The sequence below is a fragment of the Physella acuta genome, unplaced genomic scaffold (genome assembly GCF_028476545.2).
Source record: "Physella acuta isolate Inbredline_101_S28 unplaced genomic scaffold, ASM2847654v3 ptg000094l, whole genome shotgun sequence".
Lineage (NCBI taxonomy): Eukaryota > Metazoa > Mollusca > Gastropoda > Physidae > Physella > Physella acuta.
Genome location: NW_026731614.1, coordinates 238292 through 310380, shown reverse-complemented (window position 1 = coordinate 310380; position 72089 = coordinate 238292). Strand labels below are relative to the sequence as shown.

Below are 72089 nucleotides of genomic sequence, written 5' to 3'. Positions count from 1 at the left end.
CATTCTTCAAGCAGCTCAATGGACCTCCTGAGTCTCCATTAAAGGGGCCGGCGTACTCTCCAGTAGGGAACTCCACGGACTGTACACAGTAATAAAACCCTCTCCAACTTAAGTATCCCTTAAATGTTTGGGCAGCCTGGCACACGGTTTGGTTGATTATCCTGATCCGAATTTGCCTCAGCGTGGCGGGAATCATATCCTTCTCTCTAAATAACCCCCCCCAGCCTGTGGCAAAACAAGGCGTGGTATCCCAAACATTGTCTTCAGGCAAACAAATCGGCTGCACGGAGTCTGAAAAATTTAACGGTGAAGAGAGTTTGTAAACGGCGATGTCGCTAGACGGGTAGGTGAAATATTTGACAGTCCGGATCCTTTTACTCTTTTTAAAATTGACGTTTCCATAGCGGATTGAAACAACATTTTGTTTAGCACAGTGTTTCGCCGTCACGACCCATTCACGATGTATGATAGATCCTCCACAAAAGTAATGATTACCCTCCAACTTGATCTGCCAGGGCCAAGAATTGGCTGGAGCAAAGTGACCCTTGACGATCTGCTTTGATTGGTCGTTTTTAGACACGCCACAGTCGCCTTGATTTATATTCGGCGGCGAGTGTATGTTTTTGTTTAGAGGTGTCGATATGAATTTGGCGTGAAAGTCTTTCTCGTATTTCTTTAACGGCAATTGAGGAATTTCACAATATTGCGATTGTGTGGGCTCAACACAAAGTAGTAATAGTACCTGTCGACAAGAAAATTTGAATTCAAATTTAATCAAATCTCACACATCTAAATCTACTTGCTTAGATCCATATAAACTCTCTAGACACCATCAGAGAGTCCAGGGCGCACTGGGTCATTCGACCCCCGGGGCACCCAACGACGCGCCTGATTATATTACGTAATCGATTATATTCTTGTGCAGGCCATCCGCTGGAGAACTTTGGGAGATGACTCGCACCGTGCTGGACCAAGCCATATATATACATATATATATATATATATATATATATATATATATATATATATATATATATATATATATATATATATATATATATATATATATACAAAAGAAAGTATGATGCAAGTTAAAGTTACCACAAATGCTTTCATTTTTTTTTATGAATACAAACTAGACGTTTATCTCCGTAGTATCTGTACATAAGAACCTTGAAGTTTGTTGAGGAAGGCTTTTTGTTTTACTGACATGTTGACTGTTAATGACGAACACCTGAGAAAAAACAAGGATCTATATAATAGTAAGTTTTTAAAATAAACGTTACTCGAGGTAAAGCAAGTTGATGTTAGAATGTGATACACAATTTTATATTAGGTAAGGTAAGTTTGTGTTGTAATATATTAAAATGTGCTAGAAATTTTTTTTATAATTGACTGGATTGGAATATTACGCTACCACGGGGTAAAATGAGCTAGCATAGGCTGGATCGTTGTAGGCTGAGCGAGATTGGGATCAGAGTTTCTTCCAGGCATCTCTTCGGGGGGCTTCGCCCCCCCGAAAATTTTTTACCGCCCCCCGAACGAAATGAAATTTATATAATTTATATAGAAAATATATACTTTTAACAGTGTCCGCCCCCCCCCCCCCCCGAAGAAAGTCTACCGCCCCCCCCCCCGAAGATTTCAAGTGCCCCCCCGGAGAATAAAAGTCTGGAAGAAACACTGATTGGGATAGGATGAGATAGGGTTTGAAATGGTGAGATGGTTTGTGGTGGTTATGCTGGATTAAGTAGACCACGATACGATACATTAGGTTATGAAATGCTTTGTTTGGCATGGTTGCCTTTGTTTAGCTAATTTGGATTACGTTGTGTTAAGTAGGGTAGAAACGTTTCTGATTACTGAAATTGGAACATTACCCAGAAACAAATGAAATACAACCTAAATCCTAAATAATCCCAATTTAAATTTTCAATCTACAAATGCTATTCACAAGAGTTTGACTATAATCGGGTAGATCTACAAGCTATTTTTGTTTTTCTACTAAGCTAAGCTTAGCGTTACAAAAAAAGTTTTAAAAAATTATAGATAAACAATTTCTTTTTGCATTCGATGCTAAGTTCACGACAACTGTTTATCTGATTATAACTGCATTAATATGTTTGTTTTTTTCAAACACGCACGAAGAATTTGTTATCCAACCTGCAAAATCAAATATCATTCTCTTTTTGTAGACGTGATCTTGTCTAGGCTTTAACAAAAAAAAACAACAACAACATCCGGTTGCCAAAGTAATGGAAGTTAATAACTTAGTGCCAAATGGTGCACTTTCGCATTAAGGAAAATTTGAATCTACTCAAAAGCTTAAAAAGCCTTTTTTACTTTCTCGTATATACGAAGTATAGAGAAAGTCTTGTAATCGTGCAAAAAAAAAAAAATCGAGATTTTTACAAATCTCTACGTTTTACACCTCACTGATACGGAAAAAACATAATTTTGCAATCTTGTCCGTATGTCTGTGTGTCTGTCTGTGTGTCTGTCTGTGTGTCTGTCTGTCCGTGTGTAAACACGATAACTTGAGTACCGTTACAGCTACGTTGATGAAATTTCATACACAAGTATTTTATCAAAATCGTAGATCCGTATCAACTTTTGAGCGATTTCCGATAACCGGAAGTGGTACTTTTCCTACTTTGAATTTTCAAAAGCCTATAACTTGAGTACTATTTCAGATAGATAAATGAAATTTCACATGTAAGTAAAAGATCTAATTCTCTACCTTCTGTTAAATTTTGAGTAATTTCCGTTGACTGGAAGTAGTAATTTACGCTACTTTCGATTTCTCAAAAAACTAATATAAATTTTAAAAGTACTAATAATATTGCGCACCATTATGCGCTTTTTTATTTGGCGTTCACTTGGTGTGCAATTAATTTGTCTACGAAATTTTATTCTATTTTTAAAACTTAAAGTATTTAAAATGGATTAAAAATCATGTCTATAGCCCGAGTTCCCACCCCCTGTTATTTTATATAAGAATATTCGAGAAAGTTTAGGGGAGATCACTCCCGGTTTATTAGAAAGATGTAAGCCTAATAAAATAAACCGGTAGTGATCACCCCTAAACTTTCTCGAATATTTTTACTTTCTCGTATATACGAAGTATAGAGAAAGTCTTGTAATCGTGCGAAAAAAAAAAAACAAATCGAGATTTGTAAGATTTTTACAAATCTCGACGTTTTACACCTCCGTGATACGGAAAAAAACATAATTTTGCAATCTTGCCCGTATGTCTGTGTGTCTGTCTGTGTGTTTGTGTCAAATTTTGAGTAATTTCCGTTGATCGGAAGTACTAGTTTACGCTATTTCCTTTTTCTCAATAAACGCATGTAAATTTAAAAAGAACTTATAATATTGCGCACTATTATGCACATTTTCTTTTGGCGTTCGCTTGATGCGCAATTCTTTTTTCTACGAAATTCTATTCTATTTTAAAAAGTTTAAGTAATTAAAAATCATGTCTATATTCCGAGTTATATAAGAATATTCGAGAAAGTTTAGAGGAGATTACTCCCGGTTTTTCATATAATACTACGGGGGATGGCAACTCGCGATATAGACATGATTTTAAATAAATTTTTAATTACTTAAACTTTATACCAACTCTGATTTTAAAAACTTACATTATGCTGTAAGATTTTAACATTTATGATGACAGTATATTTAATTCAGATTGTAGAGAATTTTTTTTTTGTAAAAATGAATTAAATTAAGTTTTATTTTATTACATACTAAAGTAATTAGTAATATGTTTTGACATTTACTATTAAATTTGGAGAAATATACATATTTATATTAAGAGAGTGATTATTTCCCATAGTTCGTTTGTCTTAATATTTTAGGAATCATTATTTCAAATTGTGTTTTAACAAGGATTAAAAAACAGATTATGTTGCGTTCATTGTGTGCATCTTTTTACTTTCTCCTATATACGAAGTATAGAGAAAGTCTTGTAAGCGTGCAAAAAAAAAACAACAAAACAAATCGAGATTTTTATAAATCTCGACGTTTTACACCTCACTGATACGGAAAAACATAATTTTGCAATCTTGTCCGTATGTCTGTGTGTCTGTCAGTGCGTGTGTCTGTCTGTCTGTGTGTAAACACGATAACTTGAGTACCGTTACAGCTAGGTTGATGAAATTTCATATATAAGTATTTTATCAAAATCGAAGATCCGTATCAACTTTTGAGCGATTTCCAATAAACGGAAGTGGTACTTTTTCTACTTTGAATTTTTCAAAAGCCTATAACTTGGGTACTATTTAGGATAGATAAATGAAATTTGATATGTAAGCACATTTTGTTTTGGCGTTCGCTTGGTGCGCAATTCTTTTTTCTATGAGATTCTATTCTATTTTTAAAAGTTTAAGTAATTAAAAATCATGTCTATATTCCAAGTTATATAAGAACGAGAAAAATTGCCCGTTGAGGAAGGATACAACGGGCGCTAGGTTGATAGTGCTGTCTATTTTCTCTAAACTAAAACCACCCCCACACCCCCCAAAACATGTCTACGTCCCAATCAACGAAATATAATTATATACTTTTTCCAGTTACCGCCCCCTCCCAGAAAATTCTACCCCCCCCCCCCCCCGAAAATTTCAAGTAGCCCCACCCCTCTCCGGGGAGGAAAAAGTCTGAAAGAAACACTGGTCGCATTTGTAAATGATACAAACTAAAGGAAGAACATGGGCGGGGCTTCGCCCCTACCGGAAGAGATGCATAAAAAAAACCTGTGCACGCTTAACACTTTTTAGATTAGAAAATGTTCCTCCCTCCGGGGAGGAAAAAGTCTGAAAGAAAGACTGGTGTCGCGCTTAGCCACTACCCGAAGAATTGAATGAAAGAAACTCTGCACGCAAACCACTTTTTAGATTAGACACATGAATTAGGCGGTAATTTTGTTATAGAGTATCGATGAAGACATTTCTTTTGAGTTGGGGAGGGGGGGGGGGGAGCAGACGCTCTTACGAGGGGGTGGGGCTTCGCCCCTACCCGAAGAATTGTTTGAAAGAAACTCTTCACGCAAACCATTTAGATTAGACAAAATTGCCTTTTTATTCAATGTTTACTCGAGAATCAATGACGTAACATTACTGTGTGCACTCTCCGGCTTGAGATTATTTTTTACTACATGCTAAATGTGACGTCATATTTCGTTTTCGTCTTACTGTGAAAGTTTTTAAGTTGCTTGTGTTTTCTCTAGAGCGTTCTTGTCAGATAGATACATAGATACACAGATAGATACACAGACAACGAAACTATTATAAAGTATATTCGAAAAAAGTTTTGGGGAGATCACTCCCAGTTTATTTTATTTTATTTAGAGTGATAAATTGTTTTATTTTGTCGGCAAACATTGCGTGTTTTTACAAGCTTTTATTTAAATCACTTCCTCTAGACTGACGACAGTTATTTAAATAGTAGTCTATAATTTATTTTCTACTTTTTAGTGCATTTTTTATGAATTTGTTTTACAAGCTTTTATTTAACTTGCTTCCTCTGTCGTCAGTCTGTCTAGATCGAAACGCCCGTGCGAAATTGCCGACCCCTCTAACTGACAGATACGGTTCGTAATTGGTACGTGAGTCACAGTAGCGTACGCAGGGGGGGGGGGGGAGCAGGGGGAGCGGCCGCTCCCCCTCTGGCCATTTTCAGCATAGTGGCGCCTTTTTGGAAATTTTTAAACAAGTTATAAACTATGATATTTGTTAGAAAAATTATTTTCGGTTATCACGTCTATGTAAATCACAAGATTTGTTTTCATGCAGCAATTAAGCATAATAGTAATAGACTAGTAGAGTCTAATTTTACAACACGTGTTAGCAGCTGTATCAGTTTGTCATTCTAAAAATAACCATTACGATGCATTGAACTGTTTAAAAAACCTCTACGGGTAGTACCACTTGGCAAGAGGGGTGTAAGTTTAAGGCAACTGTATAATGTATTTGTTTACAAATAATTGAATTAGAAAATGTTATAAATAAAACTTCACACATAATTAATTAATATACACAGTTTGAATCGTGTAATTCATTTTTGAAATTACAATAGAGACACAAATTCAACTGATGTGGCACCTCTATTTAAATTTACTTATGGCTGAACTTCGTAGCGATGGGGAAATTTTGACAAGATCAACAACGTCATCACGATGAAGTAGTAGTATTAATACAGCTTGGGCGATAGTGATTACGATTACAAATTAAATGAAACAGTATCGACTTTATATTAATTATTATTTTAGTTTACTAGATCTAGATCTATATTAAATTTGAATAATGCTATATTTTGTATTAAAACACAACAACTCAACTTAAGCTAACACTGATCGCACAGTTAATTATCCGCTCAGCTCAATGGAGGTAGCGGGTTAGGGGGTTACACCCCCCCCCCCACCCATGGACCCCTCTATAAAAAATATCTATTTCTGAATCACTATACATGTGTAATTGAATATGTATGTTTTAAACAGTCATCTAAAACTCTGGGTTGGATAATTGATCTAAAGTGACCGGACAATGGTTAATGAAGTTGAACCCCCCCCCCCCCACTCACCCCGAACTGATCTGTTAAGTACATTTGGGAAAACGCGTAATGATGTACCAAAGAACATGCCGCCAGAATCATAGCTTTTGAAACGTAAATCTCTGTGAATATTTTTTTGTGTGCAATTACCAGTAAAAAGTGTGTGAGCAATACAGTTATCTAACCCACACCTTATCATTATGTTAAAAAAATGATCTTTAAAGAACACAAAAAGTCAATAGCTAATCAAAAAATGTGTGATCAGAAATGCAAAGATCAATATTTTAGTTGTATGTAGGCTTTTATTCGAATGTTTTACATTAATATTGAAAAGCTTGATTTTATACCAACTCTGATTTCAACAACTTTCATTATGCTGTAATACTTTAGCATTTATGATGTCAAAATATTTAATTCTGATTGTAGACAAGATAGGCCTACTTTTGTAAAAACCGAATAGTGTTAGGCTACTTTATTAAATTAGTAACTATTTATTTATTTTGATATTTATAATTAAATGTGTAGACATATACATATTTATATTAAGAGAGGGATTATTTCCAATATTTCACTTGTCTTAATTATTGTCCAAGGAATTATTATGTAATTATTTTTTTTACAAGGATTACAAGACGTATAATGTTGCATTCATTGTTTTTTGTTGTAGTGTGTGTATATTTGATTTTATGTTTTTTGTTTAAAGTGATATTTTTTTTTGTTTTGTCGGCCAACATTTTTTGTATTGTCGGCCTACATCGTGTTTTTTTTTCAGAGTGCTACTTTCAATTTATTTTACAACGTAGCAAAGCAATAACATACAGCTAGTGTATATATATATATATATATATATATATATATATATATATATATATATATATATATATATATATATATATATATATATATATATATATATATATATATATATATATATATATATATAAATATATATATATATAATTTCGGCGCCTTTTTCTGCTATTTTCGCTCCCCCTACAACGAAAACCTGGATACGCCTCTGGTGAGTCAAGACATGAAGACAATGCATTGTGGCATTCAATTTGACTTAATTGGTCGCCTAATTCCTTTTTTATTCATTAGTTAAAATTAGGACCGAATTAGTAGGCAGTTCTATCCACACGTGTTATCACGGCCATCTTGGGCGCGGACCGAGACGGGGGGCTCTACGACAAAAGCGCGTCATCACGTTCAATAGGCGTGCAATGGTTTTTAGTCGGGTCAGCAGTCTAGTTCTTTACCACTAGACTACGCCATCCCATAATACTTTACTGAAACTTTAGCTATAAACTTGACCACAGACCAGTAGCGTACGCAGGGGGGGAGCAGGGGGAGCGGCCGCTCCCCCTCTGGCCATTTTCAGCAAAGTGGCGCCTTTTTGGAAACTTTATAAACTCAAAGTTTTAAACAATAATATTTGTAAAAAAATATTTTTGGTCGGCAGAACTATGTAAACCACAAGACTTCTTTTCATGCAGCAATTAAGCATTATTTAACTAGTCTAGTAGTGTCTATGTTTACAACACGTAGTAACAGCTGCATCAGTTTGCCATTCTAAAAAAAAAACCATTACGATGCATTGCAATGTTTAAAAAACTCTACGGGTAGTACCACATGGCAAGAGGGGTGCTAAGTTTAAGGCAACTGTATAATGTATTTGCTTACGAATAATTGAATTAGAAAATGTTATACATAAAAGTTTCCCTTTCAAACCCGACGGTCTAAGGGGCAAGTGATGTAGAATTCACTTGTTTCTGTGACCTCGGAGTATGAAGAGATAGTGTGGTCAGCACTATGCCCAGCCGTCTTTACTTTCCCTAACGTGAGTTAGGTACCCATCAGTTGGGTGGACTCAGGGACGGTCTGCTGACTTGAACCCGGATTCGAACTCGAGACTTACGGATTAGCAGTCCAGCTCTCTACCGTTAGACCACTCCGTCCCCTATATACATGAAACTTCACACATAATTACTTTATATATACAGTTTGAATCGTGTGATTATTTTTTTAAAAATTACAATATAGAAATAAATACAACTGATGTGGCACCTCTATTTAAATTTACTTATGAGCAAACTGAGTAGTGGTGGGGAAATTTTGACAAGGCCAACAACGTCATCACGATGAAGTATTAGTATTCTTACAGTTTGGGCGATATTGATTACGATTACAAATTATATGAAACAGTTACAACCCCCCCCCCTCCCCCATGGACCCCTCTGTAAAAACAAATTGTCATAATACCACTGCTACTTATTTAAATCAATTTCTATAATATATATTTGTGTAATATATATTTGTGTAATATATGTATTTTTGAACAGTCATCTAAAAACTTAAGCTATGTTCACTCTGAGTTGGTTATCTCCCCCCCCCCCCCACACCTCACCACCACAATTGTGTAGAGCGACATTAATGTCACATCTAGGTATACACTGGGTTGGATAATTGACCTAAAGTGACCGGACAGTGGTGAATGAAGTTGAAACCCCCCCCCCCCCCCGAACTTATCTGTTAAGTACATGTAGAAAAACGCGTAATGATGCACCAAAGTACCATGCCGCCAGAAAATTAGCTTTTTAAACGTAAAACTCTTGTGAATATTGTTTTTGCAATTACCAGTGAAAAGGTGTGTGATCAATACAGTGATCTAACCCATACCTATCACTATGTTAAAAAATGATCTTTATAGAACATAAAGAAGCAGTAGTTAGTTAAAAATATATGATCTGAACTAAAAGAGCGATATTTAGTTTAATGTAGGCTGTTATTCCGAATGTTTTTCCATTGTATCGAAAAGCGTGGTTTTATACCAACTCTGATTTTAAAAACTTTCATTATGCTGTAATACTTTAGCATTTATGATGACGATATATTGAAGTCTGATTATAGACAAAAACATTTTGTAAGCACGAATGGTGTTAAACAATTTGATTATATTCTAAAGTAATTATTTATTTGTTATGACATTTATAATTAAATGTGTAGATATATACATATTTATATTAAGAGAGTAACTATTTGCCGTATTTCACTTGTCTTAAATAATTTCCCAGGAATTATTATGTAATAATTTTTTAAACAAGAATCACAAAACAGATTGTGTTACGTTCATTGTTTTTGGTTGTAGTGTGTGTATATTTTTGTTTTGTTTAGATTTATACAATTTTTGTTTTGTCGGCCTACATTGTGTGTTTTTTTCTTATTTCTTCAGAGTGCTACTTTCAATTTATTTTACATCATAGCGAAGTAAAGACATACAGCTAATAATTATATATATATATATATATATATATATATATATATATATATATATATATATATATATATATATATATAATACACGTATATAGAACGTGTTAAAAATTCAGCGCCTTTTTTTGCTCTTTTCGCTCCCCCTACAACGAAAACCTGGATACGCCTCTGCCACAGACTAAATAGTATTAATGTCTTCGGTTAAAGAAGTGTTAAAGATTTGTGCTCTATGATATGTGTTCAGCTAATTGTGGCAATTTTTGGATTGTAACTAAAACATCAGTAAATGTGACACGTATAGTAAAACTAATCATATTATTAAAGAAAAACTGTTTTTCAAATTGTGTATCATAAATATATATGTTGCTACGCTATATTGTCTTAACATGCGTATAACTCGTTAACACTAAAAAGTATAAAATAATAAATACATAAAATAATAAATACATAAAAACATTTATAATTACAAACTTTTATAAATGCACTGAAAAGAAGATATAATAATAAGTATTTAAACAAGCGGTCCACGTTTTTATTTATAGTTATACTAGCCGTCCCGGCCAGGCCCTGCTCTGGCCTCTGTGAAAAACCTATCAGTAAAGGACCTTGACATGTGTGTTGTTGTAATCAGCATATACCCGGCATTACCCACCCTAACCACAACCAACCAAAACCAAAACATAAAAAAAAACCGCGAACATAACACAAAAAATCACAACACAAACAAAAACAAAAACACAACACAACACAAACACAACACAACACAACACAAACTGGGACGGCTATATTAAAATTGTATATCTTCGTTTAGTTTGGTGCAGGTGTCTATAAAAGAGCTTTCTGAAACCTATCCGTAAAGAAACACGACATGTGTGTTTAATAATCGGAATATACCCGGCATTGCCAACCCTAACCACAACCAACCAAAACCAAAACAAAACTAAAGAAAGGAAACATAACATAAACGCAAACACCAATACAAACGATAAAACAAACCCAAACCCAACCACAAACACAAATAAAAAAAACACAAACGAAAACGAAAAAGAAAGAACGAAAACGAACCAAATCATAACGCAAACCCAACCACTAACGCAAACACAAATCGTACCATGCTGGGGCGCCGGTGGAATCGCCTGTTTCAGCTTAATAAACGACTATAATACCCCAAATTATTTATAGTCTTTTGCACTAACTTAAACAGACATAGGCGCCAAACAGAACACGGGAATGCCCGGAGCCCAAAATAACACACGGTCTGGGCGCCTGAGGACTCCCGTATTCGATTCACTTAAAGACTATAGTAACCTTTCTTATCCATACTCTATCGCACTGTTTAAAGCAAAATTATGCACCATAGCGCTCACATGATAGCCCAGGGCGCCAAATTGAACCCTGGTGTGGCGCCGGCGGACGCGCCTGCTTCAATTTAATGAACAACTATAATACTCAAAGCTTATCCGTAAACGGATAGAAATAAACATATAGGACATGTAGGACCTGGCTTATTAACTGTTATTGATTTAAAAAAATAATTAGTAAACAGTAAGTTCAGTGTATTGAATAAATAAAAGGCAGTATTAAAAATACCTACAACATTGCACTTAATCAATCCCCGCTAATTATGTAATTTTTTTTTCCTAACACCAAAACAAAGTAATAAAAAGTAAATTCTTTCTTCGCCCGATTTAATGGTTTTTTAAAGGGAAGTAACTGTGTTTTCCAATTTAAGGGACGTTATGAGAAGTAAAGGACAAAATGCAAATACATTTCAGACACAATTTTAGAAATTTTATTAACGTTGATACACTTTTTTAAAAATTTGATGTAATGTTCATAATTGAAAATTATTATTCTAAGTATATAAAATGAAAATTGTTTTTAAAGACTTTCAATAGTAATTTTTTAACTCATAAATTTAGACCATGAGCGCTTTAATAATCTAACAACTTGAATCCACAGGAATATCGTTTTTTTTTTTCGTTTTTTTTAAAAATATTCCTTTGTAATTCACTACAAACATTATACAAACATTTTACAGGAAAATTAAATTGATTAAAGGAAAAAAATAACGTCTACTCGATGAGTTTATCTTAGAGGATCTGTTTACTTGTGAATTTAACATAAACCGTTCACAAATTATTAATGTCTACAACTTAGGGAAACAAAGCGAATGGTATATCTCACTAAAATCTGATGAAATCTACAACTCTCTACATCTGGCAGTGATATGTGAACATTCAGATTATTGTAGTAGCATGTTGCTGTTGCATGTGGATAAAAATGGCCAGAGGGGTCACCTAAAACGGGTACCCCCTACCATTACCCAGAATATGATCACCAAAATTATGATTGAAATATCAGAACCAGACACAATTGTGTCAACTCTCAAAATTGGCAAAAGCGACAAGTGGGCAGTCGATTTCTGTCCTAACGCTCCCCTAAAGGACCTACCCCATTACATTGACCTAGAAATCGGTGGGGAAACCTACACCCTGTTACTACAACTCAACGGCAGGAGGTCGATATGCCCCCTTTGTGGCACGACCAAACATGGACCGGCCGCCTGCCGAAGCCCCTATGTAAGGGAGAGAGACAATATAATTCAATATATATATATATATAGACAACGACGGAAACTATTACGACATAGATCTTCTTATTGACGACAGCGAAGATGTGTCTGACGCCGCCGCTGGAATTGAACCAGCCCAAGAACCAGCCCAAAAATCAGCTACAGCTACAGCCCCCACAACAGAAGGTGAATGGACAAAAGTTCAGGGAAAAAGAAATAAGCTTTCACGGAAAAATAAAAAAAGATAGTTTACGAAGCAAAGAAAACGAACACATCACTGAAACCGACACAATCCAGAGCCCTACATGACCAACCCCAACACGCCCAACCACAAAGGACAATACAACAACAAAATGGAAAACCTTTACACCCCCTCCACTAATTCCAAAACAGACTAAGGCGGACCAGGTGTTAAAGGCAGACAGTGTTTCTTCCAGACTTTTTTCTCCGGGGGGGGGGGGGGCACTTGAAATTTTCGGGGGGCGGTAGACTTTCTTCGGGGGGGCGGACACTGTTAAAAGTATATATTTTCTATATAAATTATATAAATTTCATTTCGTTCGGGGGGGGGGGGGGGGGGGCGGTAAAATTTTTTCGGGGGGGGGGGGGGCTTCACCCCCCCGAAGAGATGCCTGGAAGAAACTCTGAAGGCAGAGTAAGTAACCTTACAATCATAACCCTCAACATACAAAGCACAAAATACAAAGACAAGTACGTAAGACAATTAATCGACAAACATAAACCTGACTTCATTTTACTACAAGAAACTAACTTCAAAAATAAATACACAGCAGACAAATTCACTCACAACTTAGGGTTAACTCAAGCACACCACAGCTACAGTTCACTAATCACGGGTAGCGGGTCAACAATTTTTAAAACATCAAACAAGTTCAACATAACAGACACGCACGCCGACTCTGAAGGAAAATTAGCAGTAGTTACAATCGAGGGACAAGGGGGAAAACTAAGCATAGTCAATGTACACGGACCACATAGACCCAAAGACAGTAAATTTTATGAAAACCTGGAACAATTATTTACTAACAGATACAACCAACATGACATCGTTTTGGCCGGGGACTTTAATTTCGTATAAGACAGATTAGACATTTTAGGACCAAAAGACATAATTCGAAACCGCTTAACCACAGACAAACCACACGCCGACTCAATCAACAACATTAAAACATATTTCAATTTAGTCGACACATACAGAGCACAATATCCACACACCATACAAACCACCAACGGAAGCAACACATCTGGGAATAGATTCCGTCTAGACAGAATTTACGCCCCATCAAACATGAAAATCAACAAAGTAGAACACCTATTCTCAACACTACAGTTTAGCGACCATACAGCAGTTCTGACAACTTTTAAAAATGAACAAACACAAAACAAACCAAAACACAAAACATATTGGAAATTCAATAATACACTTTTACTAGACGAGCGCTACATCAACACTATAAAAGACTTAATACAATTTTACACGCAGTCATCACCACAATTTAACAAAATCCAACATTGGGAAGATTTAAAACAAGACATTAAGCGGGTGTCTATTCAATATGCATGTAGCATTAATAGCGTAAGGGCCCACATAGAAACTAAACTAGAAAAACAACTAAGTATACTTAAAGGAATCAACAACAACAAAGAACAAATAGACTCAACAGAAACAGAACTTTCTCATCATGTTTTGAAAATCTTGGTTGGCACGTTCTTCTGAACCTTGACTTTGGCTATGCCTTGGTTTTCCTTGAACTAGTTGAAGTTCAGAATATTTTGGCAGCCACCTGGTATGTTTGTCTCTTGTTCTGACGGCACTTTTGGTCCATGTCGCATTGCATACAAATAAGAGCCAAACAATACGTTACTCAAAATGAAATCGCACCCAGAATAATGAAAATGCGATCACAACTTTGGTTAGATAGGACATTGGCCAGTACGCCCCGGCCAGTGCGCGAATTGGCCGGCCATTGTACGAAATGTGCTCTCAATTCTAAGCTCTTCGAGCTTTGGCGAAGAGAGCCGGCCAATGCACACATTGGCCGGCCAATATATATATATATATATATATATATATATATATATATATATATATATATATATATATATATATATATATATATATATATATATATATACAAAAGAAAGTATGATGAAAGTTAAAAGTTACCACAAATGCTTTCTTTTTTTATGAATACAAACTAGACGTTTTCACGTAGTATCTGTACATAAGAAACTTAAGGTTTGTTGAGAAAGTCTTTTTGTTTTACAAACAAGTTGACTGATACTGACGAAGACCTGAGAAAAAACAAGGATCTATATAATAGTAAGATTTCAAATTAAACGTTACTCGAGGTAAAGCAAGTTGATGTTAGAATGTGATAAACAATTTTATATTAGGTAAGGTAAGTTTGTGTTGTAATATATTAAAATGTGCTAGAACTCCTTAAAATGGACTGGATTTGTCTAGAATGGGGACTATTACGCTACCACGGGGTAGAATGAGCTAGAATAGGCTAGATCGTTGTAAGCTGAGCGAGATTGGGATAGGGTGAGCTAGGGTTTGAAATGCTGGTTTGTTTTGTGTACGGTTATACTGTATTAAGTTTTGATAAGTTGTGCAAGGTTGTGTTACGTTAGTTAAAGCAAGTTTATATTAGCATATAATTGACACATTAAGGTAAGTTTGTGTTAAAATGAATTAAGATGTGTTATAATATCTTATAGTGTTTTTATAACGGACTGGAGTAGGATGAGAAAGATTGAAGAAGGGATTTAGCGAAATGATGGGCTGGGTTGTGTTTTACAATACATAACACACGGGGGTTACTACACAGTAGGGTAAACTCAACTCACACACGCACTTTCCCCTAACTTCGAGACTATTCTACCCTATTCTACCCTGACCGCAAATGACCCGTAACACTACACCCCACCTAAGTATTTGTAGTAATAACTACCATAACTGACTAACAAATCCTAGCTAATTAAAAAAATACACAAAGCCTTTCATTCGCATACACTAGTACACAAGTTAAAAATATACATTCCAAAGAATGTATATGACAGATTGTATATACAATGGAATACATAATGAAAATATACAGAACTGCTAACAACATGGATTATACATTAAACTACTAATCAGCCTCTTTAAAAAAATACATCATTTGAATTTAACTAAACACACAGACTGCTTCAATTTCGAGCTAGCACATTACATTCGCGTAAGTAACAAAAAAAAATCATACGCACTCAGTTGCATCGTACCAAATCTAAGAACTTTCCACACCAAAATTGTAGAGTCTACCCTGAGCGCTCTCTGGCTACACTGGTTTATGCTCCTACCCATATCTCAACCATTCTACATCACAAAAATTTGAGTCTACCATTTGCGCTCTCTGGCTACAATGGTTAATGACTCACTCGCTTCAATAAAACCTTTAACATCACACAACCAATTTATAACTCACAGTCGATGTTTTTACATACTATGCCAAACAGCTACAGCTTCGGGAAACCGTCAGGACAGCATCTGGCGACCGTCAGGACAGCATCTGGCGACCGTCAGGACAGAATCAGACGACCATCAGGACAGCATCATGCGACCGTCAGGATAGCATCAGGCGACCGTTAGGACAGCATCTGGCGACCGTCAGGACAGCATCAGGCGACCATCAGGACAGCATCATGCGACCGTCAGGACAGCATCTGGCGACCGTCAGGACAGCATCAGGCGACCATCAGGACAGCATCAGGCGACCGTCAGGACAGCATCAGACGACCGTCAGGACAGCATCAGACGACCGTCAGGATAGCATCAGGCGACCGTTAGGACAGCATCTGGCGACCGTCAGGACAGCATCTGGCGACCGTCAGGACAGCATCAGACGACCGTCAGGATAGCATCATGCGACCGTCAGGACAGCATCATGCGACCGTCAGGACAGCATCTGGCGACCGTCAGGACAGCATCAGACGACCGTCAGGATAGCATCATGCGACCGTCAGGACAGCATCAGGCGACCGTCAGGACAGCATCAGGCGACCGTCAGGACAGCATCAGGCGACCATCAGGACAGCATCAGGCGACCATCAGGACAGCATCAGGCGACCGTCAGGACAGCATCAGGCGACCGTCAGTACAGCATCAGGCGACTGTTAGGACAGCATCTGGCGACCGTCAGCACAGCATCTGGCGACCGTCAGGGCAGCCTCCAGTCTTTGCTTCTACTTGTTTCTTACTGGCCACCAGTTGTTACGTCCCGGTTAGTTTCGAATTCAAGAACGACTCGGGTTAACGTTCAATACGTTTACTCGGTCTCACATATTCACATTACAGAATAGCCCTAGAATAAACAACCACCAACTAACCGCTGCTCTTCACAACCGTTCACTCGCGCTTTTATACCCGCATTCGACCTTGGAAATCAACTCACACACGCACTTTCCACTAGTTCTAGACTATTCTATCCCATTCTAATCTGACCTCACAATGATCCGTAACAGTAAACCTAAGCTGGGATATGATGCACTAGGTTAGGTTTGGTAGTCCTACGTTTAATCACGATACGCTACATTAGGTTAAGTAATGCTTTGTTTGGCATGGCTGCCTTTGGTTTGATAATTTTTATTAAGTTGTGAAATTTAACGTTGTGTTAAATAAAAAACTACAAATGTTGTCTACAAGAGTGACTACAATCTGCTTTTTATGTTTTTCTACTAAGCTAAACTTAGGGTTACAAAGAAAAAGTTCTAAAAAAATATATAGATCTAGATATCTTTTTGCATTCGATGCTAAGTTCACAACAACTGATTATCTCATTATAACTGCACTAATATGGGTTTTTTTCAACACCGCACAAAGAATTTGTTATCCAACCTGCAAAATCAAATTTCATTCTCTTTTTGTAGACTTGATCTTGTCTAGGCTTTAACAAAAAACAACAACATCCGGTTGCCAAAATACTGGATGTTAACAACTTAGTGCCAAATGGTGCACTTTCGCATTAAGCAAAATTTGAATCTACTTAAGCTTTTAAACCCATTGAAAGATGTAAGCCTAATAAAAAAAATTCATAAAAAACGTTTTAATAACAAGCTTTTATGTAATGATGCACTAAAAAGTAGAAAATAAATTATAGACTACTATTTAAATAACTATAAAGAAAAGCGTAGGTCACTTTAGTATCTATTAATTTTAATTAATTCTACCTTTACTAATGTTAAGGAAGACACCCACGCTTTTCTTTATAGTTATTTAAATAGTAGTCTATAATTTATTTTCTACTTTTTAGTGCATCATTACATAAAAGCTTGTTATTAAAACGTTTTTTATGAATTTTTTTTTCAGTACTTTACATGTTTTATTTACAATAGAGTTAAATGACTAAAAACCATTGCGCGCCTACATCACGTTCAGTAGGCGCGCAATGGTTTTTGAACGCAGCCATTACGTGATGGCGCAGCTATTGAAGGTGATGACGCGTGTGGTGTGGTTGGCTAGACATGCCTACTAAATCGGTCCAAATTTTTATTAATTCATAAAAAATTAATTAGGCATCCAATTAAGTCAAATTTAGTTTCAGATTGCATTGTCTTCATGTCTTGACCCACGTGCCAAGTGTGAATCGTATCGGTCAAGTAGAACTGTCCGAATTTTCACTCCTGCGTTTCCGTCTAGACAGACAGACAGACTGTCGAGGAAGTGAGTTAAATAAAAGCTTGTAATAAACCGGGAGTGATCTCACCTAAACTTTCTCGAATATTTATATATAATACTACGGGGGATGGCAACTCGGGATATAGACATGATTTTAAATCAATTTTTAATGACTTAAACTTTAAAAAATAGAATAGAATCTCGTAGAAAGAAGAATGGTGGTTGTTGTGAATGGACTTTAGTATATGGAATGAGTTTGAGAGTATGTGTGTGGTTGAATGGGGTAAATAAATTTGTCGATGGTTTGAGAGTATGCGTGTAGTGGTATTAATAAAAGATTATGAATGCGTAAAAAAAGAATTAAGAATTTGACGTAAGAGAGTATGTGTTGGTTGTTAGGTGTATAGTAGAGAGTCAGTCTTAGTCTTGTTGTCGTCATGTGAGGATGTCTAGAAGTTGTCTCCCGTCTGCGTCTGTCGTCAATGTAGCTGTATATATTTTATATTAAAAAAAGATAGAACTATCGTATCGTCGTTCAGTATTCGCTATTCGATCGTCATCCTATATTGTTCAACGTTCAGCATCGATCCTGTACAGAAACTCGCTTTACAACAGTGGTGAACGCCAAACAATATGTGTATAATAGTGCGGAATACAGTGGCGTAGGCAAGGGGGTGTTTACAAATCTAGACGTTTTACGCCTCCATGAGTCGGAAAAACATATTTTTGCAATTTTGTCCGTGTGTCTGTGTGTATTTTATCAAAATCGTAGTTATCAAAATCGTAGATCCGTATCAACTTTTGAGCAATTTCCGATAACCGGAAATGGTACTTTTTCTAATTTGAAATTTTCAAAAGCCTATAACTTGAGTACTATTTCAGATAGATAAATGAAATGTCACTTGTAAGTAAAAGCTCTAATCCTCTACCTTCTATCGAATTTTGGGTAATTTCCGTTGACCGGAAGTAGTAATTTACGCTATTTCCAATTTCTCAAAAATCGCATGTAAATTTATAAAGTGCTAATAATATTCCGCACTATTATGCATATTTTGTTTAGGCGTTCGTTTGGTGCACAATTCTTTTTTCTACGAGATTCTACTCTATTTTAAAAAGTTTAAGTAATTTAAAATCATGTCTATATTCCGAGTAGTGTTATATAAGAATATTCGATAAAGTTTAGGGGAGATCACTCTCGGTTTATTTATTTCAAATTTGCGAAAATTTCCAAATTTCAATAACATTGACAAATAGGCTTACCAAGAGAGCCGAATTAAAGAAAAGCTAATCGTGTAATAACTCTCCTCCTAAATCACAATCAGTTGAAATTTTATTTCCCCATCTTGGAATGGATGGATGGATGGATGGATGGATGGATGGATGGATGGATGGATGGATGGATGGATGGATGGATGGATGGATGGATGGATGGATGGATGGATGGATGGATGGATGGATGGATGGATGGATGGATGGATGGATGGATGGATGGATGGATGGATGGATGGATGGATGGATGGATGGATGGATGGATGGATGGATGGATGGATGGATGGATGGATGGATGGATGGATGGATGGATGGATGGATGGATGGATGGATGGATGGATGGATGGATGGATGGATGGATGGATGGATGGATGGATGGATGGATGGATGGATGGATGGATGGATGGATGGATGGATGGATGGATGGATGGATGGATGGATGGATGGATGGATGGATGGATGGATGGATGGATGGATGGATGGATGGATGGATGGATGGATGGATGGATGGATGGATGGATGGATGGATGGATGGATGGATGGATGGATGGATGGATGGATGGATGGATGGATGGATGGATGGATGGATGGATGGATGGATGGATGGATGGATGGATGGATGGATGGATGGATGGATGGATGGATGGATGGATGGATGGATGGATGGATGGATGGATGGATGGATGGATGGATGGATGGATGGATGGATGGATGGATGGATGGATGGATGGATGGATGGATGGATGGATGGATGGATGGATGGATGGATGGATGGATGGATGGATGGATGGATGGATGGATGGATGGATGGATGGATGGATGGATGGATGGATGGATGGATGGATGGATGGATGGATGGATGGATGGATGGATGGATGGATGGATGGATGGATGGATGGATGGATGGATGGATGGATGGATGGATGGATGGATGGATGGATGGATGGATGGATGGATGGATGGATGGATGGATGGATGGATGGATGGATGGATGGATGGATGGATGGATGGATGGATGGATGGATGGATGGATGGATGGATGGATGGATGGATGGATGGATGGATGGATGGATGGATGGATGGATGGATGGATGGATGGATGGATGGATGGATGGATGGATGGATGGATGGATGGATGGATGGATGGATGGATGGATGGATGGATGGATGGATGGATGGATGGATGGATGGATGGATGGATGGATGGATGGATGGATGGATGGATGGATGGATGGATGGATGGATGGATGGATGGATGGATGGATGGATGGATGGATGGATGGATGGATGGATGGATGGATGGATGGATGGATGGATGGATGGATGGATGGATGGATGGATGGATGGATGGATGGATGGATGGATGGATGGATGGATGGATGGATGGATGGATGGATGGATGGATGGATGGATGGATGGATGGATGGATGGATGGATGGATGGATGGATGGATGGATGGATGGATGGATGGATGGATGGATGGATGGATGGATGGATGGATGGATGGATGGATGGATGGATGGATGGATGGATGGATGGATGGATGGATGGATGGATGGATTATAGTTATTTTTATAGTAGTGTATAATTGATTTTCTACTTTTCAGTGCATTACCACATAAAAGCTTGTTATGAAAACGTTTTTTATGAAAAAAAAATTCAGTACTTTACATGTTTTATTCACAATAGTGTTACTTGACTAAAAACCATTGCGCGTCTATTGAACGTGATGGCGCAGCTATTGAACCTGATGGCGCAGGTATTGAACGTGATGACGCGTGTGGCTTGGTTGGATAGACATGCCTGCTAATTCGGTCCAAATTTTAATTAACTCATAAAAAAAATAATTAGGCATCCAATTAAGTCAAATTTAGTTTCAGATTGCATTGTCTTCATGCCTTGACCCACGTGTCAACTGTGAATCGTATCGGTCAAGTAGAAGTGTCCGAATTTTCGCTCCGGCGTTTCGATCTAGACAGACTGACGACAGACTGACGACAGACTGTCGACAGACAGAGGAAGTGAGTTAAATAAATTCTTGTAAAAATTCATAAAAAACGTTTTAATAACAAGCTTTTATGTAATAATACACTAAAAAGTAGAAAATAAACTATAGACTACTATTTAAATAACTATAAAGAAAAGCGTGGTTATCTTCCTTAACATTAGTAAAGGTATCCAATAGATACTAAAGTGACCCACGCTTTTCTTTATAGCTATTTAAATAGTAGTCTATAATTTATTTTCTACTTTTTAGTGCATTAATACATAAAAGCTTGTTATTAAACCTTTTTTATGAATTTTTTTTTCAGTACTTTACATGTTTTATTTACAATAGAGTTACATGACTAAAAACCATTGCGCGTCTATTGAACGTGATGGCGCAGCTCAGGTATTGAACGTGATGACGCGTGTGGCTTGGTTGGATAGACATGCCTGCTAATTCGGTCCAAATTTTAATTAACTCATAAAAAAATAATTAGGCATCCAATTAAGTCAAATTTAGTTTCAGATTGCATTGTCTTCATGCCTTGACCCACGTGTCAACTGTGAATCGTATCGGTCAAGTAGAAGTGTCCGAATTTTCACTCCAGCATTTCGATCTAGACAGACAGACTGACAACTGACGACAGAGGAAGTGAGTTAAATAAACTCTTGTAAAAATAATGTCTATATCCCGAGTTGCCGTCCCCCGTTGTATTATAGAAGGATATATTCGAGAAAGTTTAGGGAGGTCACTCAGGTTTATTTCGTTTTGATAAACGTAATGCGAAATTAAGTGATCAAGCGAGAATCGAAATTAATGATCTGATGTAGGACAAAGACAATTTCACAATATTTATTTATCTTTTTTATTTATGAATAGTAAGTAACGAATAAAATAATATTTTTTGCCTAAAAAAAAGCCTAAAATAAAAATAATCCGAGAGAAAAATTAAAACACAACTCCATGTAAAACAGTAATAGCAACAATGATTGAATTATACTTTGTTCAGCGCCCGCAGAATTGTGTGCATCTTTAGTTTGAAGTGTATCCAAAAAAAAATATTGAGTAGAGTTTTAAAATATTTTATACTAGGAAAAACGTGTATCTATGATTTAAAAAATAAACGTGTCAAACTTTTTATATAACGAGTTTGGGACATCAGCTATGTTCGGCTTCAATTTAGTTACTTGTTGTAGTCGCTGTGTGTGGGGGGGGGGGGGGGCATTAGATGGATCGTCCGACATAACAAATATAAACGTAAAAGAATAAAATAATTTTTAAAAATATAATAAATCTGCGGTTACTTTACATATAAAAAATTTAATTTAAGAATAAAACAGATCGTCCTGCTTGAGCTGAATCTCCGTGACCACTGCCCGATTCAGACAGGCAGGATTTTAAAATCTAATCTACGCGAGTGGGTCTAAGACATTAACCCCCTCCCCCACGTCGATTACCACCTGAAATTATTCCTCCCCCACCCCCGACATTACCCTTAACTTTCGGAACTATTACCCCCTCGTCAATTATCCCCTGTGTAACTACCTCCCCCCTCTCCTATAGTTCAAGAATCATGACCCTAAACCTAACCCCAAACTCCAAGCCGATAATTAAAGCTAACACTAAACCAAAACCCAAACACGACCCCCCCCCCCCAATTCAAGCCCTACACCTTATTCTAATGACAACCTTAAGAAAAAGCCTAAACTAAGTATTCACCTCAGTCTGAAAATAAATCCAACCCTAGACATTAGTTTAAACCTAACCATAACCCTAGCGCTAGCTCTAACATAAGCTAGCTCTAACATAAGCCATAACCTTTTCTGATTTCTCAACACTCCCTAACTGTACCTTAAGCTATGAACTGGGGGGATGTCCAATAGAACAAGAGGGTATTGTCAGGGGGATATCTGGAGGTAACTGACAGGAGGTAATGCCCTGTTCCCATATTGAGGTCCATACAAATGAGCTAGGCATTTTCTTTCATGCCGGCAATTATAGTCGGGACAGCCCTAGGCACAGCTGCATAAAAACTTATCAGACTTCCGTCCGATTCTTTAACACTGCTAACGACTCCAACGAGGTAGTAGCGTCCATTCTTCAAGCAGCTCAATGGACCTCCTGAGTCTCCCAAATAGATGCCGGCGTACTCTCCAGTAGGGAACTCCACAGACTGTACACAGTAATAAAACCCTCTATAACTTAAGTATCCCTTAAATGTTTGGGCAGCCTGGCATACGGTTTGGTTGATTATCCTGCTCCGAATTTGCTGCAGCGTGTCGGGAATTATATACTTCTCTATAGATGTCAACCCCCAGCCTGTGGCAAAACAAGGCGTGGTATCCCAAACATTGTCTTCAGGCAAACAAATCGGCTGCACGGAGTCTGAAAAATTTAACGGTGAAGAGAGTTTGTAAACGGCGATGTCGCTAGACGGGTAGGTGAAATATTTGACAGCCCGGATCATTTTACTCTTTTTAAAACTGATGTTTCCATAGTAGATTGAAACAACATTTTGTTTAGCACAGTGTTTTGCCGTCACGACCCATTCACGATGTATGATAGATCCTCCACACATGTGTGAGCTACCGATCAACTTGATCTGCCAGGGCCAAGCGTTGGCTGGAGCATCTTGACCCTTGACGATCTGCTTTGATTGGTCGTTTTTAGACACGCCACAGTCGCCTTGATTTAATTCCGGCGTCAAGGGTATGTTTCTGTCTAGAGGTGTCGATATGAATCTGGCGTCAAAGTCTTGCTCGTATTTCTCTAACGGCAATTGAGGAATTTCACAATATTGCGCTTGTGTGGACTCAACACAAAGTAGTAATAGTACCTGTCGACAAGAAAATTTGAATTCAAATGAAGACATTAAATATGGCCAAATATTACACATCTAAATCCACTTGCTTAGAATCTGGACAATAATAAGACGTGAACCTGTTGATTTTTTTAAAAATCGAAATTAGTAAACTGTCAACTTGCATAACATGCTTAGGTTTTGATGTCAATATAAACTACCAAGGCGCCATCAGAGAGTCCAGGGCGCACTGGGTCATTCGACCCCCGGGTCACATGACGACGCGCCTGGTTATATTAGGTAATCGATTATATTCACGTGCAGAACGTCCAATCAAAATACCCCAGGTGCTAAGACAACCGCTGGGGAACTTTGGGAGATAACTCGCACCGTGCTGGGCCAAGCCATTCCTAAATTGAAAAAACTTTTTTTTTCGCTCAATTAAAAATCCCCAAAGTATTCCCATCAACTTCCCAATGTTTCATGGCGGGGAAAATGTAGTAATGCATTCAATACAAACTCACAGACAGACATACAGACAACCGCACCCACATGCAGACATATATATATATATATATATATATATATATATATATATATATATATATATATATATATATATATATATATACAAAAGAAAGTATAATGCAAGTTAAAGTTACCATAAATGCTTTCATTTTTCTATTGATCACAAACTAGACGTTTTTCTCCGCAGTATCTGTACATAAGAGACTTGAGGTTTGTTGAGAAAGACTTTTTGTTTTACAAACAAGTTGACTGATAATGACGAAGACCTGAGAAAAAACAAGGATCTATATAATAGTAAGATTTCAAATTAAACGTTACTCGAGGTAAAGCAAGTTGATGTTAGAATGTGATAAACAATTTTATATTAGGTAAGGTAAGTTTGTGTTGTAATATATTAAAATGGATTTGTCTAGAATGGGGAATATTACGCTACCATGGGGTAGAATGAGCTAGAATAGGCTAGATTAGGGGTTCCCAACCCTGTGCCCGCGAGCGCCATGGCGCCCGCTGAACGATTCGTATGTGCCCACTTCTCACTATTCGACAGAGACAGAATTTTTTTCATAAACATTATTTTAAAATATGATTTATTTTTATTCATTTGTTAGTTTTAATTTTTTTTACTGCCTGGGTTTATTAAATATGTTTGATACTTGTCCCGACTTGTCTAGCGGCGAGCCAGACTGCACTATTTACGCTAGCCTGGAACGGCTAGTGCCATTTGCACATCACACCTTGTACACGTAGAAAACCCGAAGTGAACGAATTGAACGAACACCACGAACTGATACGATAAACGCCGAAGGCGCCAAATCACAACGCACATAACTCTGATTGCTTCGGCGATCAACGGCTAACTTCGAGTTTTCCGCTTGTACAAGGAGTGATGGGCAAAAAGAATTCTCCGCCTGGAACCGCGTTGTTGTCATTGTGATTGCTGCCCTGTTCGGGTCGCGACAGTTAGATAAGAAACATGTTCGTCAGACGAAACACAAATTAGGAGTTTTCTAAAAATAAAATTAACAGGCTAAAAGCTTATAATTTTAACACTGACTGGGAGGAATCATATTGTTTCGTTAATTTGAAAAATAAATGCGTTTGTTTGTTGTGTGGTAGTAGCATTGCAGTGCCGAAAAAACATAACGTTGAACGACACTTTCAGACAAATCATGGCACTTTTAATGTGAATTATCCTCTTAAATCTGAAGTAAGAAAAAAAAAAACGATTTATAATCTAAAATCAAGTCTAACAGCACAACAGACTGTTTTCACTAGACATGAGTAAAATTCTAAAAAGGCCATTACTGCTTCTTTCAAAATATCTCACATGCTCGCAAAAAATAAGAAAACTTTCATTGATGGTGAGTTGTTTAAATTAAAGAACTATTTTTGCCGATTAATTAAATGTTTCCTTTGTATTTATGTGTTTTCTTTACTATCTTTACGTTTTGTAAATACATTTCTCTGTGTGTATGCAATTTAAAAAAAAATGCCAAATAATTTTATTATTTTGAAACATTTTTGTTTATTATTTATTAATACATTATGACTATAAGAAAATAAGAAAATAAATTATGGGAAAATGACAAGTTATGGAAGGAGTTTATCGATTTAAAATAGGTGGTGCCCGCCACCCTACAGATATTTTAGAATGTGCTCTAGCGTAAAAAAAGGTTGGGAACCTCTGGGCTAGATCGTTGTAAGCTGAGCGAGATTAGGATAGGATGAGCTAGGGTTTTAAATGCTGGTTTGGTTTGTGTACGGTTATGCTGGATTAAGTTTTGTGCAAGGTTGTGTTACGTTAGTTAAAGCAAGTTTATATTAGCATATGATTGACACATTTATATTAAGGTAAGTTTGTATTAAAATGAATTAAGGTGTGTTATAATATATTATAGTTTTTTATACGGACTGGAGTAGGATGAGAAAGATTGAACAAGGGATTTAACGAAATGATGGGCTGGGTTGTGTAAAGTTAGGGTAGGTAGGTTTAAGTTAGAATAAGTTGTTTGACGTTGCGCTAGTTTTGGCTAGGTAAATGTTACGTTCCGATTCGTTTCAACTCAAGAACGACTCGTGTTTAAGTTCAATACGTTTATTCGGTCTCAAATACTCACATTACCAACTAACCGCTGACCCCCTACAATCGTTCACTCCCCCTTGTATACCCGCATTCGACCTTGGGATAACTATACATAAACACATCGGGGTTACTACACAGTAGGGTGAACTCAACTCACACACGCACTTCCCCCTAAATTCGAGACTATTCTACCCTATTCTAACCTGACCTCAAATGACCCGTAACACTACCCCCACCTAAGTATTTGTAGTAATAACTACAAATACTGACTAACACATCCTAGCTAATTAAAGAAAACACAAAGCCTTTCATTCGCATACACTAGTACACAAGTTAAAAATATACATTCCAAAGAATGTATATGACAGGTTGTATATACAATGGAATACATAATGAAAATATACAGAACTGCTAACGACATGGATTATACATTAGACTACTAATCAGCCTCTTTAAAAAAATACATCATTTGAATTTAACTAAACACACAGACTGCTTCAATTTCGAGCTAGCACATTACATTCGCGTAAGTAACAAAAAAATCATACGCACTCAGTTGCATCGTACCAAATCTAAGAACTTTCCACACCAAAATTGTAGAGTCTACCCTGTGCGCTCTCTGGCTACACTGGTTTATGACTCCTAGACCTATCTCAACCATTCTACATCACCGTCAAGACAGCATCAGGCGCCCGTCAGGACAGCATCAGGCGACCGTCAGGACAGTATCAGACAAACGTTAGGACAGCATCAGGCGACCGTCAGGGCAGCCTCCGGTCTTTGCTTCTACTTGTTTCATACTGGCCACCAGTTGTTACGTCCCGGTTAGTTTCGAATTCAAGAACGACTCGGGTTAACGTTCAATACGTTTATTCGGTCTCACATATTCACATTACAGAATAGCCCTAGAATAAACAACCACCAACTAACCGCTGCTCTTCACAATCGTTCACTCGCGCTTTTATACCCGCATTCGACCTTGGGATTACAATACATAACACACTGTAGGGTGAAATCAACTCACGCAGTTGCACTTTCCCCAAGTTCTAGACTATTCTATCCTATTCTAATCTGACCTTACAATGACCCGTTACAGTAAACCTAAGCTGGGATAGGATGCACTAGGTTAGGTTTGGTAGTTCTACGTTTCGCCACGATACGCTACATTAGGTTAAGTAATGCTTTGTTTGGCATGGCTGCCTTTGGTTTGATAATTTTGATTAAGTTGTGAAATTTAACGTTGTGTTAAATAAAAATCTACAAATGTTGTCTACAAGAGTGACTACAATCTGCTTTTTATGTTTTTCTACTAAGCTAAGCTTAGGGTTACAAAGAAAAAGTTCTAAAAAATTATATAGATCTAGATATCTTTTTGCATTCGATGCTAAGTTCACAACAACTGATTATCTCATTATAACTGCACTAATATGGGTTTTTTTCAACACCGCACAAAGAATTTGTTATCCAACCTGCAAAATCAAATTTCATTCTCTTTTTGTAGACTTGATCTTGTCTAGGCTTTAACAAACAGAATATCCGGTTGCCAAAATACTGGATGTTAACAACTTAGTGCCAAATGGTGCACTTTCGCATTAAGGAAAATTTGAATCTACTTAAGCTTTTAAGCCCATAGAAAGATGTAAGCCTAATAAAATAAACCGGGAGTGATCTCACCTAAACTTTCTCGAATATTTATATATAATACTACGGGAGATGGCAACTCGGGATATAGACATGATTTTAAATCAATTTTTAATGACTTAAACTTTAAAAAATAGAATAGTATCTTGTAGAAAGAAGAATGGTGGTTGTTGTGAATGGACTTTAGTATATGGAATAAGTTTGAGAGTATGTGTGTGGTTGAATGGGGTAAATAAATTTGTCGATGGTTTGAGAGTATGCGTGTAGTGGTATTAATAAAAGATTATGAATGCTGTGACCTACTTAGGTCTTGTATTTTTTACTTTCTCGTATATACGAAGTATAGAGAGTCTTGTAATCGTGCAAAAAAAAAAATCGAGATTTTTGCAAATCTCGACGTTTTACATCTCTCTGATACGTAAAAACATAATTTTGCAATCTTGTCCGTATGTCTCTGTGTGTGTGTGTGTCTGTGTGTCTGTGTGTAAACACGATAACTTGAGTACCGTTACAGCTAGGTTGATGAAATTTCACATATAAGTATTTTATCAAAATCGTAGATCCGTATCAACTTTTGAGCGATTTCCGATAACCGGAAGTTGTACTTTTACTACTTTGAATTTTTCAAAAGCCTATAACTTGAGTACTATTTCAGATAGATAAATGAAATTTGATATGTAAGTAAAAGATATAATTTTCTACCTTCTGTCAAATTTTGAGTAATTTTCGTTGATCGGAAGTACTAATTTACGCTATTTCCTTTTTCTCAAAAAAAAAAACCGCAAGTAAATTTACAAAGTACTAATAATATTGCGCACTATTATTCACATTTCGTTTTGGCGTTCGCTTGGTGCGCAATTCTTTTTTCTATGAGATTCTATTCTATTTTTAAAAGTTTAAGTAATTAAAAATCATGTCGATATTCCAAGTTATATAAGAATATTCGAGAAAGTTTTGGGGAGATCACTCCCGGTTTATTTTATTTTATTTAGAGTGATAAATTGTTTTATTTTGTAAGCAAACATTGTGTGTTTTTACAAGCTTTTATTTAACTCACTTCCTCTAGACTGACGACAGTTATTTAAATAGTAGTCTATAATTTATTTTCTACTTCTTAGTGCATTAGTACATAAAAGCTTGTTATTAAAACGTTTTTTATGAATTTGTTTTACAAGCTTTTATTTAACTTGCTTCCTCTGTCGTCAGTCTGTCTAGATCGAAACGCCCGTGCGAAATTGCAGACCCTTCTAACTGACATATACGGTTCGTAATTGGTACGTGGGTCAAGACATGAAGACAATGCATTGTGACATTCAATTTGACTTAATTGGTCGCTTAATTCATTTTTATGCATTAATTATAATTTGGACCGAATTAGTTCTATCCACACGTGTCATCACGGCCGTCTTGGGCGTGGACCGAGGCGGGGGGCTCTATGACAAAAGCGCGTCATCAAGTTCAATAGGCGTGCAATGGTTTTTAGTCGGGTCAGCAGTCTAGTTCTTTACCACTAGACTACGCCATCCCATAATACTTTACTGAAACTTTAGCTATAAACTTGACCACAGACTGAATAGTATTAATGTCTTCGGTTAAAGAAGTGTTAAAGATTTGTGCTCTATGATATGTGTTCAGCTAATTGTGGCAATTTTTGGATTGTAACTAAAAGATCCGTAAATGTGACACGTATAGTAAAACTAATCATATTAGTAAAGAAAAACTGTTTTTCAAATTGTGTATCATATAGGCCTATATGTTGCTACACTATAGTGTCTTAACATTCGTATAACTCGTATAAAATAATAAATACATAAAATAATAAATACATAAAAACATTTATAATTACAAACTTTTATAAATGCACTAAAAAGAAGATATAATAATAAGTATTTAAACAAGCGGTCCACGCTTTTATTTATATTAATATAAATAGTAGTGCATTAATATATTTAAACAAAGTAATCTTTTTTTATATTTAAAGTAACCGCAAATTTATTATATGTTTTAAAAATTATTTTATATTTAATAAAAATTGTATTATTTTCTTCTTTTTAGTGCATTTATAAAAGCTTGTAATTATAAACGTTTTTATGTATTTACTAGCCGTCCCGACCAGGCCCAGCTCTGGCTTCTGTGAAAAACCTTTCTGTTAAAGACCAGTACCTGTGTGTTTATTAATCATCATAAACCCGGCATTGCCCACCCAAACCACAACCAACCAAAACCTAAAAAACAAAACGCAAACATAACGCTAACACAATTACAAATACAAACGAAAACAAAAACCTAACAACAAACCCAACCACAACCACAAACACCAATACAAACACAAAGAAAAAACAAACAAAAAAGCAAACAAAACCTAACAACAAACCCAACCACAACCACAAACACCAATACGAACACAAAGAAAAAAAACGAAAAAAGCAAACGAAAACAAACCAAATCGAAACGCAAAACCAACCACAAACACAAACCCAAAGAAAAAAACAAATGAAAAAGCAAGCGAAAACAAACCAAACCCAAACGCAAAACCAACCACAAACACAAATACAAACCCAAAGAAAAAAACACTAACGAAAACGAAAAAATAAAGAACAAAAACGAACCAAATTAAAACGCAACCACTAACGCAAACCCAACCTAAACACCAAGAAAACACTAACGCAAACATAAACGCAAAGTGCTCATAGTCTAGCCCGGGGTGGAATCGACTGTTTCAGCTTAATAAACGACTATAGTACCCCAACTTATTCATAGTCTTTTGCCCCAAATAGCTCCCTGTCTGGGCACCAGAGGACGCCCGGATTCGATTCACTTAAAGACTATAGTAACCTTTCTTATCCATACTCAATCGCACTGTTTAAAGCGAAATTATGCACCATAGCGCTCACAGGATTGCCCAGAGCGCCAAACTGAACCCTGGTGGGGCGCCGGGGGACGCGCCTGTTTCAATTTAATGAACAATTATAATACTCCAAGCCTAACCGTAAAATACCTACAACATTTGCACTTGATCAATCCCCGCTAATTATGTAATTATTTTTTTCTCAACACCAAAACAAAGTAATAAAAAGTAAATTCTTTTCCAATAATGCAATGTTTTATAAAGGGAAGTAATTGTGTTTTCCTAATTTATCAAAGGGAAGTAAGTGCTAAACTACTAAATATAAATAATTTTCAGACATAATTAGAATTTTTTGTAAAAGATGATATTTTTTTAAATTGTGTTTAATAAACATGCCGACAATTATTACTATCAGTTTGAAAAATGAAAATTATTTCCCAACACTTTCAATAGTAATTTTTTAACTCATAAATGTAGACTTTGAGCACGATGATAATCTAACACTTAAATCCATCCAAGTATGTCAACGACAAACGTATTATATTGAGCTTTATATATTAGACTAGCCGTCCCGGCCAGGCCCTGCTCTGGCTTCTGTGAAAAACCTTTCTGTTAAAGACCATTACCTGTGTGTTTAGTAATTATCATAAACCAGGCATTGCCCACCCAAACCACAACCAACCAAAACAACAAAGCGCAAACATAACGCTAACACAATTACAAATACAAACGAAAACAAAAACCTAACAAAAAACCCAACCACAATCACAAACACAAATACAAACACAAAAAAAAACAACAAAAAAGCAAACGAAAACAAAAACCTAACAACAAACCCAACCACAACCACAAACACCATACGAACACAAAGAAAAAAAACAAACGAAAAAGCAAACGAAAACAAACCAAATCCAAACGCATAACCAACCACAAACACAAATACAAACACAAACCAAAAGAAAAAAAAACACAAACGAAAACGAAAAAAGCTTAATAATCGACTATAGTACCCCCAACTTATTCATAGTCTTTTTGCACTCACTTAAACGGACGTAGGTGCCAAACCAAACCAAATGAACAATTATAATACTCCAAGCTTATCTGTAAAATACCTACAACATTTGCACTTGATCAATCCCCGCTAATTATGTATTTTTTTTCCCAACACCAAAACAAAGTAATAAAAAGTAAATTCTTTTCCACGAATGCAATGTTTTATAAAGGGAAGTAATTGTGTTTTCCTAATTTATCAAAGGGAAGTAAGTGCTAAAGGACTAAACATAAATAATTTTCAGACATAATTAGAATTTTGGTAACTTTTTAAAAATTGTGTTTAATGAACATGCCGACAATTATTACTATCAGTTTGAAAAATGAAAATTATTTCCCAACACTTTCAACAGTAATTTTTTAACTCATAAATTTAGACTGTGACCACGGTAAATAGTCTAACACTTAAATCCATAGAAATATGTCAACGACAATCAAACTTTTTACATGTTAGTTACATACAGAATTGAGCTTTATATATTAGATTATGTTCTTATTTCTTCAGAGTGCTTTCATTTTATTTTACATAATAGCGAAGCAATGACATACAGCTAGTACATATATATATATATATATATATATATATATATATATATATATATATATATATATATATATATATGTGAGCGGGTGAATGGATTATTTTGTATTATTTTATTTGTTGCGAATCTGGGAGTGCATGGTGGTCCAATGGGGAACAGCACGGGGTCCCCCTTCCGTCCGAAGCGGTCAGTATAAATTGACCGCTCGGAGTGATTTTCTTCCTTTTTTTGACCCGCGGCGAGATGTAGGTCGGGTCAGGTTTCTGCGTGGCGCACCGCACGCGTGGAGGTATTTGTTTTTTTATACTTTATTTTTATGTGATTTGTATGAATGCGACTGCCGATGTGTTCTCGTTTGATTTCTTTTTCGTCTAAAACGAGATAGTGAGCATCGGCATGTCTGGTATGCACGTGGTGTGTTATTTTGAGAGATTTTAAATTTGTATTTTCTAAACCCGTGGCGTGTGTTTCGGACCACGTGGTTTAGGTCAGTGTGTTTAGGAGTGTTTCCTAAACTGGTGTGAATGCGTGTGTGCATTTACTTGATTGTTTTATGATGTGTTGTTATTGACTAGGATTGGATTAGTCAATAGTCAGTTGTTTTAGACAGTAATTAGATTAGTATATTTTAGTTGCCTCGAGTTTTAGGTTGTTTAAAATTAATGTGTGTGCTGTTTCGTGCAACGTCATGTTGAGTATCGCTTGCTTTGTGTCTGCTTCATTGGGGCCTTAGCGGAGTGTGTTAACTTTAATGTTATCAATATGGATATTGTTTATGTAGACCAATGGCTTCGGGCTGCTCCTTGTGTAGGAAAGATTGGTTCTACAATGAATTTGTTTACACGTTATTTTTAAGTTGCTAGTTCTTGGTTAGACAGTGGTTAGTTGTTTTTGAGAATTGCTTTTAGAATTGTATAGTAAGGATTAGTTTTACTCTAGGCTTTAGCTAGATAGTAGTAGTAGGTAGCATTTTGAACTTGTGTATATATTTATGTATATATCTGCCATTACCATGCATTTTTCTTATGTTTTCCTTTTCTTTTTCTCTTCCCCCCCCCCCTTCCAGTGAGGTTGCTTGGGCAACTTGGCTGGGTGTTTTGTTATATATGAATTGTTTTGTTTGGTGTAAAAAGTTTGTTGTGTACGTATTGTTTTCTACGTCATGTATTGTACGTAATGTATTGTACGTAGTGGTTTTACGTAGTGTTTTGTTTGGTGTGGACTTTTGGATGTCGAGAATGGATGAAGGGAGGTTTCTGTGTGTCAGGGCCTGGACCATCCTAGACATCATAAGTCGGCGCAACACCAGCAAATGGTCAAACGTAATGTTTTGTTTGATGTAAAAAGTTTGTTTCGTTTGGTTCTGTTTTGTGTCAGTTTTTTATCTATTCTTTTTTTATAACTTTTGGTTCCATGCAATAAATTTTATTAAATTGTTAAAAGTTTTTGTTTTATTTTAGTAGCTTATTATTTAGACTAAGGTTAGGGTTTAACCACTGTGGGTTCTACCACGGTTGCACTGACCGGACAGATTAGTTAGTTAAGCCTAGAAGGGTAGATTTTAAGGTATCCCCCCGAGCAGGGCTTACAAATTGGTAGCACGAGTGGGGTCAGTGCTTTAGTCTAGTTAAATTTTTGTTTTTTTGCTAGGGCTAGGTGTAGCTTAGTTAAATTTTTTGTTTCTGATAGGCCCTTTTTTGTAACCATATGTGTTTAGTTTATGTTTAGTGTAGGAATTGTTTGTTGTTTAAACACCCAGTCAGGTTGGCGGAGAGACGTGCCTCGACGAGCCTTCAGTGTGCGTGGCTGGACTAGGCACGGTGTGTGGCACTGGACCTGGCGTGTGATGAAGATGGCGGCCTCGTGTGGTCTAGACTGGACAACACACACGGGCGTGGCGCGGATCTAGTGTGTACGGCAGACCGGTGAACAACGAGAGGCCTATGACGTCAATTCCTTGACCCACAAAGAGGGCTACTGGACACCCGCCCCACAGGTGTGTCGAAGCGGAGGCACGATCGTTGGGGGCGGGTAACAGTCGGAGAGCCAGTGGGTCAAGGCGGTTGCATCATCTCCGGACCAAACAAGCGGACGTTTTACCGGTGGTCTTACGCTGAGGCCAGAACCAGAACACGGTGTGTTGTGTAGTGGACCCAGGTGGACGGGATGGACAGGCAATGTGTGCCATTAGTAGCGGGCGGGTCTAGCCTGACCCTCCCCCCTTGCCCTTCCGGATGAACGACCGACAGGACTAGTAGCGCGAATCAGCCCTCAGTGAAGGGAACACTATCTTGGTGCCTTGAGTTTTTTTTAGGGAGCACAGACGCAAGATTAATGTTAATGGAAATTGTTTTTTTCTTGCCTTCAATGAGATGGGTGCATGTTTTATTTTAAGATTGTTTTATGCATTTTTTTGTCTTACAGGGACTGTAAGATTTTTAAAAGGGGTGAATGTGAGCGGGTGAATGGATTATTTTGTATTATTTTATTTGTTGCGAATCTGGGAGTACATGGTGGTCCAATGGGGAACAGCACGGGGTCCCCCTTCCGTCCGAAGCGGTCAGTATAAATTGACCGCTCGGAGTGATTTTCTTCCTTTTTTTGACCCGCGGCGAGATGTAGGTCGGGTCAGGTTTCTGCGTGGCGCACCGCACGCGTGGAGGTATTTGTTTTTTTATACTTTATTTTTATGTGATTTGTATGAATGCGACTGCCGATGTGTTCTCGTTTGATTTCTTTTTCGTCTAAAACGAGATAGTGAGCATCGGCATGTCTGGTATGCACGTGGTGTGTTATTTTGAGAGATTTTAAATTTGTATTTTCTAAACCCGTGGCGTGTGTTTCGGACCACGTGGTTTAGGTCAGTGTGTTTAGGAGTGTTTCCTAAACTGGTGTGAATGCGTGTGTGCATTTACTTGATTGTTTTATGATGTGTTGTTATTGACTAGGATTGGATTAGTCAATAGTCAGTTGTTTTAGACAGTAATTAGATTAGTATATTTTAGTTGCCTCGAGTTTTAGGTTGTTTAAAATTAATGTGTGTGCTGTTTCGTGCAACGTCATGTTGAGTATCGCTTGCTTTGTGTCTGCTTCATTGGGGCCTTAGCGGAGTGTGTTAACTTTAATGTTATCAATATGGATATTGTTTATGTAGACCAATGGCTTCGGGCTGCTCCTTGTGTAGGAAAGATTGGTTCTACAATGAATTTGTTTACACGTTATTTTTAAGTTGCTAGTTCTTGGTTAGACAGTGGTTAGTTGTTTTTGAGAATTGCTTTTAGAATTGTATAGTAAGGATTAGTTTTACTCGAGGCTTTAGCTAGATAGTAGTAGTAGGTAGCATTTTGAACTTGTGTATATATTTATGTATATATCTGCCATTACCATGCATTTTTCTTATGTTTTCCTTTTCTTTTTCTCTTCCCCCCCCCCTTCCAGTGAGGTTGCTTGGGCAACTTGGCTGGGTGTTTTGTTATATATGAATTGTTTTGTTTGGTGTAAAAAGTTTGTTGTGTACGTATTGTTTTCTACGTCATGTATTGTACGTAATGTATTGTACGTAGTGGTTTTACGTAGTGTTTTGTTTGGTGTGGACTTTTGGATGTCGAGAATGGATGAAGGGAGGTTTCTGTGTGTCAGGGCCTGGACCATCCTAGACATCATAAGTCGGCGCAACACCAGCAAATGGTCAAACGTAATGTTTTGTTTGATGTAAAAAGTTTGTTTCGTTTGGTTCTGTTTTGTGTCAGTTTTTTATCTATTCTTTTTTTATAACTTTTGGTTCCATGCAATAAATTTTATTAAATTGTTAAAAGTTTTTGTTTTATTTTAGTAGCTTATTATTTAGACTAAGGTTAGGGTTTAACCACTGTGGGTTCTACCACGGTTGCACTGACCGGACAGATTAGTTAGTTAAGCCTAGAAGGGTAGATTTTAAGGTATCCCCCCCGAGCAGGGCTTACAAATTGATATATATATATATATATATATATATATACATATATATAATGCTGGAAACAATTTGAACTAACCCCATGAGACGATCTTGGCTACGCCACTGGTGGAATATTATTAGTACTTTATTAATTCACATACATTTTTGAGAAATTGGAAATGACGTAAACTATTAATTCCGTTCAACGGAAATTACTCAACAGGCAAAGAATTAGATTTTTTTACGTACTTGTGAAATTTCGTTTATCTATCTGAAACAGTACACAAGGTTTAGGCTTTTAAAAAGCTGAAAGTAGAATAAGTTCAATTTCCGGTTATCGGAAATCGCTGAAAAGTTGATACAGAATTTTACATTTAATATATTACTTATACATGAATTTTTATCAACCTAGCTGTAACGGTACTCAATTTATCGTGTTTACAGACACACAGACATACACAAACACACACACACATACACACACGGCCATATGGACAAACTAGGGAAACTATGTTTTTCCGACTCAAGTAGGTGTAAAACGTCGAGATCTGTGATTTTTTTTTGCACGATTACAATATTTATTATTTCCTCTATATTTCGTAAGAGAGTAAAAATTCATAGAAAAACGTTTTAATCACAAGCTTTTAAGTAATAATGCACTAAAATGTAGAAAATAAATTATACACTAGTATTTAAATAACTATAAATAAAGCGTGGGTCAATTTAGTATCTATTGGATACCTTACTAATATTTACCAATAGTAACAATACGGATTTGAGATATTTCTCCCCCCCCCCTTCTCCAGTCAATTAATTAATCCCCCACACCATCACCAACAGGTCAATAAACACCTCCACCCCCCCCCCCCCCATGCTAATTATTTTTCTATAGAGGGTTCACATTACACAAGTTACTTGCACGGTCTAACCTTAATCTAACCCTATCCTTAGCTCTAATGGTAAACTTTACACATTGCAATACTGTTAGGGTTTGGATTGGAGGAGGGGGGGGGGGGGTAATGGGGGGGTGGAGGAAATCTTGACATCACATCATCTGGTGCTATTGTTTACTTGTCTCTATGATTTCTAATGATTATTCCAAGTAGGATTTTTTTAGAAATGTTCTTTGTTTTCTTTTATCTTTCTGTCGATTACACAAAGGTAGATCGCATTTTTCTTTTTTTTTTCATTCTCTTTAGTCAAATTGCATGAGTTCTGTAGATCTTAATTTCCTCATTGATTCGGACTCGTTTTTTATCCCAAGTTTGCGAAGATTTTAAAATTTCGGTATCACTGATAAATACTAAAAGAGCCGAATTAAAGAAATGTTAAGTGCGTATTATCTCTCCTTCTAAATCACCATCAGTTGAGAATTTATTTCACCATCTAAGAAAACAGGCGAACTTCAGTTTATTTATTACTAAACCTGTTATTTTCACATTTAGATCTAGACTTACTTAAACAAACAAATTTCTCTGAGTGAACCTAAATACTTTATTCTTATATACATACAGCTCAGGCTATACGTCTTGTCTCTGACTCTACCTTTCGTTAACTGACGCATCAGTTAATGTACGCATCAATTACACATCACAGTGAACACTCAAGGGAGGTAACCGTGATATGCATAGTACAAGGGACGTAACAATCACTACAAGACATAATGTAACAGCTCAAACCAGTTTAAACGATAATTAAGCAACATAACCAACAAGACCAATATAGCCCAACCAAGCAGACCGCAGCCCAACCAACCGGACCGTAACCCAACCAACCGGACCGTAGCCCAACCAACCGGACCGTAGCCCAACCAACCGGACCGTAGCCTAAACTAACCCTCCATAGCCCGACTATCTCGCACAACCGACCACAACTTAGCCTATCTTTTGAAAACTTAGTTATCCCTAGCTCTATTCTGCTCATCCCAGCCAATATTAGCTTTCTCGTATATAAAAAGTATAGAGAAAGACTAGTAATCGTGCCCAAAAAAAATCGAGATTTTTGCAAATCTCGACGTTTTACACCTCCCTGAGTCAGTTAAACATAGTTTTGCAATCTTGTCCGTATGTCTGTGTATGTGTTTCTGTTTATGTGTGTCTGTTAACACGATAACTTGAATATCGTTACAACTAGGTTGATGAAATTTCATATGTATTATATCAAAATACGTAATTTTTTAGCGTTATTCGTTAACCGGAATTGGACCTTTTTCTACTTTCAACTTTTCTAAAGCCTATAACTTCAGTACTATTTGAGATAGAATAATAAAAATTTACATGTGAGTAAAATATCTAATTCTCCGCCTTCTTTCACAAGTTGATTAATTTCCGTTGACCGGAAGTAGTGATTTTTCTTATTTCTGATTTCTCAATAAACGCATGTGAATTTATAAATTACTAATAATATTTTGCACTATTAAACACATTTTGTTTTGCGTTCACTTTGTGTGCATTTTTTTCTACGAGATTCTTTTCTTTTAAAAAGTTTTAGAAATTAAAAAAAAAAGATTAAAACTTATGTCTATATCCCGAGTTGCCACCCCCCGTTGTATTATAGAAGGATATTTGAGAAAGTTTAGGGGAGATCACTCCCGGTTTATTTCGTTTTGATAAACGCGAAATGAAGTGATCAAGCGAGAAACAATATTTATTTATCTTTTTTATTCATGAATAGTAAGTAATGAATAAAACAATATTTTTTGCCTAAAAAAAGCCTAAAATAAAAATAATCGGAGAGAAAAATTAAAACACATCTCCGTGTAAAACAGTAAAAGCAACAATGATTGAATTCTACTTTGTTCAGCGCCCGCAGAATTGTGTGCATCTTTAGTTTGAAGTGTATCAAAAAAAATATATAGAGTAGAGTTTTAAAATATTTTATACTAGGAAAAACGTGTTTCTATGATTTAAAAAATAAACGCGTCAAATATTTTAAATAACGAGGTTGGGCCATCAGCTATGTTCGGCTTCGATCTAGGTACTTGTTGTAGGCGCTGTGGGGGGAACGTTAGATGGATCGTCCGACATAACAATTAAAAACGTAGAACAATAAAATAATTTTTAAAAATATAATAAATCTGTGTTTAGTTTATATGTAAAAAATTACTTTAAGAATAAAACAGATCGTCCTGCTTCAGCTGAATCTCCGTGACCACTGCCCAAGTATTCAGACAGGCTGGATTTTAAAATCTAATCTAATTTACCACCTGAAATTATACCCCCCCACCCCCGACATTACCCTCAACTTTCGGAACTATTACCCCCTTGTCAATTATCCCCTGGGTAACTACCTCCCCCCCCCCCCCCTCTCCCATAGTTCAAGAATCATGACCCTAAACCTAACCCCAAACTCCAAGCCGATAATTAAAGCTAACCCTAAACCAAAACCCAAACACGACCCCCCCCCCCCTCAATTCAAGCCCTATACCTTATTCTTACAACAACCTTAAGAAAAAGCCTAAACTAAGTATTTACCTCAGACTAAACATAAATCCAACCCTAGACTTTAGTTTAAGCCTAACCCTAACGCTAGCTCTAACACAAGCCGTAACCTTTTCTGATTTCTCAACACTCCCTAACTGTACCTTAAGCTATGAACTGGGGGGTGTCCAATAGAACAAGAGGGTATTGTCAGGGGGGTATCTGGAGGTAACTGACAGGAGGTAATGCCCTGTTCCCATATTGAGGTCCATACAATTGAGCTAGGCATTTTCTTTCATGCCGGCAATTATCGTCGGGACAGCCCTAGGCACAGCTGCTTGAAAACTTATAAAACTTCCTTCTGATCTTGTACGATGACTAACGACTCCAACGAGGTAGTAGCGTCCATTCTTCAAGCAGCTCAATGGACCTCCTGAGTCTCCGGAAAAGGTGCCGGCGTACTCTCCAGTAGGGAACTCCACAGACTGTACACAATAATAAAACCCTCTATTTCTTAAGTATCCCTTAAATGTTTGGGCAGCCTGGCATACGGTTTGGTTGATTATCCTGCTCCGAATTTGCTGCAGCGTGTCGGGAATTATATACTTCTCCATAGATGTGATCCCCCAGCCTGTGGCAAAACAAGGCGTGGTATCCCAAACATTGTCTTCAGGCAAACAAATCGGCTGCACGGAGTCTGAAAAATTTAACGGTGAAGAGAGTTTGTAAACGGCGATGTCGCTAGACGGGTAGGTGAAATATTTGACAGCCCGGATCATTTTACTCTTTTTAAAACTGATGTTTCCATAGTAGATTGAAGCAACATTTTGTTTAGCACAGTGTTTTGCCGTCACGACCCATTCACGATTTATGATAGATCCTCCACACATGTGTGAGCTACCGATCAACTTGATCTGCCAGGGCCAAGCGTTGGCTGGAGCATCTTGACCCTTGACGATCTGCTTTGATTGGTCGTTTTTAGACACGCCACAGTCGCCTTGATTTAATTCCGGCGGCGAGGGTATGTTTCTGTCTAGAGGCGTCGATATGAATCTGGCGTCAAAGTCTTGCTCGTATTTCTCTAATGGCAATTGAGGAATTCCACAATATTGCGCTTGTGTGGACTCAACACAAAGTAGTAATAGTACCTGTTGACAAGAAAATTAGAATTCAAATTTAATCAAATCTCACACATCTATATCTACTTGCTTAGAATCTCTACAGTAAATAAACGTGAACCCAGGGGCGGAATTACAGTGCCGCAAGACCCCGCAATCTGGGGAGGTGGCAGGCCGTTTAGAGGCCCAAAGCCGACCATAATCAATTTTTTTATAGTTAAAAAAATATTTTCTTGTAAAAAAAAACAACAGATCTACTATATTAGTAACGGTCTACTGTAGCTAACACACGTTATTTCGTAAAGGAAAAATATACAGCTACATGATTTGTAGTGTGAAAGATAGGCAAACGTTCAAACCACTTCCATTACTTATTTCCATTTTTTAAATTGTCAAATATGTGTGCTCTTAATTGGGAAACATTTTTGTTCACTAAACAAATTAAAAAGTAATTAATCGTATTATTATAATTTAAAAACATAATAAAGAATGACATAGTATAAAAAGGAAATGTATCAAAAACTAATAATATCAATACAAAAAAAGCTTAAAAAATAATAATAAGGCGAGAAACCATTACACATACAAAGCTTTCATGCTTCATAATCTTTTGACCGATTAGATGTCCAGGAAGCAATATTAAGTCAGAAATTCAAACAGAGAATTTAAAAAGCAGACCAATAGCACTCACACAAATGATGTGTTGTTGTAACATGTTTTAATTGAAAGTAAAAACTAAGAATTTTTAATTTTTTCAAATTTCGAACAAACCCGTATTGAGTATTTAGTTTATATATATATATATATATATATATATATATATATATATATATATATATATATATATATATATATATATATATATATATATATATATATAGCAATGTATGTGTGTCTGTGTGTGTGTGTGTCCTTTATGCTTTACTACACCTCTCATCACATCGCCGTGAAACTTTGGGAAGTTGTTGAGAATATTCCTGGGGAGGTTTCTGCGAAAAAAATTATTTCAAATTCGCAGGGGTAGCGCCACTCTAGGGAAGGGTTCTGTAAAAAAATATATTTTAATTTCGCAGGGACGACGCCACGGGAGGGTCCGATTTTTCTCGATTTACGGTATATAAATATAATAAAAGTGAATTGCAGTGACACCGTTCATCCGATAGGCATGAAACTTTAGGAAGTTGTTGAGAATATTCCGGGGGGAGGGGGGGGGGGGGGGGAGGGGGAACGATTTTTTTTCTCTATACACGGTTTAGGGAGTAGATGACAATACTCCCGAGAATATTTCTGCAAAAAAAAAAGAAAACTAAAGTTTCTTATGGGCGGCGCCATATAGGGTACAACTTTCGTCAATACACGGTTAGGCGCCCAGAGTTTTAGAGCGACTATGTTGGCACTTGGCATCCGTTAATCGAGCGTCCTGCATAGCGAGTAAGGGGTACTACTATATTCAGCGGTAAAACTACAACAGGCTTCTAAAAATAACTTGGTAACGCGAGGAAATCCTTCTTTACAGTTTCGTCACATTGCGAAAGATGAAAAAATAACTTTTTGAATATGAGGAGCCTACTATAGAGTTTCGTCACTTTGTTAACGTATGGATGAAACCCTTCTTCTATCCCCCACGGCAACGCGCGGGGGTCGGTACGCAAGTATATATATATATATATATATATATATATATATATATATATATATATATATGTATATATATATATATATATATATATATATATATATATATATATATATATATATATATATATATATATATATATATATATATATATATATATATATATATATATATATATATATATATATATATATATATATATTGGGGCTCAAAATTTTTTTTCGTATTTAGTTTATATATATATATATATATATATATATATATATATATATATATATATATATATATATATATATATATGTTACGGTCAAAACCCGAAGTGCGGCCAAAGCGCGGATTGGCCGGCTCTCTTGGCCAAAGCCCGAAGAACTTAGCACTAAGATCGTATTTCGCACATTGGCCGGCCAATGCGCGCACTGGCCGGGATGTCCTGGCCAATGTTCTATCTAGACTAAGTTGTGATCGTATTTTATTATTCTGGGTGCGTTTTCATTGAGAGTAACGTATTGTTTAGCTCTTGTTTGTATAGCATTCTATATGCAAAGCGACATGGATCAAAACTGCCGTAAGACCATGAGACAGACATAGCAGATGGCTGTCAAAAGAAAAAAAATTAAATTTATGTTAGTTTCCATATATGGGTTCTCGATAAAATAGTTACTGAAGAAGATCTTGAGAACATTGAACAAGAAATGGAGGTTGCCATAAATGCAACGACATCCTCAGCTAACACATCTGCTGTCGTGGCGGAACGTCCAGACCAGTTGCGTGACAATAATGTGGCCAACAGATTCTGTATAGTTTGTGAAAAACATTGTAGTGCAGCTCATTCTTTTGGATCCTGTGGCAACGATGACCATGCTATTTGTGGAATACCCAATGAAGCAGACGAAGGGTACGGAGGGAACATTACCTGCAGATTGTGTCACAACAAACAAGATATCATGGAACACAGATCAGCAGCTCATACTGGCTTGCAAACTCAAGGTGCTAAGATGCTTAAAACATCAAATACAAAATTTAAAGATGGTGAAGTGGGTGACAATGTACGCATCCGTTTTGCAGATGTTGACAGAGGTCACGGTGATCCCCGTCGAGGGCGGTTTCTACAAATTAGTAACGGAACATGGTGTCCTAAAACAACTGTATGCTAGAAGTGAGTTTTCAATTCTTCACGAAAAACTGCTCTTATTGTCGTCAGTTGGCATTAAGGAAAATTCACTACGAACCATCGTATCTTCACAATCATTGTCTGGGGACCAAGGTTACACTAGCTGCAATTGCACAACTAAGTGCACAACAAATCGCTGCAAGTGTAAAAATAACAAGCTGCTATATAATTCTAAATGCCATAAAAGTTCAACTTGTTGTAACAAATGATGATATTGATAGATTGAGACTATAGTACAATAAAAAAAATTGATTGTTTCTGTCATTTACTTTAATTAAAAATCAATAAAGACTTAATTTCATGATCCTTACGACATAAAAAAAACCAAAATCTGCTCATGATCTTCTAATTCGGACTTTTGCCGGTCGTCCCTAACCAGATGATCTTCTAATTAAGACTTTGGCCGGTCCCCCATGGCCAATTCGCGGTTTGGACGGCCAATCCTAGCATTGCCCGAATTCGGGCTTTGACCGTAACATATATATATATATATATATATATATATATATATATATATATATATATATATATATATATATATATATATATATATATATATATATAGGGGCCCAAACATTTTTTTTTGCGGGGTCGCCCTTTTTTTCTAGTTCCGCCACTGCGTGAAACTGTTGATTTTGTAAAAAAAAGCTACTCTAACAGGCTTAGGTTTTAATGTCCATATAAACTCTCTAGACACCATACGGGAGTACGGGGCGCATCGGGTCAATCGACCCAGAGGTCACATGACGACGTGCCTGGTTATATTATCAAAATACCCCAGGTGCTAAGATAACCGCTGGGAAACTTTGGGAGATAACTCGCACCGTGCTGGACCAAGCCATTCCTAAATTGAAAAAACTTTTTTTTTCGCTCAATTAAAAATCCCCAAAGTATTCCCATCAACTTCCCAATGTTTCATGGCGGGGACAATGTAGTAATGCATTCAATACAAACTCACAGACAGACGGACAGACAGACAGACAACCGCACCCACATGCAGACATATATATATATATATATATATATATATATATATATATATATATATATATATATATATATATATATATATATATATATATATATATATATATATACAAAGGAAAGTATGATGCAAGTTAAAGTTACCACAAATGCTTTCATTTTTTTATGAATACAAACTAGACGTTTTTCTCCGTAGTATCTGTACATAAGAACCTTGAAGTTTGTTGAGAAAGTCTTTTTGTTTTACTGACATGTTGACTGATAATGACGAGCATCTGAGAAAAAGCAAGGATCTGTAAAATAGTAAGTTTTTAAATTAAACGTTACTTGAGGTAAAGCAAGTTGATGTTAGAATGTGATAAACAATTTTATGTAACACATATGGTTACCAGCCAAGGGGGATAAAAATTTGAAGTTTTTATTCATTTGGTTGCGGCCCCTGTGGGACTGCAACTGAACTGTTGACGTTGTTTGTTTATGCTTATGTGAGCGATGTTACCTGTGTTCCATGTCATGTGACATGGGACTGTGGGTAGTTTCATGCCTAGCCGTGTCGCACACGCAAGGCTGCTGTCTGTGGACCAAGATTTAGACCTAATGAAGGTAGTTATATAAATTATGTTTGTTAAAATACTTAGTTGTGTATTCCTGCTAGTGCTGCATGTGCACACTAGTTAGGGTGAGTATTAATATAAGTATGTATTTGAAGTACTACGTATTGGTACTTGTTGGCAGTACTGTGTACTGGCCAAAACATATTTTATTGTTACCCGTGTATATTGTGGCCTACACATGGTGTTGTCAGGAATGTAACTTTTTTTATTTACATTTGTTTTAGGGCTACAGCTTTTGGTTTTTGGATCTTTTGGTTTATCTTGGCTAGTGTGTTTTGTACTACTGTGTTGCATCGCCGTCATGGCTCGATGCTGTAAATAAAGCGAGTACTTGACAACAACTGTCGGTGTCGGTGTGTACTTAATCTCAGGGTCAGCCCGTCTTAACCACAACACCTCAGTGGGTAAAAGCATCCCCACTGAGTGAGGGTTACATTTATATTAGGTAAGGTAAGTTTGTGTTGTAATATATTAAAATGTGCTAGAAATTCTAGCCTAGAATTTTTTTGTAATTGGCTGATTTGTCTAGAATAGTGAATATTACGCTACCACGTGGTCGAATGAGCTAGAATAGGGTGATCATTGTAAGCTGAGCGAGATTGGGATAGGATGAGCTAGGGTTTGAATTGGTGAGTTGTTTTGTGGTGGTTATGCTGGATTAAGTAGACCACGATACGCTACATTAGGTTATGAAATGCTTTGTTTGGCATGGTTGCCTTTGTTTAGCTAATTCGGGTTACGTTGTGAGTTGTGTTAAGTAGGTTAGAAACGTTTCTGAATACTGAAATTGGGACATTACCCAGAAACAAATGAAATACAACCTAAATCCTAAATAATCCCAAATTAAATCAACAATCTACAAAAGCTATCTACAAGAGTTTGAATACAATCTGCTAGATCTACAAGCTATTTTTGTTTTTCTACTAAGCTAAGCTTAGCGCTACAAAAAAAAGTTTTAAAAAATTATAGATAAACGACCTCTTTTTGCATTCGATGCTAAGTTCACGACAACTATTTATCTGATTATAGTTGCACTAATATGTTTTTTTTTTCAACACCGCACGAAGAATTTGTTATCCAACCTGCAAAATCAAATTTCATTCTCTTTTTGTAGACTTGATCTTGTTTAGGGTTTAACAAAAAAAAAACAACAACCGGTTGCCAAAATACTGGATGTTAATAACTTAGTGCCAAATGGTGCACTTTCGCATTAAAGAAAATTTGAATCTCTTTAAGCTTTTAAGCCCATAGAAAGATGTAAGCCTAATAAAATAAACCGGGAGTGATCTCACCTAAACTTTCTCGAATATTTATATATAATACTACGGGGATGGCACCTCGGGATATAGACATGATTTTAAATCGATTTTTAATGACTTAAACTTTAAAAAATAGAATAGAATCTCGTAGAAAGAAGAATGGTGGTTGTTGTGAATGGACTTTAGTGTATGGAATGAGTTTGAGAGTATGTGTGTGGTGGAATGGGGTAAATAAATTTGTCGATGGTTTGAGAGTATGCGTGTAGTGGTATTAATAAAAGATTATGAATGCGTAAAAAAAAAGAATTAAGAATTTGAGAGACTATGTGTTGGTTGTTAGGAAGATAATTTTAGAGTCAGTCTTAGTCTTGTTGTCGTCATGTGAGGATGTCTAGAAGTCGTCGTCCAGTCTGCGTCTGTCGTCAATGTAGCTGTATATATTTTATATTAAAAAAAAAAAAAGATAGAACTATCGTATCGTCGTTCAGTATTCGCTATTGGATCGTCGTCCTATATTGGTCAACGTTCAGCATCGACCTCGTACAGAAACTCGCTTTACAACAGTGGTGAACGCCAAACAATATGTGTATAATAGTGCGGAATACAGTGGCGTAGGCAAGGGGGGGGGGGGTGTTTACAAATCTAGACGTTTTACGCCTCCATGAGTCGGAAAAACATATTTTTGCAATTTTGTCCGGATGTCTGTGTGTATTTTATCAAAATTGTAGTTATCAAAATCGTAGATCCGTATCAACATTTGAGCGATTTCCGATAACCAGAAATGGTACTTTTTCTAATTTGAAATTTTCAAAAGCCAGGGGTCGGCGTGGTTGAGTCGGTAAAGCTCATGGTTGCTAAACCGAAAAGTCTCGAGTTCCAACCCTCGGGCAGATGAGGTTCGTTTGCAACTCCAAAATTAAACAACTGCTGCCTTGTAGTTTGTTCTTGGTTGGACAAAGGCTATGGAAGCAAATCCAAAAAGAAAAGAAGGCTGAAATCGGAGTCAATGGCCTCAATGGCGCATAACCAGTTGACACGTAACGCTTAATTGTGTTGGAGGCGTGGTCGAGTCGGCAAAAAGTTCATGGTTGATAAATTCGAACAAAGTCTCGAGTTCAAACCCACTGGCAGATAAATCTCGATCCCCTTCAACACTAATAATTAAGAACGAAGAAGAAGAAGAAGAGAAGCATGTATTTATAAAGTGCTAATAATATTCCGCACTATTATGCATATTTTGTTTAGGCGTTCGTTTGGTGCAAAATTCTTTTTTCTACGAGATTCTACTCTATTATAAAAAGTTTAAGTAATTTAAAATCATGTCTATATTCCAAGTTACCATCCCACGTAGTGTTATATAAGAATATTCGATAAAGTTTAGGGGAGATCACTCTCGGTTTATTTATCTCAAATTTGCGAAAATTTCCAAATTTCAATAACATTGACAAATAGGCTTACCAAGAGAGCCAAATAAAGAAAAGTTAAGTGTGTATTAACTTTCCTCCTAAATCACAATCAGTTGAAATTTTATTTCCCCATCTTGGAATACAGTAGCACTTCAGTTTATTTATTGTTAAACCTGTTATTTTTACTTTTAGATCTAGTCGTAACGACAGGACTGTATCTTAGTCAGAAGACATGACATGGATGGATGGATACATGGATACATATTGGGTGGGTGGGTGGGTGGGTGGATGGATGGGTGGGTGGGTGGGTGGATGGGTGGGTGGGTGGATGGATGGATGGATGGATGGATGGATGGATGTATATATATAAGAATTAATAATATGGAAACAATAAAAGATACTATATGCTTTAACACAGATGATGATACTTAACACGACCCCAGTCACAGCCACGTCCGCACTACAACTAACTGCTTCACACACTGGCACACGCTCTGACACCCGTCACCTGTCACACCTCACGTGAACACCTCTCGCTCCATGTAAACACACTCAACCAAGGGATACAACTACACACCAAAGGGAGGGTACCTGTCGTTCCAGCACACAAAACACACACACACAAGCAGGGGACATGTAAGGGACGTAACATCCCTCCCCTTCACCTCCTTTTCTTCAAAGAGATCAAACATCTCTGGTTACATTAGCCACTGTTAGTGCCCGAGCTCGACTATTTATTCTTTAGTCCTTAGGACGCCTCGTTTTTAGCGGTGGGGACAGCGTGTGGCTTGTATCCAGCCTGGACAGTTCGGTCCAGAGTGTGGCTTGTATCCAGTCTGGACAGTTCGGTCCAGAGTGTGGCTTGTATCCAGCCTGGACAGTTCGGTCCAGAGTGTGGCTTGTTTCCAGCCTGGACAGTTCGGTCCAGAATGTGGCTTGTATTCAGCCGGGACAGTTCGGTCCAGAGTGTGGCTTGTATCCAGCCTGGACATTTTGGTCCTGAGAGTGGACTATGGTTTTCTCCGGCCGGGCACCAAGCTCGTGGTCTGACTATCTCAACCTATAAAGATACACGTGAGAAGCCACAATAAAAAATAAATTAATCAGCATAATCATTCTATACTGCATCAGCAATACCTTTCTCAAACATTTCTCAATATAATCATATTATAATGCCTCAATAGTAAATTCCTTAACATAATCATACTATGCTCCAACAATAATAAATTTCTCAATATCATATACACTAGTTGTCTTAAAACACTCGTGATAGAATGTCTGCTACAAAGTTCTCAGTTCTCTTGATATGTTTCAGTACAGGCTAATTCAGTGGCGTAGCCAGGATCGTCTCAAGGGGGGGGGTTCAATTTTTACCCGGGGGCGAACTTTCGATTTGCACCCCCCTCCCCCTCAAACTTTCGAACTGCACCCCCCCTCTCAAACTTTCGATTTGCACCCCCTCATACTTTATATATACCTACGCCACTGGGCTAATTCCTGTAGTGCAACGGCCCAACGGCAGATGCGTACGTCGCCATAGATGGTCATCTTTCCTTAAAGGCGATCAAACTGATTTCCCTTCTCGATAGCCGTTTTAACTACATCATTTATCTCCAGCCCGTAATCATCATACACAGCTTCTGTAAAAAAAACCAAAGAAAAATTTACATTCATTAAATAAATTATCTTTAACAAAAAACGTACCAAGGTCACTACCTTTGTAAGGATACGCCTCCCAGTTGTGTGCTTTACCTCACTCTCATATGCGAGTCTTTAAGCAGGGAAAAATTTCCTAACATATCACGCTGAGCTGTGGGACACGCCCTTGATATTTGACCAACACCACCGCAGCAATAACACTTGAGATCATCTGACCGTCGATGTACATTTTCAGTGCGCCAGTTGCTCGCTCTACTGGTCCCGTTGGGACAGTTTCGTTGTATGTGGCCTGGCTTTCTACCGCTATAACAGGCTCCTGTATCTATATCCATACTGCACTCCTTGGCAATTTGACCTTGTTCATTGCACTCGAAGCACCGATAAGGTTTTTTGTTGTTTCCGTACTCCACAACAGCTCTTTTATCTGCCCTATTTCTCCAAGTAAAACCGCTACTACTATTGCAATGACAATCCCTGGCATAGTGTCCATGATGGCCACATGTGTAATATCTACTGCTCAGGCTGACCTTGCTAACAGCATGCATTGGTTGTACACCAGCGTGTCGTGCCTGCCGTTTACCTGATTCGTTCCTGTCCCGTCTAGAGGTGGGGCAGACTCTCGCGATATGATCAACTCTCCCGCATGAGTAGCACACAATTTCTTCCGTGGAAGGACAAGAGTGGCGTCCTGGAGATCGCGGTGTCGTGTTTTGCTAGGGTATCCTCTCTGCTGTCGAACTTGCAACGACGTACGGAGTGGTTTGGTTTACTGGCGTCGTCACTCTAGCGCTTTGAGTGCTTTTATAGTTGTCAATAACTTTTAGATTATCTTCCACACTTACCTTAGCAGCACCATTTAGCCTCTCCAACAGATCACACGTGACAATTGATTTTATCCGATCAACTATTAGGAGGTTCACCAAGTCCTCAAACGTTTCTTTTGTCTCCGACTGCCGGACCCACGCTCTCAAAGCGGCTTCTGTGTTGACGGCGAAGCTTCTCATGTCGTCGTGTGTTGGTACCAGCTGGTGGAATCTGACCCTATACTTTTCCTTGTTAAAACCTGCATGCGTCATTAACTTTACGTTAGCTGACTCGAAGTCATGGTGCAAGTTCAGCGTCCCGTCTCAACCAGGAAAGTCTTCAGGTGGTCACTCATTTTATCCGTCAGCAGAAGCGACCAGTCCTTGGGGTCGATACCTTGTCTCTCGGCTTGACTTTCAAAGTGTCTCACATAAGCACCCAAATCCTCGTCTACCGTCATTGCCGCCACGTCCCTCAAGCGGGGTACAGGGTTACTTACCTTTACCACGACATCGCCCTTCACATCTTCTACCCTCCTCATCTCTTCCTTCACCCACTCCGCCAAACTGTCATCACTCAGCCCGATTAGCTTCCCCTCTTCTTTCAAGTCGCTGATTAGCTGTCTTCTGGAACTCCTGGTGGTCGCCATGTTAACCGGACGGGCCCCCAAATGTTGGGTTCTTCAGTCTAAGTCTATGGGTATATTATAGCAACTGACAACATACACCACAGTAAATTCACTGAATAACAATACTAAGCAATAATAATAACTTTATATATATATATATATATATATATATATATATATATATATATATATATATATATATATATATATATATATATATATATATATATATATATATGTTACGGTCAAAGCCCGAAGTGCGGCCAAAGCGCGGATTTGCCGGCCAATCCGCGCATTGGCCGGCTCTCTTGGCCAAAGACAAGAAGAACTTAGCACTAAGATCGTATTTCGTACATTGGCCGGCCAATGCGCGCACTGGCCGGGATGTCCTGGCCAATGTTTTATCTAGACTAAGTTGTGATCGCGTTTTCATTATTCTGGGTGCAGTTTCATTATGAGTAACGTATTGTTTAGCTCTTGTTTGTATAGCATTCTATATGCAAGGTGACATGGATCAAAACTGCCGTCAGACCATGAGACAGACATAGCAGATGGCTGTCAAAAGAAAAAAATGTAAATCCATGTTAGTTTCCATATATGGGCTACAACTGTATGTGACAGCCTCCTCCATGACGACGAGGTGAGACAGTCATCAAAGAACAAAAGCAAAGACAGTCGGCGTCACCGACCACGTGCAACAAGACGGAACGTTCAAAAGACTTTGCCGCGTTCCTTGTAAGTTGAACAATAGTGTCCAAGCGACTTGAGATGGCGTGGGCGTCAGAAACCACTTCAAATCTACCAAGAGAGACTCTCGATAAAATAGTTACTGAGGAAGATCTTGAGAACATTGAACAAGAAATGGAGGTTGCCATAAATGCAACGACATCCTCTGCTGTCGTGGCGGAACGTCCAGACCAGTTGCGTGACAATAATGTGGCCAACAGATTCTATATAGTTTGTGAAAAACATTGTAGTGCAGCTCATTCTATTGGATCCTGTGGCAACGATGACCATGCTATTTGTGGAATACCCAATGAAGCAGACGAAGGGTACGGAGGGAACATTACCTGCAGATTGTGTCACAACAAACAAGATATCATGGAACACAGATCAGCAGCTCATACTGGCTTGCAAACTCAAGGTGCTAAGATGCTTAAAACATCAAATACAAAATTTAAAGATGGTGAAGTGGATGACAATGTACGCATCCGTTTTCCAGATGTTCACAGAGGTCACGGTGATCCCCGAAGCGTGATTGCAGTTGTCATGAGCATCGAGGGCGGTTTCTACAAATTAGGAACGGAACATGGTGTTCTAAAACAACTGTATGCTAAAAGTGAGTTTTCAATTCTTCACGAAAAACTGCTCTTATTGTCGTCAGTTGACACTGAGGAAAATTCACTACGAACCATCGCATCTTCACAACCATTGACTGGGGGCCAAGGCTACACTCGCTGCAACTAAGTGCACAACAAATTGCTGCAAGTGTAAAAATAACAAGCTGCTATATAATTCTAAATGCCATAAAAGTTCAACTTGTTTTAACAAATGATGATATTGATAGATTGAGACTATAGTACAATAAAAAATGTGAATGTTTCTTTCATTTACTTTAATTAATAATCAATAAAGACTTAAATTCATGATCCTTACGGCATAAAAAAAAACCAAAATCTGCTCATGATCTTCTAATTCGGACTTTTGCCGGTCGTCCTTAACCAGATGATCTTCTAATTAAGACTTTGGCCGGTCCACCATGGCCAGTCTGCGGATTGGCCGGCCAAAGGCCGAAATCAAGCAAAGTTTCGGACTTTGACCGAAAATATGAAAACAATACAAGATACTATATGCTTTAACTTAGATGATGATACTTAACACGACCCCAGTCACAGCCAAGTCTTGTCACAGCCACGTCCACATCCACACCAGAACGAACACACTGGCACACGCTCTGACACCCGTCACCTGACACACCTCACGTTAACACCTCTCGCTCCATGTAAACACACTTAACCAAGGGATACAACTATACACCAAAGGGAGGGTACCTGTCGTTCTAGCACCCAACACACAATCAGGGGACATGTAAGGGACGTAACACTATTGTTTACTTGTCTCTATGATTTCAAATGATTATTCCAGGTAGGTTTTTTGAAGAGATTGTCTTTGTTTTCTTTTATATTTCTGTCGTTCACACAAAGCTGGGTCGCATTTTTCTTTTTTTTTTCCTTCTCTTTAGTCAAATTGCATGAGTTATATAGATCTTAATTTCCTCATTGATTTGGACTCGTTTTTAGCGCAATTTCCATTCTGGAGAATTGCGTTTATTAACTCGTCATTTCTGGGAATGGATGGATGGATGAATGAATGTATGGATGAATGTGTGTCCGGGCTTTAAGTCGTATCTCCTCCTCAACGAAGCAATATCGATGACTAGTTCCAAAAGCAATTATGTTAAGCAAGTTACGAGAATGAGCATAGGCCATAAAAATTCCGGGTTTCTTTCATGTATTTCCCGGAAAAGCCAAAAAACCTCGAAAAACACCGATAAATACTAAAAGAGCCGAATTAAAGAAATGTTAAGTGTGTATTAACTCTCATCTAATTCCCAATCAGTTGAGAATTTATTTCACCATCTAAGAAAACAGGCAAACTTCAGTTTATTTATTACTAAACCTGTTATTTTCACATTTAGATCTAGACTTACTTAAACAAACACATATCTCTGAGTGAACCTAAATACTTTATTCTTATATACATACAGCTCAGGCAGTACGTCTTGTCTCTGACTCTACCTTTCGTTAACTGACGCATCAGTTAATGTACGCATCAATTACACATCACAGTGAACACTCAAGGGAGGTAACCGTGATATGCATAGTACAAGGGACGTAACAATCACTACAAGACATAATTTAACAGCTCAAACCAGTTTAAACGATAATTAAGCAACATAACCAACAAGACCAATATAGCCCAACCAAGCAGACCGCAGCCCAACCAACCGGACCGTAACCCAACCAACCGGACCGTAGCCCAACCAACCGGACCGTAGCCCAACCAACCGGACCGTAGCCTAAACTAACCCTCCATAGCCCGACTATCTCGCACAACCGACCACAACTTAGCCTATCTTTTGAAAACTTAGTTATCCCTAGCTCTATTCTGCTCATCCTAGCCAATTCTAGCTTATTCTATCCCATGGTTATTAGAATCCCAAAATCTAGCCTACACGAGTCGATTTTAAAACATTCTAATAAATTATAACTAAATCTTTCCTTTTCTGTTTTAATTTTTTTTCTAACTTAATTCTAACCTAAACTAGAGTTTTAGCATTCTAACGTGGTACAGATGATGGATCTTATTTCTGTTTTGAGCGGAAATGACACAATTTAGTTTGCGTCCATGGACGTGTTTTTGTAGAGATCAGGTTGTTCCTTGGTTGGAGAAGAATTCAAAATTCTCAAACAGAACACGCGTGTAAAAGCTAGGGGATATGTAGATTGTGACGGAGTGGTCTAGCGGTAGAGAGCTGGACTGCTAACCTGTAAGTCCGAGTTCGAATCCGGGTAAAAGTCAGTAGACCGACCCTGAGTCCACCCAACTCTGTTAGGGAAAGTATAGGCGGCTGGGCATAGTGTTTCACAGAAACAAGTGAATTTTTAGTGAACTCTACTTCACTTGTCCCATAGACCGTCAGGTTTGAAATCGAAACTTAACGTAGAATGTGATTTAATAAAGAGCCTAGGAGCTTGCTTGTTTGTATTTTCCCCAGCCAATCAGGATATTGATAAAACGTTTGAAAAACAGTATCTGTGAATACTGGGTGTCATTGTCGTGTTATGTTTGCCTGTCGTCCCTCTTGGGGCATAGGCCCCTGTCAAGAGCTTTCATCGTCACATCTCCAGGTATTTCTTGGTCTGCCTCTTTTCCTTTTGCCTTGTGGATTCCAGGTCGAATGAAGTGACTGTCGCTGTATCTAACAGCGGTTAACTTAACAAGTTCAGGCCTAATGATACATAGGGCAGATGAAGTAGACCATCTAGAGAGACTTGAAGTTAAGGTACGTTACAGCAAATAGTTTAATTTTTTTTCTCGTTTCGATAAACGCAATGCGAAATGAAGTGACAGGGTGAGAAACGAAAATATTTATCAGATGTGGGACAAAGACTATTTCATGATATTTATTTATCTTTTTTATTTTTTGAATAGTAAGTAAATGAACAAAAAAAATTGTTTTGCCTAAAAGTAAAAGCTAAAATAAAAATAATCGGAGAAAAAAAATTAAAACATTAAAGCATTAAACTCTATTTGTTAACGGAATGACTCATACAGGAATGTCGGCGACTACAGAATTGTGTGTATCTTTAGTTTGTAGTGAAGCCAAAAAAACTACTTGAGTACATTCAAATTAACTTCAACTAGGAAAAAACAGTGTTTCTATGATTAAAAAATAAATGATTTAAGTATTTTATGTATAACGTGGTTGGTGCATCAGCTTTCTTCGACTTTGATCAAGTCACTGGGAGTAGATGGATTGTTCAAGAAAAGAATTTTAAAAAGAGGAAGAAGAAAAACAAAAGAGATCGCCACCCCACAGCTTAATCTCTGTGACAACTGCCTAAGTAATCAGACAGGCTGGATTTTTTAATCTACTCCTCGCGAAAACAATATTTTCAGATCCATACAAATGAGCTAGGCATTTTTTTTCATGCCGGCAATTATAGTCGGGAGAGCCCTAGGCACAGCTCCAAAAAAACCTATGTGACTTCCGCTCGATTTTACACCATGGCTAACGACTCCAACTAAGTAGTAGCGTCCATTCTTCAAGCAGCTCAATGGACCTCCTGAGTCTCCATTAAAGGAGCCGGCGTACTCTCCAGTAGGGAACTCCACGGACTGTACACAGTAATAAAACCCTCTCTTATCTAAGTGTCCCTTAAATGTTTGGGCAGCCTGGCACACGGTTTGGTTGACTATCCTGCTCCCAATTTGCTGCAGAATGACGGGAACTCCGGACTTCTCCGTAAATAACCTCCCCCAGCCTGTGGCGAAACAAGGCGTGGTATCCCAAACATTGTCTTCAGGCAAACAAATCGGCTGCACGGAGTCTGAAAAATTTAACGGTGAAGAGAGTTTGTAAACGGCGATGTCGCCAGGCGGGTAGGTGAAATATTTGACAGTCCTGATCATTTTACTCTTTTTAAAATTGATGTTTCCATAGCGGATTGAAACAACATTTTCTGTAGCACAGTGTAGCGCCGTCACGACCCATTCACGATTTATGATAGATCCTCCACAAAAGTGTTTGCTAGCGACCAACCTGATCTGCCAGGGCCAAGCATTGGCTGGAGCATCTTGACCCTTGACGATCTGCTTTGATTGGTCGTTTTTAGACACGCCACAGTCGCCTTGATTTATATTCGGCGGCGAGGGTATGTTTTTGTTTAGAGGCGTCGATATGAATCTGGCGTCAAAGGCTTGTTTGTATTTCTCTAATGGCAATTGAGGAATTCCACAATATTGCGCTTGTGTGGACTCAACACAAAGTAGTAATAGTACCTGTCGACAAGAAAATTTGAATTCAAATGAAGACGTTATTAAATAAGACCAAATATTACACATCTAAATCCACTTGCTTAGAATCTGGACAATAATTAGACGTGAACCTGTTGATTTTTTTAAAAATCGAAATTAGTTAACTGTCACCTTGCATAACATGCATAGGTTTTGATGTCCATATAAACTACCAAGGCGCCATCAGAGAGTCCAGGGCGCACTGGGTCATTCGACCCCCGGGGCACCTGACGACGCGCCTGGTTATATTAAGTAATCGATTATATTCACGTGCAGAACGTCCAATCAAAATACCCCAGGTGCTAAGATAACCGCTAGGGAACTGGGAGGTAACTCGCACCGTGCTGGACCAAGCCATTCCTAAATTGAAAAAACTTTTTTTTTTCGCTCAATTAAAAATCCCCAAAGTATTCCCATCAACTTCCCAATGTTTCATGGCGGCGAAAATGTAGTAATGCAATCAATACAAACTCACAGACAGACAGACAACCGCACCCACATGCAGACATATATATATATATATATATATATATATATATATATATATATATATATATATACAAAAGAAAGTATAACGCAAGTTAAAGTTACCACAAATGCTTTCATTTATCTATGTATCACAAACTAGACGTTTTTCTCCGTGGTATCTGTACATAAGAGACTTGAGGTTTGTTGAGAGAGTCTTTTTGTTTCAATAACATGTTGATTGATAATGACACCCATCTGAGAAAAAGCAAGGATCTGTAAAATAGTAAGTTTTTAAATTGAACGTTACTCCAGGTAAAGCAAGTTGATGTTAGAATGTGGTAGACAGTTTTACATTAGGTAAGGTAAGTTTGTGTTGTAATATATTGTAATATATTAAATGTAATATATTAAAATGCACTAGGAATTTCCGGGTGGGGGGGGGGGGGCGGACACTTTCAAAAGTATATTTTTTCTAATTAAATTCCGTTTCGTTCGGGGGGGGGGGGGGGGGGGCGGTAGACTTTCTTTGGGGGGGGGGGGGGCGATGAGATGCCTGGAAGAAACTCTGATTGGGATAGGATGAGCTAGGGTTCGAAAACCTGGTTTGGTTTGTGTACGTTTATGCTGGATTAAGTTTTGATAAGTTGTGCAAGGTTGTGTTACGTTAGTTAAAGCAAGTTTATATTACCATAATGATTGACTCATTTACATTAATTAAGGTAGGTCTGTGTTATAATGAATTAAGGTATGTTATAATGTCTTATAGTGATTATAGTGTTTAATAACGGACTGGAGTAGGAGAGAGCGAGGTAGGATTGAACAAGGGATTGAATGATGGGCCGGATTGTGTTAAGTTAGGCTAGGTAGGTTAAAGTTTGGATGGGTTGTTTAAGGTTGCGCTAGTTTTGGCTAGGTAGGTTAAAGTTTGGATGGGTTGTTTGAGGTTGCGCTAGTTTTGGCTAGGTAGGTTAAAGTTTGGATGGGTTGTTTAAGGTTGCGCTAGTTTTGGCTAGGTAGGTTAAAGTTTGGATGAGTTGTTTGAGGTTGCGCTAGTTTTGGCTAGGTAGGTTAAAGTTTGGATGAGTTGTTTAAGGTTGCGCTAGTTTTGGCTAGGTAGGTTAAAGTTTGGATGAGTTGTTTGAGGTTGCGCTAGTTTTGGCTAGGTAGGTTAAAGTTTGGATGAGTTGTTTGAGGTTGCGAGTTTTAGCTAGGTAGGTTAAAGTTTGGATGAGTTGTTTGAGGTTGCGCTAGTTTTGGCTAGGTAGGTTAAAGTTTGGATGAGTTGTTTGAGGTTGCGCTAGTTTTGGCTAGGTAGGTTAAAGTTTGGATGAGTTGTTTGAGGTTGCGCTAGTTTTGGCTAGGTAGATTAAAGTTTGGATGAGTTGTTTGAGGTTGCGCTAGTTTTGGCTAGGTAGGTTAAAGTTTGGATGAGTTGTTTGAGGTTGCGCTAGTTTTGGCTAGGTAGGTTAAAGTTTGGATGAGTTGTTTGAGGTTGCGCTAGTTTTGGCTAGGTAGACTGAAGCTGTGATTAGAATCCACTAGGTTAGGTTAGGTTAGGTAGACCTAAAAAAAAGCTAGGTTGACCTAAACTTTGGCCACGATCAGCGGCGTAGCGAGTTCGGTGTAACCCGGTGCGACACTTAACTGTGTCACCCCCCCCCCCCCCCCCCCAGAGGCGTAGCGACCCTTCCTGGGGACAAACTTTCAATTTTCGACTTGCACCCATCCCATCAAACTTTCGATTTCCTCCCCTTCCTCAAAATTTCGATTTGCACCTCTCCCCTCAAACTTTCGATTTGCACCTTCTCTCAAACTTTCGATTTCCACCCCCTCCCCTCAAACTTTCGATTTGCACCTCGTAAAAGACCAACACTGGAATTAACCACTTAATCGTGTGGAATTATCAGTTTTCTCTATAGATTTTGCTATTTTTTGCCTTGGTGTTACCCCCCTAAATGGTGTCACCCGGTGCGGTCCGCCCCCCCCCCGCCCCCCACCCCTCGCTACGCCTCTGGCCACGATACGCTAAGTTTTGCTAGGTAGAGCTAAGCTGGGATAGGATATACTAGGTTAGGTTAGGTAGACTTAAGTTATGTCACGATACGCTAAGTTTGAATGAGTTGTTTGAGGTTGCGTGTTTTGGCTAGGTAGACATAAATTTTGGCCACGATACGCTACATTATTATGTAAAGTTTTGTTTGGCATGGTTGCCTTTGTTTAGCTAATTTGGATTACGTTGTGTTAAGTAGGTTAGAAACGTTTCTGATTACTCAAATTGGGAAATGACCTAGAAACAAATAAACACAGCCTAAATCCTTACATAATCTCCATGAAATCTACAAATGCGTTCTACGATAGTTTGACTGCAATCTGCTAGATCTACTGGACATTTTTCTAATAAGCTCAGCTTAGCGTTACAAAAAGGAAAACTTTCTAAAAATTTTTTAGATAAACGATCGTTGTTTTTTTTTTTTGCATTCGATGCAAAGTTCACAACAACTGATTATTTGACTATAACAGTACTAATATGTTTATTTCAACAAAAAGAATTTATTACCCAACCTGCAAAATCAAATTTCATTCTCTTTTTGTTGGCTTTACCTAGTCTAAGTTTTAACTGCAGAATCTCCGGTTGCCAAAATACTGCATGTAGATCTAAATATCTTGGTGCCAAATGGTGCACTTTCGCATTAAGAAAAAATTGCATCTACTTAAGTTTTTAAGCCTGTAGAAAGATGTAAGCTTAATAAAAATTATACTTAGACCCTATGTACTTTTAAGTACGATTTTCTTTATAGTTATTTAAATAGTAGTGTATTTTATATTTAAAGAACATCATTTATTTTCTACTTTTCAGTGCATTATTACATAAAAGCTTGTTATTAAAACGTTTTTTATGATTTTTTTTTCAAGAAAACAGAGGTTTTCAAGAAAACATAGAGCGAGATCTTAGAGAGTGCTGTTCTAAGGTTTTTAAAAAATCTTAAATGGGGTAAGAAACGGCTTAAATGATATAACAATTGTGTTAAAAAGATCTTGCTAATAGAATTAAATGTTTATATATTACTAGCGTACTTGCCCTGCGCGTTGCTGCGGGCTAACGCAATATTTAAAGATGGTTTCGTTAATGTATTTTAGACGCGTGACCTTGTTTTGCACAAATGAGTTAAAACAATCAAACAACTAATTTGTTTCCTTTGATCTCTGATGAGATCTCTTTTTTTTTTAACGACAAAAGCTTTTATTGAATATAGCAATTTAGTTTCTTATTTTTATTTCCAATGCATTTAAAATCTTTTATTATAGGCCTAAATCTTTTTATATTTATTTTATTTTCAACAGGTAACTCGTTTGAAATGGAGGTGACACTATGTAGGCTATGCACAGAGCCGGCGTTAGGGGGTGGCGAACGGGGCGGTCGCCATAGGCCCCGCGCTTGAAGGGGCCCCGCGCTTCAGCAATGTCATTGTTATCTGAATTAGTTCGTAAACTTAAAAAAATTGTTGCTGACTTCAATTGAGAAAAACTAAATGGTCGAACGCCGACGTTGCTGATTGTTATAACTGAGGCCACGGTTGATGTTGGTGAGTCCCACCTGAACTGGGACAGGCCGTAATTCGATACAAAAATAGTGTCACGCCTTCCCTTTGTGTAGGGTACGGTCGCCTGGCATTTTACCTGAGCTGACTGGAGATTGTTGGATGCGAATGAGCCCCCGACCTGACATGGGATGTAAATTTGGGAAACGTAAAGAGATACCCTATTGTATGCGGACCCATGAAGACGTCCTTTTAGTGAGCAGACGGGATGTCTGTAGTAGACAGTTAGTGACGTGATGAACTCTAGTCCTGACTTTCTTGTTGTAGATGTCGTATAATGTCGTATATGTACAGTGTTTCTTCCAGACTTTTTTCTCCGGGGGGGGAGGGGCACTTGAAATTTTCGGGGGGGGGGGGGGGATGGCGGAAGATTTTTCTTCGAGGGGGGGGGGCGGACACTGTTAAAAGTATATATTTTCTATATAAATTATATAAATTCCATTTCTATATGTAGGCCTACTTGTCTTGGTAAAACAAAATTAACATTCAGTTGCGTGCAGGGGGTGGGAGGAGGGCGACGAAGGGGGGGGGGGCTTAGGATCTATATCAGGCGGCATTAAACAGAGTGATTTATTATTATTTTTTGGAAGAAAGTTAAAACTGTTGTTATGTTGTGTCACCTTAAGGATTCACCCGTTCAATAATTAAGACAAATAATGTTTTTGGTTTTAAAATATTGTATGAATTCTAAACAAATTTTGAAGTCTATACTGTTTTGATACATCAGGCCGAGTTCGCTGTATTGTAAACTTTATTTTCCTAATTATTCGGCACGTGATTAAATTTTCTTAAGTTATTTTGTATGAATTACATAACTGTCAAAAGTGATTTAATATCTTAGCAAAGGAAAAAAAAACTACGAACATTGGGTTAATACATGGGAGAGATAAAAATCTGTTATTATAGTGGAAAGTTTGACATTAGCTTATAAACTCCAAAACATTTGTGTTATTATGTGTACATCACATTATATAGGCCTTTATACATACATACATATAAATATATGTATATATCTATATATATATATATATATATATATATATATATATAAATATATATATATATATATATATATATATATATATATATATATATATATATATATATATATATATATATATATATAAATATATATATATATATATATATATAATGGAAAGGCCCCGCGCGGATGGTTGGCCCTAGGCCCCGCGTATTCCTAACGCCGGCTCTGGCTATGCATACAAACATTTGTGTTGAAACCCGACTAATAGCTTGTGATCAGTAAAATTCAGTCATCGTGGTCGACGAAAGGGCAAGAACAAATCGTCCAACTGTGCACAAACAGTTCACCCTTGCGGGGCTCTCGTATCAAACTATCGCTACGTAGTATTTTATCTTGTTACCTCCCCTGTTAGCATTGAATAATAATAATAATTTTAAAATTAAATTGTCTCTCTAATTAGATTAGACTATTGCATTGTCATCGAAAAATTATCTGAAATGAAATAGCTGAACTGGTTCAAAATTGAGTTTAAAAATAAAAGCTTGTAAATAGCCACAAATCACAAACAGACGTAAGAATAACATTTGATGAATAAAATTGCGATATATTAATTATTATGAAAGATAATGCTTCGTTTTCCGCAGCGCGCATTTTAAAACTGCTAGATCTACTAGTTCTAGTATACTGGATTTAGATCTAGAATATAGAATATAAATCTAGATCTAGATCTGTAGACCTATACTGTTTTTTAGGCCAACTGAATGCTTTTTTTTATATCTAGAGTCTAGATCTAGAATCAAGATTTTAGATCAAGAGATCTAATCTAGTAGATCTAGATCTAGACTTATTACTAGAATAGAAAAGTAGAGTACTAATTTCACAGTTTCATCTTTTTTATCCGAATGTTTATGTGTGTGTGTTAGAGTACTGTAGAGTTAGTCACTTAGTGTTATGAATTATGATCTTTTTTCAAGCACCATTTTACTGGTATTACTGTCTGTGGCATTACTCTATTACAGTGGCGTAGCCAGGATCGTCTCAAGGGGGGGGGGGGGGGGTTCCAATTTTTACTTCTCACTCTCAGTCATCAGCTGACTAAAAATAGAAACTAGATCTAGGCCCCTAGTTAAAATTTTTATAAGGGATAATTATTAATATACCCTAATGGTGGTTGTAATCACATTTAAATTTACCAGCCAAAGGTAATGGGTATTAGTATTATTAACTTTAAGTTTAGTTTAGGCCTAATATTTAAAGACTTATTCTTAAGCATGAATAGATTGTGACCGTGGTTCAAAAACACAAGGGATAATATTTAACTTTAAATCATCTTACATTAGTATTTAGGCCCTAATTAGTTAAATTAGGCAGCAGTTAAAGTAATTAGGGCCCTAATTACATCAATTAAAATCAGCCATTTGATGGTTGATACTATTTAGTTAAACATGTCTCTGAAATTCACAAACACAGTCAGTGGCTTAACCATTAATGTCCCATTCATTCTACCAAAACTCCACCCATGACGGCCCAATGTAAGGAGCATAACTCTGTATGATCAAGTGAATAGTTTCACAAAATATTTGTTTTTGTCTAAATGAAATTGAAAATTAAGATAAAAACTACTGCTTAATGTTGGGAATAAACCTGGCTTTCCAACAGTATTAAATAGAATATATTATATTCGGTACAAGTACAGAATAAAAATAAAAAATGTCGGAGAAAATTCAAAACAGGTCATTTTCGGTAGTCAACTTTATTTATTTTTGTCTAAACAACTATGCATCGAATTTAACAGTTAAATATCCATTTGGTTATGTTTAAGATATATAATTCACAAAATACATGCCTAGATACGTTTAGAGGCATTATTTTATTTTATTTTTAATATTAAATCTACTAAAAATAGGACAGATGAGTCTAAAATTTCGAGATAGAAAGAAACTATTATTTTTTATCTTTCAAAAGCGCCATTGACATTAGAAGACCGGAAAAGGATGCTGAAACTATTAGACTTCCTGTTTAGTTAAAAATTAGGATTTGTAGGCCAAATTTTAATGAAACAAATTTAATTTTTCTATGCGTATTGTAAGCGGGCGGCAGCGGGCGTTATGGGACATCAACGGTGTCGGGCGGCAGCGGGCGTTACGGGACATTAATGGTTAATGAGAGACAGATTTATGACGAATATTTTGATATTTTCTAATTCCAGATCATTCATGTACGTTCATTGGCAGTAATACAACTTGATTCCTGACCAAGATAATGTAATTAACCTGATCAAAATAGCTATACGATGTAGATTTTACATTTTGAGATTTGATGGAGGAAATAAACCTCGGAAGAGAATGGCTTAGAGAAAAAAAAAGAAATTTTACATTGTCACCACTATGTTTATAACTTAAACAGATTTTCCAGCAACTTTCACCTTTCACTGTACAACCTCATAATGTGCTTGAAAACTATTCACTAAGTTATAAACCAGTGGTATGGGAGATAACTACACAGGTGTGCCATATACGAATCCGAATGGTCACAGCTTTCAAACTAGTGGATGCATCCATGACCTTTCCAGTGTTTTCCAGGGACAATCACACCTGGCGTTCCCCTACCCAGTCACAGACTCACAGGCTGTCCACACGCTGGATGCTGGGAGACTCAGGTACCTGTTGCAGCTTTTATCAAACCTCATTCGCTCCTGCGCAATCATCCAACCTTTGGACCATCAATTCTCGTCTAACCTATGGTCTCACCTCCACAATACAAGCCTGCCACTGACCTCAACCAGCCTGCAGTCCCACAACACAAACCTGCCAGTGAGCTCAACTAGCCTGCGGTCCCACAACACAAACCTGCCAGTGAGCTCAACTAGCCTGCGGTTCCACAACACAAACCTGCCACTGACCTCAACTAGCCTGCGGTCCCACAACACAAACCTGCCAGTGAGCTCAACTAGCCTGCGGTCCCACAACACAAACCTGCCAGTGAGCTCAACTAGCCTGCGGTTCCACAACACAAACCTGCCACTGACCTCAACTAGCCTGCGGTCCCACAACACAAACCTGCCAGTGAGCTCAACTAGCCTGCGGTCCCACAACACAAACCTGCCACTGACCTCAACTAGCCTGCAGTCCCACAACACAAACCTGCCAGTGACTGCCTCATATTTCCCCACACAAGTAAAGTCCATCAATGCTGCTAGGTATCCTACACACCCAGCAGCCTACCACAACAAAGCTGCCCAACTTCAAGTCCAGCAGTTCAGTGCATATTCAAACTTACCTCTAGACCCCCCAACACTGGACGAGACAACAAATTTTAGTTTTCTTAATCAGGAGATATCAGAACACAACTGTGAGGATAGGTATCAAACACAGTTTATTAATTGCACCTTGTGTTGCTATGACGATGAAACTATTTCTGAACATACACCACAGTACAAAGAGCATCAGTGTGTTGAGTGTAAGTACGCTGAAGCTCGTTTGGTTAATGAGCTGTTTGACAACAGCTCAAATAACGACCAAGTACAGATTTTCAACACTGAGGGCACCCCTTGCCTGTCTCTGGCAAGTTCTGTCAATGATTTAACTCAGGCAGGTCTGGTTGATGAAGACAACTGTACTAATCAGGTGATGGTCTTTGATGCTGAGTGCACTTCATCAGCACTAACCATAACGAAAGCTGTCATTGACCGCCCAACGATTGGCGGGCAGAACTATTTAGATGCGACATGGATCAGAGATGTTCAGAACAGTAAGTCCTTTTTTTAATAATGGTTTTATTAAATATTCAAGATTTGTTTTTCCAGATGTCGTATGATATATGTAACAACCATATGAATTTTTACATCTTATGTGATGTATGTAACAACAGCATAAAACAGTTTTTGCATCATGTATGTAACAACCATAAAAAAAATATTTTTTGCTGGTTTGGAGCCTACATGCCATAAATCGGGTTGTTGCTTCAAGTCAACGTTAGATGTTAAGTGCAGTGTTTTAAATTAATAAAGGTGTCTCTTTTCTTTAGCTATAATAAAGTGAAGTTAATAAAAGATAGTGCAAGATGTACTTATCATATTTGTTTATAATTTATCTTTAGGCCTATTGTTTTTCTTTCTACATGTTTTAGAGTTATAGTTGAAAGTTTTATTTTTAGCTTCTCATAAAAAAAAAAAACTAAAATTAATTAAATTAAACAAGGCTAGATGACAATAGATAGCCTGTGGCCCAAGTCAAACTAAAGCATCGTATGAAGCTACACTTTAAGTTAGTTTTTTACAATTTGTAGCTATTTGGTTAACTAAATGTTAAGATAGTATTTTATTGGAAATAAAAGTGTTAATTAATATTTAAAAAGACAATATTGAGTCCACATTTGTTGTATGTAGATTCTAGTTATAACTAAAAAGTTGACAAATTAGAAAGATTTAAAAAATAAAGTATAACCCCATCTTAAAGACTAAGTATTAAATCAGCATATTTTTAAATAAATATTTTTCACTTTCAAAGTTAGTATGTGTAAATTAATGTTAGCAGTTACAATATCCAATTATAACAAAAAAATATATCAATCAAATTTCACAATTATTTTTTTTTTACACAATGGATATAGACATTCACCCACAAGACTGCTGAGTTTGATGTAACATATAAAGGTGGCTGGGTATAGTGCTGACCACACTATCCCTTCATATGCTGAGGTCACAGAAACAAATGAACTCTACTTCACTTACCCCATAGACCGTCAGGTTTGGAAGGGGAACTTTACTTACTTTACTATGCGCACAGAAGTGAAATATATATTATATATGTAGCTATAACTCAGTAAAGTGAGGTGGTTTTCACCAGCTGACAGTACTTAGCCTTGTTGTTAATTCTGTGGCTCTGAGACTGATAAGGTCTTCATCACTGACAACTAGGCCTTCATGAGACATCTTATACATTTAGAGTAATTAGAGTGGCTGATATTTTTATTATTTATGAAAGAAAGTTTTCGTTTTCACAATTTAGTGCATTTAAAAGTTTTTATTATAAAGGTATTTTTATTTGCTTTTATCTGAAATTTGCAATATCAGGATTATTAGGTTAAAATGAAAATTTTTTTTTTTTCTGATTTCAGACTACAATGACCCAACCAATTGTTACAGTGTAGCTGTTCCTAGAGTTCCCTCCCATTGCAGCCTAGACCATATTGAATCAGAGGCTCTGTCTCAATTAGACAGAATCAATCAGGTGATCATGTTATTCATTTATTATGACTTAGTCCTCTTTGCTCCTTATGGAACATAGGGCCTCCACCATTTCCTTCCATTTCTTCCTATCCCCGGCTATTAATTTTGTCATCTCCCAAGACATCCCTGTTGGCTTCAGTTCTTCAACAAGACTCCGCCTCCAGGTCTGTCTTGGGCGCCCTCTTTTCCACTTTCCCTGGGGGTTCCCACTCAAGCGCTTGGCGTGTAACATTTGTGTGAGCCTTTCGCAGTGTGTGACCCACCCAGCGCCACTTCCTCCTTCTTATTTGCACACCCAAAGGCTCCTGTCTAGCTTTCCTCCATAGTTCTATGTTCGGCACTTTGTCCTGCCATCTCAGTTTCAATATCTGTCTAAGGCATCTATTCATGTTTATTCTTTTTCTTAGATAAAAAAAAATGTGGTGAGGTTAATTGTTTATACCCAGTCCTTGTTGACATATGATAACTAAAATATACGCAGAAGATGCACTTATTGGTTGTTTAGCTTGGTTACCAGACTGTCTCACAAGTTTGTTTTTAACTTGATAATTTTGTTAGGGGGGGGGGGGACTGGTTGAAGTATATTTTTTGTATATAAATAATATTGGCAGAGTGGTAGATGTGCTTGGAGGGGGGGGGGGGATGACAACTCTGTGTGATTGGACTCTTGTCATCAGCTAATAAACATAGAACAGTTTACTATAGACTTTTTATCACTGAAGACAATACAAGAATGTACTAATTTAGAGTTTAAAGTATTAGAAACTACTCACCACAGAAAAAATGGAGACTTTTAATAACTTGTATTTTTATTTGAGTGTTTAAATATAACAATTTTTCTAATACATTAAATTAAAGCTAACAACCCCTCTTTTCTTTTCATAGTTGCCTAAATTATACAGTATGCCAATTGTTCTAGCAAAATGCTTAATTTTATTTTAATTTAATAATTTTTAATAAACTGTATTACTAACAACCCCCTAAACTTTTCAGTACAAAAATCAACCATTTAACTACTGTGGAGACACACCGGAATCATCACTCATCTCTGTGCCCAGTGGGTACATAAGGCAAGCCAATGAAACTGTCTCTGCTGGAGACATCTACGGAGATACACCAGAATCATCGTATGTGTCTGCGTCAAGTAAGTTCATACAGCAAGCCAATGAAACTGTCTCTGCTAGTGACATCATTGAGCCGACTCCTCCCATGCCATCAAACCCAGGTAACACTACCTCACAGGTCTGCGGTGTACCTGTCCTCACCTCCCCCACTGCTCCACCCCGCCAGCCGCCTGTCTCTGGCAGCCCCATCCATAGACCAGGCAACCCACCCCCTGCCAGGATCACCATGGTAACGCTTGAAGCCCCAGGGAGACCTGTCAGTGCCTCACCCCACTCGGAGGACCATTTATATTTGTTTGGGGTGGAGTGCACCCCAGCCCCTCCTACAAGAAGAGATTCATTGAGCTCTTTAGATGAAGAGGATGATGACAAGGAAAAGGGAAGTGAATTGAGTAGCGGTCTAATGATAGACAGATGTTTTTTATACAGCAAGATTCAAAGGAAAGGTTTATCTAAAGGTGGCGTTAGCTTTGGTCAGGCATGGAATGGTCAGATCAGGGTTAAGGCTAAGGATACATACACAGATACTGTAGGGCAGGCTAAAGAAAGCACACAAGATTACACACAAAGTTGTGTACACAACCCTGACAAAATAGGCAGTCATAACATGGGCCAACTGGGCAGTCATAACATGGGCCAACTAGACAGTCATAACATGGGCCAACTGGACAGTCATAACATGGGCCAACTGGACAGTCATAACATGGGCCAACTGGACAGTCATAACATGGGCCAACTGGACAGTCATAACATGGGCCAATTGGACAGTCATAATAACATGAGCCAACTGGACAGTCATAACATGGACCAACTGGACAGCCATAACATGGACTATCTTGACAGTCATAACATGGGCCAACTGGACAGTCATAACACTGACTATCTTGACAGTTATAATACCGACTCTCTGGACAGTCATCACACTGACCAACTGGACAGTCATAACACTGACCAACTAGACAGCCATAACTCTGACCAACTAGACAGTCATAATATTGACCAACTGGACAGTCATAATATTGACCAACTGGACAGTCATAACACTGACCAACTGGACAGTCATAACACTGACCAACTGGACAGTCATAACAATGACAAACTAGACAGTCAGAAGACTGACAATCTTGACAATCATAACACTGACCAACTGGACAGTCATATAACTGACCTGCTAGACAGTTTTTACACTGACTCTTTGGACAGTCATAACCCTGACCAACTGGACAGTATTTACACTGAGTATCTGGACAGTCATAATACTGACTATCTGGGCAGTTATTACACTGACTCTCTGAAAAGTCATAATACTGACTATCCAGATAGTCATTACACTTACTCTCTTTACAGCCCTAACACTGAACAACTAGACAGCTATAATACTGACTCTCTAGACAGTCATAACACTGACCAACTAGACAGCTATAATACTGACTCTCTAGACAGTCATAACACTGACCAACTAGACAGCTATAACACTGACTCTCTAGACAGTTATAACACTGACCAACTGGACAGTCATAACACTGACCAACTGAACAGTCATAACGCTGACCAACTAGACAGTCATAACACTGACTCTCTAGACAGTCATAACACTGACCAACTGGACAGTCATATCACTGACCAACTAGACAGTCATAACACTGACTCTCTAGACAGTCATAATACTGACCAACTGGCTGCTGTGTTGGCTGACCCAAGTAATGTGTTGACTGCCCACAAAATTGTGTTGGCTAATATTAACCAAGCATTTTTAGGACCTACAGTACAGGAGCAGTGTATCAGCCCAGTGCGATGCAGGCATTCTGTAGGGGCTAGAAGACCACAGGAAAAATCTAGTTCCAAATTATCTGAAGCAAGCTTGGGTACCAGGGGATTTGAGAATAGAGAAAGCAATAAAATTCTCAGACACCTACTGACCTCCAAAACCTCACTGGATACTGTCAATCACACAAAGGCAGTAGATGGTCCAGGTCACAGCACAGTGCCTGTCAGTCACATAGAGCCAGTAGATGGTCCAGGCCACAGCACAGTGCCTGTCAGTCACATAGATGGTCCAGGTCACAGCACAGTGCCTGTCAGTCACATAGATGATCCAGGTCACAACACAGTGCCTGTCAGTCACATAGATGGTCTAGGTCACAGCACAGTGCCTGTCAGTCACATAGATGGTCTAGGTCACAGCACAGTGCCTGTCAGTCACATAGATGGTCCAGGTCACAGCACAGTGCCTGTCAGTCACATAGATGGTCCAGGTCACATCACAGTGCCTGTCAGTCACATAGATGGTCTAGGTCACAGCACAGTGCCTGTCAGTCACAATGAAGTTTCCAGTCATAGCACAGTGCCTGTCAGTCACATAGATGATCAAGGTCACATCACAGTGCCTGTCATTCACATAGATGGTCTAGGTCACAGCACTGTGCCTGTCAGTCACATAGATGGTCCAGGCCACAGCACAGTGCCTGTCAGTCACATAGATGGTCTAGGTCACAGCACAGTGCCTGTCAGTCACATAGATGGTCCAGGTCACAGCAGAGTGCCTGTCAGTCACATAGATGGTCTAGGTCACAACACAGTGCCTGTCAGTCACATAGAGCCAGTAGATGGTCCAGGTCACAGCACAGTGCCTGCCAGTCACATAGAAGTTTCCAGTCACAGCACAGTGCCTGTCAGTCACATAGATGGTCCAGGTCACAGCACAGTGCCTGTCAGTCACATAGATGGTCCAGGTCACAGCACAGTGCCTGTCAGTCACATAGATGGTCCAGGTCACAGCACAGTGCCTGTCAGTCACATAGATGGTCCAGGTCACAGCACAGTGCCTGTCAGTCACATAGATGGTCCAGGTCACAGCACAGTGCCTGTCAGTCACATAGATGGTCTAGGTCACAGCACAGTGCCTGTCAGTTACATAGATGGTCCAGGTCACAGCACAGTGCCTGTCAGTCACATAGATGGTCCAGGTCACAACACAGTGCCTGTCAGTCACATAGATGGTCCAGGTCACATCACAGTGCCTGTCAGTCACATAGATGGTCCAGGTCACAGCACAGTGCCTGTCAGTCACATAGATGGTCCAGGTCACAGCACAGTGCCTGTCAGTCACATAGATGGTCTAGGTCACAGCACAGTGCCTGTCAGTCACATAGAAGTTTCCAGTCACAGCACAGTGCCTGTCAGTCACATAGAAGTTTCCAGTCACAGCACAGTGCCTGTCAGTCACATAGAAGTTTCCAGTCACAGCACATCCAAAAAGAGGAGGTTGTCCCTAAAATCTAGCAACAAGCAGAAGCCTGAGAAACTCTTCATGCCCAAAGTCTGTAAAGTTTTACTGTTGAACATTGACAGTCTGTTGACACCAAAGGGTACCCTAGACCTGTCCAGCAGTAACAAGTATACTTCTAGTGGCCACCACAGAGGTATATTTCAGGCTCCTGCACTTAATAACAAGGGAGATAATGAGAAGACTAGTGCACTGAATTCTAAGGGAGATAATAAGAAGACTGGTGCACTTAATAACAAAGTAGATAACGGGAAGACTAGTGCACTGAATTCTAAGGGAGATAATGAGAAGACTGGTGCACTTAATAGCAATGGAGATAATGAGAAGACCAGTGCACTTAATTCTAAGAGAGATAAC

General features: G+C 37.9%; 4 protein-coding genes across 9 annotated transcripts in view; all 4 read right to left on the bottom strand.

Moving 5' to 3' along the window:
• The window catches only part of LOC131929097 (trypsin-like), a 17870-nt gene extending 504 nt beyond the window's left edge, over nt 1-17366 (bottom strand). Inside the window, exons 1-3 of one of the 3 annotated variants that reach the window (XM_059285311.1) lie at nt 17301-17366; nt 1102-1234; nt 1-742 (exon numbers count right to left, since the gene is read on the bottom strand). The exon at nt 1-742 is cut by the window's left edge and continues 504 nt beyond it. In XM_059285311.1, coding sequence (XP_059141294.1) covers nt 1-742; nt 1102-1116 — 757 coding nt within the window. In that variant the 5' untranslated portion in view covers nt 1117-1234; nt 17301-17366. Of the gene's footprint in view, nt 743-1101; nt 1235-2163; nt 2237-14588; nt 14617-17300 lie in introns of those variants that run through there. The other 2 variants (XM_059285293.1, XM_059285301.1) reach the window with 2 other exon arrangements.
• A 5787-nt stretch (nt 17367-23153) lies between these two features.
• On the bottom strand, nt 23154-24544 carry LOC131929440 (chymotrypsinogen A-like). The gene is made up of 2 exons (XM_059285654.1): nt 24479-24544; nt 23154-24172 (listed from the first exon to the last, which is right to left on the bottom strand). The coding sequence occupies exons 1-2, from the start codon at nt 24542-24544 to the stop codon at nt 23306-23308; spliced, it is 933 nt and encodes a 310-aa protein (XP_059141637.1). The 3' UTR covers nt 23154-23305.
• Nucleotides 24545-40098: 15554 nt separating this feature from the next.
• On the bottom strand, nt 40099-46851 carry LOC131929363 (chymotrypsinogen A-like). 4 transcript variants are annotated; one of them, XM_059285523.1, is made up of 3 exons: nt 46768-46851; nt 45235-45383; nt 40099-41329 (listed from the first exon to the last, which is right to left on the bottom strand). In XM_059285523.1, the coding sequence occupies exons 2-3, from the start codon at nt 45295-45297 to the stop codon at nt 40463-40465; spliced, it is 930 nt and encodes a 309-aa protein (XP_059141506.1). In that variant the 5' UTR covers nt 45298-45383; nt 46768-46851; the 3' UTR covers nt 40099-40462. The 4 variants fall into 4 exon arrangements, with proteins under 4 accessions (XP_059141506.1, XP_059141498.1, XP_059141489.1 ...); XM_059285515.1 differs by having other exon boundaries at nt 46763-46842; XM_059285506.1 differs by lacking the exon at nt 46768-46851 and adding an exon at nt 46504-46740.
• Nucleotides 46852-55665: 8814 nt separating this feature from the next.
• Nucleotides 55666-60141, bottom strand: LOC131929323 (chymotrypsinogen A-like). Its single transcript, XM_059285439.1, has 3 exons — nt 60071-60141; nt 57632-57781; nt 55666-57025 (listed from the first exon to the last, which is right to left on the bottom strand). The coding sequence occupies exons 2-3, from the start codon at nt 57644-57646 to the stop codon at nt 56159-56161; spliced, it is 882 nt and encodes a 293-aa protein (XP_059141422.1). The 5' UTR covers nt 57647-57781; nt 60071-60141; the 3' UTR covers nt 55666-56158.
• Nucleotides 60142-72089: the final 11948 nt, after the last annotated feature.

Bases quoted from the DNA above. Each gene is read 5' to 3' on its own strand.
- LOC131929363 (XM_059285523.1), bottom strand. From the start codon at position 45,297: ATGTACAGATACTACGGAGAAAAACGTCTAGTTTGTATTCATAAAAAA. The intron at 41,330-45,234 runs GTAACTTTAACT...TCTTGTCAACAG, and splicing joins AAAAAATGAAAGCATTTGTG to GTACTATTACTACTTTGTGT.
- LOC131929440 (XM_059285654.1), bottom strand. From the start codon at position 24,544: ATGGCTTGGCCCAGCACGGTGCGAGTTATCTCCCAAAGTTCCCCAGCG. The intron at 24,173-24,478 runs GTATTTTGATTG...TCTTGTCGACAG, and splicing joins CGGTTGTCTTAGCACCTGGG to GTACTATTACTACTTTGTGT.